This window comes from Fundulus heteroclitus, chromosome 5, assembly GCF_011125445.2.
Source record: "Fundulus heteroclitus isolate FHET01 chromosome 5, MU-UCD_Fhet_4.1, whole genome shotgun sequence".
Taxonomy (NCBI): Eukaryota; Metazoa; Chordata; class Actinopteri; order Cyprinodontiformes; family Fundulidae; genus Fundulus; species Fundulus heteroclitus.
In genome coordinates, this window is record NC_046365.1 from 13,922,129 (window position 1) to 13,993,709 (window position 71,581).

A 71,581-nucleotide genomic window follows, 5' to 3' on the forward strand; every position below is an offset into this window, starting at 1 on the left:
GGGCAGGGTACTGGATGACTGAAGCATTTATGCAGTCCACTGATGAGGACGAAGTGACTTCAGCTGTGGATTAAGGTGTAACAGCAGCAGAGCTGGCTTAAGGTAAGAGTAAGAGAAGCTGCTGCTTAGGGGTCCAAAAAAAAAACAAACAAAAAAAAAAACAGTAAGGGCCTCTCATAAACCCTTGAGTTTGAACACTTAACATTAGGGATGCACAATATATCAGCATTAACGTCAGCATCGGCCAATGTTAGTAATTTTTAACATATCGGTTTCCGGTCCGATAAGTAAAACTGGGCCAATATTAACATCCAATGTTTATTTCCATCTAGTTGCCCTTTGTGCCTGTGCTACAAGCGGGGGAGGTGAGGGGGTTGTTTTGGTCATGTGACAGTGATACATCACAGCCAGAATCGTGTTTTTTTTTTTAAAATGAAGCAGCTATGCAATGTCAGCAGCTTGGTCGTTTTTCACACTGTCAAAAGTAGACATATGAAAAACAACGTGTAAGTCCAGACTATAACTCACATTCCAAAATTCACTTAGTATTGGTGTCAGTGGGTACAAAACTCAGTTATCGGGCATAACAGCAACATTGATATAGGATATTGATATTGATATTGGCCTAGATTTTCATATTGGTGTATTCCTGCTTACCATAGACCAAAAATGTGTAAATTAGTTTTATTGGGAATGAGAAATACTGTTAAATTTCAGTTGATGGATTCCGCAGAGATAAAGATTATTGCTTGTTTAGTATTTAAATTTAAAGGCATACAGCCACATTTGCTTAAAAAAATACCAAAAACTGTTATATAAGCTTATATACACCAAGTGTATATATCCTTATATTGTGGATAAATATAGCCCCAACACCGGGTGCATTTAGCAGATATAAACAGATGTGGCTCCATCTAGCGAAAGTATCGCAAAATTATCATCATGCTGGTTTGCTTGATTAATAAATCAAAATTTAATAATGCTGAACCGAGCCTGAGCCTCTGATATGCCTCGCAGTAAAGTGGCAGCTCGGCGTGATCAAAAACCAAACGTTGTTAATTAAATAAGATAAAAATCTACAAAAATCTTAACAGCTTCGTATCAGAATATTTACAGTCAACTCTGTGGTCACATCTGAGAAATTGGAAGATTTAGCTTCCTGTTCAGTGAACACCATCGTTCATACTGTATTCCCAGCGACATTCCAATCTTTTCCCTCTTGGAATCATATATTTTTTGCGGGTTTTTTTTCCACTAGATCTTGGACTTTTCTTCATTGTTTCACTTGGAGATGCTAATAGCCGTTAGCTGCTTCCTTAATATAACCCCTGCTGCACATGTGCTGTATGTACTTCCAATCAAAATTGTAAATAAACACAAAAGGCTTTATTAATAAAAATAAGCATAAAACACCAAAAATAACAACTAATACAGCAGCAGGAGGTGATAATCTTTCATAAAATAGATATACATTTTTAGAAAGTCAAATACTCTGCTATGCACCTTTAATATTAAAATTAATAGTTTATTTTGTAAAATTGTAACCCTTGTTGTTTGATGGTTGTGTTACGACAGCCACAATCTGAATCTTTAATCCTTTCTTTGTGATACAGCTTGTTTGTTCACAAATACATCTCAGCAAATGATGACCAGTTTAGAACGAAACAAACCGGATCGTATGAAATTGCAGCAATTACACCTAGCTGAAGCAAATGGGGCCGGGCAGACCGCATGCGGTTCCACGCAGCTGAGTCTGCATAGTTCCAACCAAGGCAGACCCCTGGTCTATCTTGCTCGAAATTACGCAGCAATTTGATGGGAAAGTCAGGACTCAGACCGGAAAAGAGACGGATCTGCTTTAGGAACTACAATCTATGAACCGCAAGGCAAACTGTATGCAATTTCCAGCCAGGTTTGTCCCCATATTGGTATTTCCAAGAAACACAGCTCAATAAGAAATCAATAAAACATTTCAATAAACAGTGTACTTACAGCACCTTTAGTAGGAACTCAGAAGTAAACAGATGAAAAAGGCAAGGCAAGCAAGTTTATTTGTACAGCAAATTTCAGTAACAAGACAATTCAAAGTGCTGCAACAGCAATCCCCTTTGATCTCGTTCAAACAGCAACTGCAGCTTTACGTTTACTTTGCGGTGCATACTCTCGTGTGAATGCCTGATCTCCCAAGTCTCCCGGTGGTCCATAGCGGGTAGGTCAGGAAAAAATTCTGTTTGGACCGTGGAGGTTCGGCCTTTAGTCCTGATTGCTTTTAAGCTCAGTCAGTTAAATGTGGTTCTCACTCCTGGATTCCACCAAATCTGTATTGAAAACCTTTTTGAGGGTTCCCAAATCTTATTCTGTTTAAGGCTCCATACCTGGACAACAGGCCTGCAAACAAAGAAAAGAAAATAACTCTCTTCTTGTAAGAGAGGCCCAGGAGGTCAGTGGAAGTACCATCATATTTGTTGCTCTATGCTTGCTCGTAACAACCTGTGGATAAAATTTAAGCAAAAAAAATGAATAAATAAATAAAAAAAAAAAAAAAATATATATATATATATATATATATATATATATATATATATATATATATATATATATATATATATATGACAGACATGTGGCTTTTCGCTTTTTAATGAACCTGGTCAAATGTTTCCCTGAAGATTAAAGGGACATTAGCTCATTACTTTATAGAGTAAATATGACATTTGATCAGCATAAAACCAAGAAAGATGAAATGTATTATACATAATGTTATAATTGCCTGTCTGTTATTTAGAAAAAGCTGAAAATATTTTGGAAGCACTTTTTAACAACAAAGAAGCTGTTGCAGTCATACATGTACCTCTTTTAAAAACAGGATGTGTGTACAATACAGACATGGAATAAAATGTTGGCTCCTCTCTGTTAATCAAAGAAAATCCCACAATAGTTGCTGAAATAACTTAAAACTGACAAAAGTAATAATAAATAAAAATAATGCTTAAAATTAGCAAGTGAAAATCAGACACTGCTTTCGAATTGTGGTTCAACAGAGTAAAAAATATAAAAATTAAACAGTCAGGTGCATCTCTGCAAAAAAGCAGTGGAATGGGTGCAGGCTAATAAACTAGTGTTTGCAGCCAGAGTGGCGATGCCTGAGATTTTAAACATGAACAGCACACAATCTGAAGAGGCTGTGCAGGAAATGGAAAAGCTGTTTGACGACACCATGGATCCAAATGAGGAGGAGCAAGAATTGATTCATGAGCTTTTTAAGTTGTTGTTTCCTTCGTACCAGTTTGAACTGCCTTAATCTTTCGTGGCATAGCTTTAAGGTACTGGAAACAAATTTGTCGGCTGCACATCCATGATGCGAATCTCCCGTTCCACCACATGCCATAGGTGCTCTATCTATTGGATTGAGATCTGGTGACTGTTGAAGCCATTTGAGTACAGTGATCTCATGGTCATGTTCAAGAAACCAGTCTGAGATGATTCATGGTGCGTTATCCTGCTGGAAGTAGCCATCAGAAGATGGGTCCACTGCGGTCATAAAGGGATAGACAATGTCAGCAATAATACTCTGGTAGGCTGTGGCGTTGACACGATGCTCAATTGGTACCAAGGGGCCCAAAGTGTGCCAAGAAAATATCCCCCACAGCATTACACCACCACCACCAGCAGTGTGAACCGTTGATACAAAGCAGGATGGATCCATGCTTTCATGTTGTAGACGCCAAATTCTGACCTTACCATTCGAATGTCGCAGCAGAAATCGAGACTCGTCAGGCCAGGCAACATTTTTCCAATCTTCTGTTGCCTAATTTTGGTGAGCCTGTGTGATAAGTAGCCTCAGTTTCCTGGCGTGGTACCCGGGGGGTGGTCTTCTGCTGCTTCAGCCCATCCGCCTCACCTCAAGGTTTGACGTGTTGTGCTTTCAGAGAATTTATTTTATTTTACAAAAGCATCTGGCCCCCAAATGTAGTTGATGACCTCTGCTTTAAATAGACAGACTGACCGGTTTCAGGCTTGAGGACATCTGTAATGCTAGTTAGAGGACACATCTAAGTTTAATATGTCCCTATGGTTACCCCTTTTCTAAGGGTAACATAATTTTTGTCCAGGCTTGTTTCTTAAATGAATCTGTTGAACCACAATTCAAAAGCAATGTCTATTTTTTATTTTATTTATTACTTTTGTCTGTTTCAGTGACCACTGTGGGATTTTCTTTCATTAACAGAGGGATACTGACAATTTTGTCTGTATCTGAATAGTGACATTTATTTGGGATTCATGGTAGCAGAGATATTACAGTTGTACATAGAACAGGAGAGTATTTTTTTCATTCAAAAAAATTCATTAATGGTAAATTAATTCCTATCAGTTATTTAATGCCCTTTTGGAATCTAACAGACTTATAGAATTTGTGTGGTGCCAGGAGATGTCCTCAGATCAATGTTTTGACGGCTACATTTCTGTTTTGCAGGAGAAGCCTCATGTAAAAGACACACTGTTCATGTACGGAGAAAAAAAGCACTTCTTTATGTCATGATTTGTCTTTGGATGAACCCGGACACAGCACGCACACACAGAGCTTGTTCTTGAAGTGAGTTTTATTGTACAGAATGATGGGTAAATGACGAGAGGAACCAGAGGCTTTATGGACGGAGGTGAAGGGTGCGGAAGCTGGCTGACAGGAGGAGCACGGGGAGACTGACCGGGAGGAGACTCTGGAGCGGAGGACTTGAGACCGTGAAGCAGCTGCGGAACCGGAGAGCGTGGAACTGTAGCAGAACTTGAGAGCGTGGAACTGTAGCAGAACTTGAGAGCGTGGAACTGTAGCAGAACTTGAGAGCGTGGAACTGTAGCAGAACTTGAGAGCGTGGAACTGTAGCAGAACTTGAGCGTGGAGCTGGACTGCAGAGCTTGGGAGCGTAGAACCGAGTTGCTGGACTTGAGAGCGTGGAGCGGAGTTGCAGAACTGAAGAACGTGGAGCGGAGTTGCAGAACTGAAGAACGTGGAGCGGAGTTGCAGAACTGAAGAACGTGGAGCGGAGTTGCAGAACTGAAGAACGTGGAGCGGAGTTGCAGAACTGAAGAACGTGGAGCTGAGTTGCAGGACCGAAGAACGTGGAGCTGAGTTGCAGGACCGAAGAACGTGGAGCTGAGTTGCAGGACCGAAGAACGTGGAGCTGAGTTGCAGGACCGAAGAACGTGGAGCTGAGTTGCAGGACCGAAGAACGTGGAGCTGAGTTGCAGGACCGAAGAACGTGGAGCTGAGTTGCAGGACCGAAGAACGTGGAGCTGAGTTGCAGGACCGAAGAACGTGGAGCTGAGTTGCAGGACCGAAGAACGTGAAGCTGAGTTGCAGGACTGAAGAACGTGGAGCTGAGTTGCAGAACTGGAGACAGACTGAGACTGAGCTGGAGTGAACACTACGGGCCGGCAACGAGAGCAGAAAGAGGTATGTTTAAATAAGGGTGGAACCAGGTGGAAGCAGTTGCGGGTTAATTGCAGCCTGCCAGGTGGAACCCATCAGGCTGCGCAGTAACGAGAGAGAGGGAGAGAGGCTCAGCATGCAGCCTTTAAGCTGCATCCTGACACTTTAATTCTCCATTTTGAACATGAAAGTGAATAAATGTTGGCTAACTATCAGAGGCTACAAGCCTGAACCTATTTGAAAACGAAGTGTTCCTAAAAATACTAGTTGGAGATTGCAACCTTTCTTTTCAGAAAGATTATTTTCTGCTGGTGGATTACTTAAAGCTACCTGACTCAACCACACAATTAAATCTGCACTGCTCCATTTCTGATAGACCTTGTGTTAGAGTGGAAATACAGATAATGTGAAATAGGTGGTCTAACAGCTTGTGATATTAAAGGGCAAGATGAATCGCAGTGGCAACACAAAGCTAGTTGGAGTATATGTTTAAAAGGTAATGGAGAAATGATGGGAATACGCTCTCAACCAAAGCCAAGCTTTGTCTGGTTGTGCAAACCTAATTAAGACTTAAATGTTATGGGAACAACACTAAAAGATTTTTTCCTCTTCAGACTTGTGGTCATGTTTTAATTTGATTTTTCTTCTCTTAACAGAAAATTCAGTGCCTTGCCAACGTAATCACCCTCTTGAACCTTTCCCCTTTTCCCCTTACAAAGTAGGGCATAATTGCTAAGTATATAATGAAAGGGATACATGGTTGATATTTAACTTTGACTCAGTTATGTATAGGGACATGTCAAAAATGTGAAAGAAGATGGTCTGGTCAGGTGGGCCCATATGCATCTATCTATTTGTAGAAGAAAGCTAGCCCTAAACACACCATCCCCACGGTGGTAGCGCTCTCCCATTTCAGAGGTTTCTGCAGAGGTTTGCTGACTTCCACCAGTTTGCTTGATAGAATAAGCCTTTTAAAACACTAACTAATCTTTCAGGTCCACGATCTGGTGCAATACAAAAATCTCTATATATTCAAAACTTACAGAGACACACCACAAAAGGTGTTATTGTTGTTTGTGCAACAAATGTTCATTGTACAAAGGGGGGATTGAATACAAATATAGACTGCACTTTTTGGATTTATCTTGATTAAAAATATTTTCTTTCTACTTCTGATTGATGTACTTGTCCATCACATAGAATCCATATAAAATGTATTGTAATTTGTGTTTTTTTAATGTGGAAAGGCTCAGTGGTTGTGAATCCTTTGCTGTACTGTAAACATGTTACCTAATATCCTTGTGATCTATTTATACAGAACATGAGTACAGTTGCACCTAAAATCATTCACCATCATCTAAAAATTAAGCTTATTGTCAAAGTATTAAACCCCAAAATAAACACAAATGACTCTTTTAGTCACTAATGCAGGCCTCAAATGTTTTTACCCCTTCATGAAAATGATCTTAAATACTTGTAGAGTATTTGTTGTCGTGACTTGCTTTAAGTGTGATTGATAACCAAACACCTTCTTCTGGCGTTTCTGTGAAATCCTGTCCCACTCTTCGCGTTTAAATCATCAGTATTCTCGGATGTATGCATACTTATACATTTTCAGCACATGTACACATGTGCTGAAAATGCCAAAGTCTAGGATGTGCAAGCTTTGGCAATCAAGGCTTGACATTTTTTTCAAGGATTTTCCGATACCTGATTTAATCCATGTTATCCTGGATAATCTGCAGGTTTGCTGTGGCAGAAGAAGCAAAGCAACCCCAAGACATCCCTAAGCGCCGACTTTGCTTTACTATGGACACGGTCAATCAGTCATAAATATATATATAGATATATATATATATATATGAGATATAGATATATATATATATATAGATATATAGAAGATATATACATACAGAGATAATAATATATATATATATATATATATATAATATATATATATATATATATCTATATATATATATCTATATATATATATATTATATCTATATATATATATATATATATATATATATCTATATATATAAATACATAAATATATATATGCTGGAAACCACAAAAGGACCATTTGTAAACAAAATTATCAAACATTGTTGCAATTCTTGGGAAAACAAAATGTATGTTGGATCATAAATCACTGTTGGTTTTACATTCATCACTGGTGTTAAGATACCTTGGTTATTGTTTAGACGTCAGAGGTAACACCTACAAAATCAGTTTATAAGAGCCACACATTCTACAAAAGAAAGTAATAAATAATGATAATAAATAAAGTGGCATTTGGGGAACAAACTACATAAAAAAATTGGGGATTCAGTCAAATTCAAAAATGCACAAACTATGTTCCAGGAAAGAAATAACTCACTTCCAAATAATAAATAACATTAAGAAAATGTTCGGCGACAGAAAAGGGGGTTTCAATTTAAGTGGAGTAAGGTATTTAAAAAAAAACGATACAGACCCAGCAGAGATGCCCAGACTTCCAGCTCCACTGACACCCACTCCTGCTCCTCTGGGGGAAGACTAGACCCACCAAGAGACATAGTCTCTGCAACACCTCCTGAGGGAGGAATCCAAGGGGCATTGGGAACACTTGCCTTCAGCCACCGCTGCTGAGTCCTTGTAAACAAGACCCTGAGATACTTAAACTCTGACACTTGGGGCAGTTGTACGCGTATACTGTATGTAGTATAACTGACTGAGTGAAACAGTGTTGAAATGGACCTGATGCTAATTCATTTTGCACCAACAGACGTAAACTGTGGCTCAAATGAATGACATTCATCTACTAACAATACTATAAAATATTAACAATAATATGAAACATAAACAGCACTACAGTGAAATCCCTCAGTGGTACTAACAACCAACTTTGAACCCATATCCCGTAGTTAGGAGCACCATGAAATAAAGTGAACAAATATATGTGAATACCAAATTATCAGGGAGGTTCGGTGTGTATAAAAATGAAAAATGTACTCGTTCTGTTTTAGTTTTAACAAACGGTATCGTTTTTATGTCATAAAGAGTGTGCATAAACAGTTATATACCTATTCTTACTTATTTTAATATTAAATCAACACCTTAGTACCAACGTATGGAGCCAAAGAAAGGAAAATACTCTGCAGCAGTTGTGTCTGGTGGGCCACCTGGACCAAGTCTGTGTTCTTGTCCAAGCCTGCACAGAACTCAATATTTAAACACCTGGCTTATTTATACACTTTTGAGCAAACTGCTGATGTTTTTTCTTGTTATTATTTTAAGGTCAGTTGAGGGTGCACAAGGTTATTGCTACCCTTATTTGTACAAGGTAATGACCCTTCCTTGGAAGATACTCAAGCACACCAGAATCACTAATGAAGCCCTTCATTGCTTACATAAGGAATGTCTGAGACCAAACCTGATTTAAAAATGCTTGCTCTTATGAAGGATTCTGATCGGTGGTGGAACAATTTTGCAACAGATCCAATGTTTTCTTTGGATAAGATCATTGAGGTATTGTTTTTTTATCAAACAATTTAAACTGTTCTTGTGTAATTATTTTTTGTTTTGTTTTTTGCAACGATTTGTGCATCTAAAGCCATATTTAAAATATTTCCTCAGATGTAATTATTAGAACCACAGTGAAGCTGGGAACAGAGGACTACATGTAAATGCTGTGTGCATTTAATCTTAGCTTCTTTTACATTTTCACTTTACAGGCATAATTGTTGTAAAGAATTATTCAAATGTCACATATTCACTAGTTTTTCAAAAAGGTTGCTCTGAACACTTTGAACAAACTTGATGAACCTGCTGCTTTCAGGGAGCCATGAAATGTCAGCCTGCTGAGAGCTCACCTGACTCACAGATTTATGCGTTCTGATTTTCTGCTTTTACTTAGAGTATTTCTCTCTGAGTGAGCCCAAAAGAGCATTAAAAGACAACTCCCATTCACCTATTCACACTTGTACAGAAGCTCAAGAGACATTTTATATTTTTACACCATCCAAAGATGTTAGGGAGCAATCTTTTTTGTGATTAAAGGATTACCCGCTCAAGCCCCGGAGATGTCGAATGTGAGCCTTGTCATAGAATTTTTTTTATTCTACCGTGTAGAGAAATGCCAAGAATTTCTTACTATTGGAGGACTGAGGGCACATAACTTTCTCTCCACACCATACTAAGAGGCACAGAATGACTGCTGAGGCGGTGATATGAGACAGGCCAGATGGTCAAGCCGACACCCAAATTCATATAACACAGGTTGACCACAGAAGAAGAATTGAGATAATACCAAAGTTACAAGTAAAACAGTTTGATTATTATAATTATTATTTTTTTTTACATCACAATATTTATGCGTGCTTGATGGACGATGGTGTCAAAATCCTGGTCGTAAAGGGGCACGTCAGGATTTATAGGTGAGGTTATGTTAAACATTATCAGGAGTCAACGTTCAAGCTGCAGTCGATGACGTCATAGCAGTTAATGAAAACTCAGTTTTCTAAACCATTTGTCACGTTATTTACACAGGAAATAAAGTTAGCAGGCGGTTCACCAACAATAATCTTCCTGTGTGAAACATGTACGTTATTTCTGGTCAGAGTAACGACATAAAAGAAAAGTAAGACATTTAAAAATCGATAGAATAGCATTAACTCAAACTGATATAATACTGTGGATCTTTAACGATCTTTAACGAGAAAGAGTGAGGAAGAACTATTCTGACTAGCTGCTTTCTACTTAGGGGTGATTCTCACAATAGATGTTTTTGGACCAGTAACCATGCTGACCTGATCCTAATCATGCTTTTTTTTTGCATCAATCCATCCATATATTCTTTTTTTAAGAAAAAAAAGAATGTGTGGATAAATATTTCTAAGATAATATTTCTATTTTACTTTTCTGCGTATTTGTCCTAAAAGGTCTTAATTGAGACAAAGCTGAACGGAGGTCAATTTCCTTGTTTTATGAATCAACTTGGCAATTAAAGCCGATTCTAATTCGTATTCTTGATTTTTCTGACTTTCATTTAGTTTTCATTAGTTCTAATACAGTCATTGCAGGAGGGGGTAAAATAGGCAGCTCAGCTTACTTACCCTTGTTTCTAACTTAAGTAACAGTTTAGCTCAACGATGAGGAGTAGTTCAAGTGTTTGAGCATCTAATTTGTTACTGAATAAACATACAGTAGTTTTAATAATAATGTCTGTTTCTTTGTTTCTTTGTGCTTTTCTGTTGGACTTTCAGGGCCTTTTCCGTTTATTTCTTGATACTGAGGTATTGATTGATGTTAAAAGAAACATGTTGATGGGAAACTGAATAATGAGATGTTTTAAAGGCTAAAACTGAACTCTAACCTCGGTCTGGAGGTGTGTGTTGCTCCACTGAACTTGTTCTTCACTTAGGTCCAGATCGGTTTTGTTGAACTTTGACATCGGTAAGTTACGGCAGAAACTTGTGCAGTAAAACAGAGACAGGAGAAAGATAGTCAATCTGCTCCAGGCTGAGCAGAAAGCAGATGGGCAGAGTGGAAACAGAGCTCTCCCACACGCCTAACACAAGCCTAAAATCATAATTTTCTCCCAGTGTTTTTATTTCTTCTTGTCTTACTAGTCCAAGTTTAGATGTGTTGTTTGTTTTAGAAAACTTAACAGAGGAGCTCATATATGACTGTCATGTGCTCTGGTATTCAAAGACATAACATGGTTAAGTCAATGACTACAAGGGAGCCAGAAATTATGAGCAATCCACTAACATGGTTTAAAGTTAATGGAGTTTTTGAATTGTTATATAGTTGATTTGTCACGAAGCACGATTGTGTGCATTGATAAAAATAATATTTCCCTTTATAATCCCAAAGAGAGGACATTTGTCTCTGCATTTAATGGATCCCGTCAGGAGTAATGTGCTGCCAACACTAAGTGGCACACAGTGACCAATCTGTGGTCAAGGGTCTTTCTCAGGGACCCAGAGTTGCAGACTGAGTTTCAAACGGCTGACCTTTGGGGGTCTCTCTAAGACACAAACACTCGACTCTCTAACCACCAGGTGGCCTATCCCAAATACTTTAATTTTAGTCTCATCTGTTTAAAGAACTGTGTTCCAGAAGTAAATTTTCCCCTAAAAGCAACTTTTTCAAACATTATACTACCATAAATCTGTTCTATTCATCTAATTTATAATGCCAGTTCAGTAGTCCCCTCAAAGAGCTTTACAAAACGAACTAGCTCAAGTTATACCCACTTATGTCCAAGCCAATAAAGAGAGAGGCATTTACCTTGCAGCTCTTTTATACTAGTAACACCATTCAGTTTTTCTTCAATGTATGGCCTTGGAGTTAAACATTTCATCTGCTTCATTGAGTCCTTTTAAGTTTGTAATAAAGATTTTTGTTTTCTAAACCTATACCTGCTAAACTTAGCATTAACTAAGAATATTCATACTTGCAAAGACAGTAGGACAGACAGACTTGTTATAATGCACAGTTGAAGGGAACTAACCGTACCGTGTAGGCTTCAGACCAGCAAACAGCAGAGACCTCTGCCTTACTTTGTCAGCAGCAACTGGCTCCTTTTTTGATTCCTCGTGAACTCTAAGATGCCAGTCAATGGTTGTTGTTTTTTTGAGATCACAAGATTAGTTTAACCATTATTAAGAGAAACAAATTACCTTGAGACATTTTTAGGAAAATTGCTTTGCAGAGATGTAATGAAAGCTGACCAATACTGTTGATGTTGTAGGCAGGAAACAGAAGCCTGACTCATGAACACAGAATGAGAACACTTTTATGGCACAGGTAAATAATTTAGTCTAGGGGGAACATAAACCAGCCTCAGCATTAAATCTGAACAATTATAGTGATTACAGACACATTCAATAAAGTACAATATTCATTTATGTTAGTAACTCAATAGAATCAGTGAAACGCCATGTATAGATAATTTAATGAAGTTTAAGAGGGGCCTAGTCACATAATCTGACCATGTAAAAACACAAAAACACATTATTGTTCAACTAAAACAATGTTTGAATATTAAGCTTTTTTTAACGGGGTAAGCTTACTAAGCACGCTCACACATAGACCTACAGGTCCTTGAATCCAGGTGATTACAGATACACAGATAAACTCTATATTTAGCTGCAGCTGCCACTAAATACATTGAATAATGTTTATTTCGTAGTGATGTTTTTGGTATATATGCGTTGGATGTTTGTCCCTGTGATACGTTTTCTGTTTGCTCTGTTGTTCTCTCTCTCTCTCTGCAGGTATAGAAGCAGAACCCTAGGAGGTTATCTTCTACTCGCTTTATCCTTCTGTCTTGTGACTCTTATCTCCTTCTCTCCGTTTTAACCTTTTCCCTCACCTCCCTCCCTTTCTTCCTTCTCTTTTTTCCCTTTTGTTTTCATCTCATCCATTGCATTTGAAATAATCCCAAAAATAATATTTAATAAAGTATTTTACATTCTTTTATATATCAAGCGGAACATTACAGCGAAAGCCGTGATGTTCCCCTTGTGAAAGTAAATCTGTGGAGTTTCTCCTTGGCACTGAGAAAACAATTCTTAGTGCTACGCTGCCAGAAAGGACACGTTAAAAGAGAAGAAATTAAAGAAATAAAACAACATGCACCAAACGTTTTTCCTGATAGTGTTTACTTAGTCCTTTTTAATCCTGAAAAGAAGTTTGGAGCAGACATAAGAATTGTTGAGCCATCTGCTGGCAGTACTGCAGAACAATAAAGTAAAGTTAATACCTGTTTAAAGGTTGTTGTTTTCAAAAGGTACTCTTAATCTTACCAATCTCATTGGAATATTCTAATTTATTGAACATGACTGTAAAATGTTAGCTATAATTTCCTACCCATCTGTCTTTATGTTTTTATGATGGACAACATTGTTCATCCCTGTATGTTTCGCATACCTGGTCCGTGCAAAAACAGCAAGTCTAAACCAGGTGTAAACTAAGTCTTTGTCTGCACTGATGCGACAAAACCCAAAGGAACCTTGGAGACAAAACGTAAAGGAGAAAATATGAAAGTGAGAGACAGAGAGGAATCCATGATTTGACTTGGTCACAGCACACCATCAGAAAGTTAGCAAATTATACATTTATGGGCCAGCCCATCAATGATGGCACGATGGAATGGCCATTTTGTAAAGCACGAGTAACAATTTCAGTTTGTCGAGGTAAAATGCTTGTAGAGACAAAACCTAACGCTCCCTGGTGATTAGGAGATGGTTCTTTGACAGCCGTGGCCTGAGTTCAAATCCCAGTCCAGAATATATAATTGTATACCCTGGGGAGTGGTGGCATAGTGGTTAGACAGCAAGGCGCTGCAAGGTGCGTGATTCATATCACTCTGTGTCCCTGAGCAAAACCCGTACCCGCATAATGCTTCTCAGACTGGCAGCCCACCTCTCCTGAAGGGATTGGGGTAAATGCAAAGGACAAATTTCATGGGACTGCATTTTGCAATAACAAAGATGATATTTAATTAAAAACTTCTATAAAGTGTCGACGTCGGGGCTAAATACAAAAGCATGCCACACTTTACAGATATTTATTTGTAAATAAAAAAAAAATACATCGTTATATATTTTCTTCTGCTTCGTAATTGAGGACTAGTTTGACATAGAGTTGTGAATGTGTGTTGTGTCAAAATGTAGAAGAAGTTCAGTAGCATTAGCAACTACTTTTCTAAAGCCCTCAAAAAGATAGATAAAGAAAAAATTAACATAACAAACCTAAACTTTATAGCAAATTAAGATTCACTTACAATCAACCTGTATTCAAGTACATCTTCTGATACAGTCGTGCTCCATGTAAAGGAAATTAAAGTCTGGCTGGCATAAAGAGCTGCAACTGTGCGCCTGCACTACATTTCCACACAGACTTGTCAGCCAGGTCTTGCTGAAAGCATTTAGAGTATTTCTTTAAAAAAAATACACTTGGTGACCATGTTTTAAGCCTAACTATAGACATCATTAAAGCACAAAGCAAAATGTCTCAAGAGCACAGCAGCCGTCTGTGGAACAAACAGCTTTAAAAGCAGCAAACAATTAGACCGTATCGGCAAATGTTTCCAGCCCTAAGGTTGGTCTTGTTTTCCTGCAGTCATGGTCGTTTCACAGCTTCCAAAGAAGGTGTGCACTACAAACAATGAGATTAGAGCTGTCCAAACAATCTAAACTTTGCTTTTGATCGTAAGGGATTATTTTTTGTGAAATTCTGTTACCATACTGAGTTTACAGGGGATGCATATTGGTCTGCTGAAATGAAGGACACATTCAGGAAGTAAACGTTCAAATGCACAAAAGCTTCTGATTATCAGGGTTCCATGTTATCATTTCTGGTGTGAGGCATATTATGAGACAAATTAGGTTAGACTCTACAAGTATCATTTAATAAGTACAACATCTAAAACATAGTAATTTTCTGTGTACACAGGCTTAGAAGTGTAAAACAAATTACAAAAAAAGAGTTGTTTTTTTTTCTTCAAAAGTTTGTTGAACATGTCGTGACTTTGCAACAGCACGTTTAGTAAAAATAAAGTTATCTGAAGGTCCCTTTTAAGCTGGGTGTAAAGGTCCTTGAGTTGTAGACGCTGACTGATTTTCATTGCAAACAGAAAGAAAAGAGCACTATAATTAATGACACTTGTACTCCTTTGCTATGCTACTATCCAAGGGCAATACGTATAATGAAGAAGTATAGGGAAGGGGAAAAATATATAGTGGAGGATGAGTCAAAGTAAGATAAAGAGTTTGCATTCTGACTGGTCAAGTAAAGTTTATTTGTATAGCACATTTCAGCAGCAAGGCGGTTCCAAATGCTTTACATTATGACAAAATAAAGACATCATAAAGATATATTAACTTCACTTTTGTTTCATCCATGCACTGATTTGTTCTGAGCGTGCGTTGAGTGCATGGATGGGTTCAGAGTCACCTGGCGACATCGTAATGTAGAGGTGTGTATCATCTGCATAGTTATGGTAACTAATCTTGTTTCTTGTTATAACCTCAGCAAATGGGAGCATATAGATATTGAATAGATGGGGTCCTAGGATTGAACCGTGGGGTACCCCACATGTGACTTTTGTCTGTTCTGATGAGCAGTTACCTATTAGCGTAAGTAAATCCCTGTTCTTTAGGTAGGACATGATCCAATTGAGTGCTGTACCAGAGTCCGACTCAGCTCTCCAATCGGTTTATTAATATATCACGGTCAACAGTGTCAAATGCTGCACTGAGGTCCAACAGAACCAGCACTGTGGTTCTTCCACAGTCTGTATGGATGTCATTGAACACTTTAACACTTTCTCAGTACTGTGGTGAGCACGGAAACCTGACTGGAAAACAGTAAAGTGGTTGGTAATTGTAAGACAGCTATTTAACTGTTCAAACACAGCTTTTTCAATAATTTTACTGATAAATGGCAGGTTGGAGATTAGCCTGTGATTCTGCAGATGTGATTTGTCCAGATTGCTCTTTTTTTTTAATCAGTGATTTATTAACTGCCGTTTTTTAAAGCCTGGGGGGAAACACCTGATGAGAGGGATGAATTTATTATTTGGATCAGGTCAGATGCAATGACAGGCTGGACTCGGTTTCACGTTTATTGTGAGACCCAGTGAAGAAACATGTTTCTCTGAGTATAGTATCAAAATTCTTACTTTGGTGTACAATGGAAAAGAGCTGACAGAAAATCAATTGGCACACCAGCAACATACAAAAAATGCTAAATGTTCTCAACAATGCAGGTGCAGAAGTTTATGAGGATCTTTGAAGACATACCAAACTTCCTCTTTCACCTCTGAAACTACAGCCGCTGCTAAGCCTTCTTAAACAGTTGCTTAATGTTGAGTGTCCAGATGAGGTTCTCGCTAACCTGGACACTTGAAAGTGTTCACCCTTTCCACCTTGAGCTCCCAGATAAACACTGGGTAATGAGAAATCATTACCCATATCCTTTGTCTTGGTAGTATTATAGCCAAGTGTAATCAATTTGTGGGTACTTTTTTGGGGACAACCATGTTGAAGCCAAAGCTGTTGTAAAAATAAAAAAGGCATCCTAATGACTTTAGAATTTAGACAACATTTATTGTCATTTTGCATGCACAGAGTGCGTACAGAACAAAATTTCGTTTGCATGTAGCTTAAGAATACCAGAAAATGAACACTTTTGGTTTTGCTCCCATTTTTTATGAGATGAACTTAAAGATCTAAAACTTTTTCCACATGCGCAATATTACCATTTCCCTCAAATATTGTTCACAAACCAGTCTAAATCTGTGATAATGAGCGCTTCTCCTTTGCTGAGATAATCCATCCCACCTCACAGGTGTGCCATATCAAGATGCTGATTAGACACCATGATTAGTGCACAGGGGTGCCTTAGACTGTCCACGATAAAAGGGCACTCTGAAAGGTGCAGTTTTATCACACAGCACAATGCCACAGATGTCATAAGATTTGAGGGAGCGTGCAACTGGCATGCTGACAGCAGGAATGTCAGCCAGAGCTGTTGCCCGTGTATTGAATGTTAATTTCTCTACCATTAGTTGTCTCCAAAGGCGTTTCAGAGAATTTGGCAGTACATCCAACCAGCCTCACAACCGCAGACCACGTGTAACCACACCAGCCCAGGACCTCCACATCCAGCATGCTCACCTCCAAGGTCGTCTGAGACCAGCCACACAGACAGCTGCTGAAACAGTCGGTTTACATAACCAAAGGATTTCTGCAAAAATTGTCAGAAACCGTCTCAGGGAAGCTCATCTGCATGACGAGCGTAGATCTTTGAGTTCATCTCATAAAAAATGGGAGCAAAATCAAAAGTGTTGTGTTTATATTTGTGTTGAGTGTAGCAGTCTCAGTTTTCCAGGTAGCAGAAAGAATAATTGAGGGCCGCAACAACGGCGTCCAAGATGGCTCTGTTTGTCTGGTAGGCATACTGCAATATATCCAGGATGTCCAATACTGCTCTGGATGTGGGAATTTCCGTCTCTCTCTCTCTCTCTCTCTCTCTCTCTCTCTCTCTCTCTCTCTCTCTCTCTCTCTCTCTCTCTCTCTCAATGTGTTGGAAAAAAGAATATGACATGTTTATCTATTCTCATACAGTTACAGTGTACTTGAGTTGGGCCCCAGCTCAGACACAAGCAGTAGATATGACTAAATTATATAGTTATGTTAACAGAGATATTACTCTGTTAACATAACTATCAAATTATAAAGTATTTCTTCCTCACTATGTAGTAAAAATTGGTGTACTTGGAAACCTCTTGAAGGCCAATTCAACTGCTCTATAAATGAACATTCAAGGCTTGTTACATTGATAGAGGTCATCCGCCCCCCCCTTTTTTTTTTTTTTTTTTGCTGTTTGAGAATTTTTTATTTATTTCATGGTGTCTTTTGTAATAGGATTTTTAGAGTAGGTCAACCTTAACAAAGGCTTTTCACACTTTGCAGATGATGCTAAGGTCAAGGGACAGAGAGGATCATAGTGAAACTTTCATCTTGTACCTCTTCGAGTACTTTAAAGAAGATAATGAGGCGCTTTTCCTTTTACATGGAAGTGTTGATGCTTCCATTTTGTTCACTCAGAAGTTGTAATCATACAGATCCAAACTACATAATATTGTCTAAATGAAGAATTTTCCTCTGAAAAGTAAACAGTCTCTTGGCTCCAGCTGATTAGTTTAACACACTGATGAATTTCCTGAAACCCCTTGCTTAAAATTCAAACAGAACAGTCAGACATCTTCTTTGTAATTCATTAGTCCTGATGTGCTAATAAAAATGGAAATAATATTGGTGTCCTAGAAAATGCAGTGAAATAAAAATGAAGGAATGTGGGGAAAATACATATTTAGCAAATGGCAAAATGTTTGTTGACATAAGGTAACAATGCTAATGTTTAAAGATGATTCCATCCACAATTGACACTTGGTTAGTGTTAGAAGAGAGCAATGATTTTAAATTTCATGAAAACAACCACTCAACTTTAATTTATTCAAAACAAGTTATGCAACAATACACAGTCTTTGTACATATGAGTTCTTTAAAGAGAACTATCATTTTCTGCCAGTTTAGAATCCAAATGAGTTTTTTTAAATGATCCACAATTGGCTCCTGAGTAGTTACACTGCTAAACATTAATTTGTCATGTTAAATTATCTGTTTTGCTCAAGGAATAATTTAATGTGTTGATTGGAGGGTGTAGCTTCCAGCCAGAAAGATAGCTTATCTATTTTTTTTATCCTGTGTTAATATAGAGAATTATTCTAAAACATGTGTTCACCGGTTCTAGGGTTTTCAATGAAGTAATTGGAAAAGCAACGTAAATCTTGGCTTTAATGGTGCCTAACCTATTAGCCACTGCGTGACCTCTGCATGGTGTATATCCAATGAGAGCCACCCTGCAGAATTTGATGAAATGCCTCAATTTATTTTTAAAATTATGCAACCATCTTATGCCTGTGTAAATGTAATGGATAAACACCTCTGTGCAGCCCATCAGCAGTTTTGAGGGGTCAAGCTTGCAATTAACCCTGTATTGTGTAACTAATCTAGAGCTTTCCATTTTATTTCTCCCTAAAGTAAAAAAGAAAGCATAAAAACATTTGTTTCGTAACTCAACAACAGCTGAAATGTCAGCCGATTGATTTCTGGTTCCCTCTTACTTTTCATCCTCATACCTACTTGGTTTTTCAGTTCTTATGTAAACGTGGTTTTCTATAGGCTCCTCAGAGGTTCAATGTTTTTTTTCCCCCTTTCTTTTTAGTCTTTGCCAGAGAGAAACATCCCTTTGACATTTTAACTACAGCTTTTCGTAGCTCAAAATTTTCAGCATCAAAAAGAGATGTAGCTGAAGATATATGAAAGTGTTTGCTTGTGATGATAGGATTTTTATTATTTTAGCAAATTTTCAAAGATTTTAGATGTTAAGAAAGAGGAGGGGAGAGGAAGAGACATTGCTCCCATCAGTTTGCTTTCAAAGCAGAGATTACAAAAAAAGATTTGAGGGATTTGGAACATAGGATCAAAGTTTTTTTCAGATGCACTGACTCTTGCACCCTTCATGCATGCTCAGTACGAGAGATTGCTGCAAAGCCATGGGCAATGCAGACGACTGTCCACTGTGGCTCTACACACTCTTCAGGAGGAGCGAATGCTGCTTGTCAAGACTTAATGCAATCTTCTGGGGTTCCTTAGATATGAAACTGTTTGACCAATATGTCTGTCATGTTTTGATTGAATTTGACTTTGTAAAGTACCTCGAGCTGAAGTGTGTGAATTGGTGCTATATAAATAAAATTGAATTGAATTGACAAATTGACTCCAACATTGGCAACATCATTTCCTTTTATTGGTGACCACAAATAACCTAATTTGACCCTTAACACACATTTAGCTGTTTCTTACAAGTACACTAAGGATGCCTTAGCAGGACTCTGATATCTCAACAACCTCTTATCCCGCACAGAATGTGCTGGAGAGTCTTATTTAAATGCCTAAATACGTTTACGGTCCTGAAGGGTTGGGATCAAAAGTCCCGTTTGAATGCCCGTGAATTCGTGCCAAAAGGTTTCTCATACATTAATTTAGGAGATCAGATTTAAAATGTATATTTATCCTCTCCCTGAGTTCAAATAAATTAGCTTGAAAGATAAAGAACATAATAAAACAACAACACTCTTTTTCTAATGCACCATGAGCACGTTTTCCAAATTCAATTTCTGATTGGCTGACCAGCCCCGGAGATGTCACCGCGTCCAGCAGCTTTGGCTGGCTGACAATAGCTGAGTTCAACGCTTCAGTGAGAAAAAGACACACAAAACAAATCCAGTAAGAACTTCTCCCCGAGCGAGCCAGGATATCCAAATCAGTTGCGTAAAGACAAAAAAAGAAAAAAGGAAATTGCATAAAAAATGCTATACATTTTGGTTTTACTCACTATTTAAGTCACTAAAGGTAACCAAACAATTAGAAAAGGATAAACGATAAAACAATATTAGAGAAAATCATAAAAAAACTATTATTGTTGTTGTAAAATATGTTAAATAGGTTAAGCAAGTTCTAGATTTAAATGAAGACAGAGAATCAGAGTCACAAATGTTAGGGAGAGAGTTTCAAAGTAGGTAGACTTTACAGGAGAAGGCTCTGGCCCCCATTGTCAAGTGGTTAGGTTGGTGTAACAGGAGGGAAGGCTGAGGAAGAGCGAAGAGTTTGGCAGTGTGTGTAATAGCAAAGAACGTCAGTGAGGTAAGTAGATGCCAAACTGTTGAGAGGCTTCAAAGTGAGGAAGATAATTTTGTAATGGATGTGACATTTGATATGTAACCAGTCAAGATGTTCATGGATAGGAGGGATGTGCTCTAATGACGATGCAGCTCAGTGTTCTGGATAAGCTAAAGAGAGTTTCAGTCATCTAATCAAGAAGTAGCAAGTACATTGATGAGGATGGCTGTGCAGGTGGGTATAAAAGCTGGACAGAGACGATTGGTATTTTAAAAGGTGAAAATATGCAGTATGTAGTTGAAATGAGATTTGACAGATTAAGTGTCATCAAGGACAAGACCCAGACTCTTAGCTTGCGGGCAGGAAGAAACTGAGGAATCATCAGCTGTAACTGTGAAACTTACATTTCATTAAAGCGCCAACAAGGAGAAATTCCATTTTCTTGAAGTTCAGTTTGAGAAAGTTTTGACTTAACTATGATTTAGGGTGTATTCACAACAGGAAAGTCTGTTAATCAGCTGGTTTTGTCTTGACCAAATGTGGACTTGATTTATTTTTTTAGTTGATGCGGTTTGTTCTTACACTGTACATTCTGCAAGTGAGCTATAACTTGTAACAGAGCCACCCGTGTGACGTTTGTTGTTCCCACTGGACAGAAATTACAAAGGTGAGATCTAACACAGACATGAAAATGAAGAAAAACTGTTATAGATATCCTGCATGCAGCACCTCTGTTTTGCATATTTGTGCTGTTATTACAGCTGCTAAATCATTGATGTTCCCTGTCTCTACCAGATCCTGTGTGCTCAGCCAGCTGGACTCTTCAGTTACTGGATGCCTGTGTCTGCGTGCTGCATCTCTGCCTGTTTCTCCATGAGTCCCAGCCGCTTGCTCTGCCCGTTCTGGTGGTTCTCTGGTCTACATCGCCTGTTCTGGTCTTTATCTACCTGCATCTTCTGGTCCTCTGCTCATCAATTGCCTGCCAGCACCTTCTGCCACAACTCATCTGCCGAGTCCGTTTCTGCTTGCCTTCCTCACCTGCCGTTATTCATCCTCTCAATAAACCTTTTAAAACTGCGTAACTCTGTGTCCGGCTCAATATCGGATTCACCAGCAGTAACTATTACATTCTCGAGCACAAATGGCGATAAGTACACAGAAAAATGATCAAGTAGTCATTAAATTGCAGAGACTAGAATTATAGGCGTTTGTCAAAGAGATCTGGCCTCGCTCTGGGAGATCCGGGTCACTAAGGCTACGTTCACACTGCAGGTCTTCATGCTCAATTCCGATTTTTTTGTGAAATCGGATTTTTTTGGCGTGTCCGTTCACATTTCCAAATATATGCGACTTTTATGTGATCTCCTGTGTGAACTGAATGCGTTCAACCTAAGTGTCCCGCATGCGCACTCGAGGACGCGATGACGTGACACGTAGCAAGCGTCCTCAGTGTTTGCGGAAGTAAACGTGGTTTATAATTCTGGCGTGCATTTTGCGGTCATTAATTTATTTTCTAACCGGAGCTTTCCCTCCATTGACTGCTCTCCTCACTGTAGTCCGCTATGGGTGTCGTCTTTCTTCCCGCTTCTGCATAGCAGGACGTAGAATAGTGACGTTTGTCGAGTATCGGTGACATACAGGTCGGAAAAATACGACCCGGCCGTACAGACACAGCTCGCATTTGAAAAGATCAGATATGTATCGGATTCAGGACCACATATCCAAGCGGCCTGTGTCGCATTTGAAAAAATCCAATCTGTCGTTCAGACTGTCATAAAAAGATCAGATACAGGTCGCATATGGGCAAAAAAAAGTCGGAATTGGGTCACTTCAGGCTGCAGTGTGAACGTAGCCTAAGAAGGCTTGTCAGATCAAAGACTTGATAGTCAGCGTTATTACATGCCTATGATCAAAACTACTCGTTAGAATACATATTTTATATCTTCTGCAATTAGATTCTTAAATTTGAATTAAGTGTCTTGCATTTCTGACCATGGTGTATGAAAGGTTGTAGCACATAACTGTCTGCTTGTCTGTTTTTTTTTTTCGTGTGTATGTCTCGCTGTAACGAATTGTCCTTCATGGGATGAATAAAGTTTTTCTTATTCTGATGTCCAATTAAATGTGGTATTTAAAGAGCCAGTACTTCTAGGTGTCCCTGTTTGTCTGGTTTTAGTGACAATAACCATTAAACGTCCTGAAAAGATCTCTAGCAAGCCTACATCTGATTAAAGTTGTTAAGTGACATTAACAAATTCTTTTGGCCTAATATTTGAAATTACAGACATTAAAGCTCCAATTATTACACTTTGATCTGTTACATTAGATACGCTGGAAAATAACGGTAATGATTAGGCATCAGGTTTTGTGGCATCCCCTCTGTGTGCTCCCTTGATCACTTTGTTGGGCTTCAAAGTGTGCTGACATGGGGAGCTAGGTCTGAGTCGTAATGGTTTTCAGATAGGAAATGAGTTTTAAATTGACTGCACCAAAAGTTTGAGTCAAACAGCACTCTCAAACTCACAGAGACCAAAAGCACAAAAAAGCCTGCATGTCAGTGGAAACCTGGTAAGATCAGCTCAAGCATTAGTGCTTCACTACGACTGCCCTGGTCCCTGTGAGAAAAGTATCTGCTCATAATTTTCTGTGTTCGTGGTAGGTGCACAGAAGGGTCAAAATACAGAGGCATAAAAATAAGCCTAAAAATATAGATCTATCAGAAGAATAAGGGGTTCTGCTAGAAGAATGCAGGCAAACAGAGGAGCGGGAAAGGTTGGATTCATAAACAGATGCACTCAACATCCAAACAATTCAGCTCTGATGGTGAATGTCTGTTATCTAATGGGTACAATTCAGCCCATTTTATGATTAGTACACTGGTTCCAAAATACACACAATTATTATGTATAGTGCCAATAAAAAGCAGCAGCCTCTATATTTTGCGGCTTGTTTATTGTTTCTTTTTTTCACGCATTTCAGATGTATAAATACATTTCAGAAACAGACAATGATAATCAGAATAAATCCCAAAAGCAGTTTTCGGGTCTTAATTGCTCTTATTGAGTGAAAGAAATCTATCTAAATCTACCCGGCCCTGTGAAAAAATAAAATCATTCATTGAAATCTAATCGCTGGTTTTACCACTCTTGGAAGCAACTAGAAATGAGTCTTTCATTCACTCTTCTTAGCAGAATTGTTTTTGCCAAGCAACATTAGAGTTTATTTTTAAGCATGAATGATGTCCATGCTAGGCACTTCACGGCTAAGACTGACACAGCTACTGACTGACTCTTCTCAGTCAGTAGCTGCAGAGCCCCAGACTTCAAGTGATCTTCAGAGAAGCTCCAGCATAGTGAGTGGAGACATTCAACAGTGAATATGAGGGGAATTAAATGTAGAGGCACAATGACTCAGCAGCATAAGGTCACAGGGGTGAGGTGGTTTATCTGAAGAGGGGAACATAATCTCAAGGTCCAACACACTTCTTATTTACTGTTTATCTAGTTTTGGTATTTGCCGGAGCCGGAGTACAAAATATAGAACACAATAAATTTCTAATTCTATATACACTGCTGCAGTAACTAAAGTACTCTTTTAAGAATGTCTTCGGGATCCTTCTTCAAAGGTTCAAACTGCTCCAAGTAGCTTTATAGTCAAAGCTACAACATCTTCCTCATCAGGGGGTATCTCCATCTTTGATCTGCAGCATCGTCCTGAAATTGAAAGGAAAGCAGGGGGGCTTATATTTATCTTGGCTCTGAGTCACCAACGTAGGACATCCACAAAACAAATTTCAACATGAATTGAGTGTGTGAACAGAACCGCTGTGCTCAGGGCTGGGCTCTCTGTTTGACACTGCACACTGAGGAATCATCTTCCAGCAGTAAACACTCGTTTAGGCTCACTGTTTCAATGTGTTTTTGCTGAAGGTAGACAACTCTACCCTCAAGGCAGGCGTTATTAAAGACTGCAATATTGATTGCACTGTGCCTGGTCAGCCATTCAGGTGTTTAAGAAGCAGTATCTTCAGTGGGAGGGAATCAGCCATTCTGTATCAGTTTAGCATTTTACAGCTGAAGCTTTCGCCTGTGGAAAAGTGACGAAATACACAGAGAAAGGAGAAAACCGTAAGATCAGCACGTGTCATTTTTTTTCTTCTTCTTCTGCGCGGTTGGGAATGATGAAAGCTGAAAGGATGATGTTTCTTTTTCCAACACGTCTCCATAAAAACTTCAATTTGCCTCTAACCAGTCTTGCTGCTATGAGAAATGTGATTAAAAACCTTGAGAAGGCAGAAAATCAGTGAAGTTGCTTTTGCAAAACACAAAATCAGGGTGTTTTGTGACGCTGCAATTGATTGACTGTAATCAGAATTAATCCACTTTATGTGCGTGTTTGTGAGTTTGTTGGGGGGTGGGGAACGTATTCTTTGGAAACATCTCTGGTTGACTCTCTCCCCAAGAGCTGGTGAATTTACTTCTGTTTTTTTTTTTTTGTTGTTGCTATGTCTTCATGTTAGACAGAACATTGCTGTGGTCTCACCATCATAGTATTATCAGGGTGAGAGGCGATGGAGGCAGCCCTACAGATTTGACATCCTCCCCATTCCGTCTTATATATGAAGTATTTTATGACTAAAAATTTAAGAGAAGGTAGAACAAGCTTTTGTGACCTGATGTATGCTTGTTTCTACTTGTTGTGAATCTCAAAATGGTTACTAGTATTTGTGTATAAATTAATTTGTCATATTTATAATTGAATAAGAAACATTATCACAAGACGATTCCCTTACCCCCATATTGCAATATCTTCCACATAGCATACATAGAGTTGAAAACAGATTTATTTACACTGTATAAAACAACACATAACCTGTTTTTTAGGATAACATTTTGTAATAATAAGATTTTTTTTTTTTTTGGTATGTTAAAATTTTAATGTTTAACAACAACAGTTGAAGGAATACAGGGGAAGAACTGTAACCATCCTGATAGTGAAGTCTATGGGTGGTAGCATTGTGTGTTGGTGGTGAGAAGTCAGGAGGAGCTGGACAAACACATATAAAGTCCGTTACATGGAGGTATGACCATCATACACACAAACACAACTAATATGAACTCAGTTCACATAACCACATCGGGATATTCAGATTGCACACGACAGAATAACATACAGTCAGCTGGAACTGATGTTTTTTGAGTACACAGAATACAAGTCTCAAGATTCTGGAAGTGAAATGAACCCAGGTATGAATTTTTTCAACCTTTAACACCAGCGGCAGTTATTACACAAGTGAACAATGTAATCACAGCTTTACATCAGGAGATAACTTACTGCAATGAACTTAAGGAATATTTACAGATATTTTCATTCTCAGCTGATATCGCTACAATGTCAGAGACTTACAGGAAGACAGAAAGGGGACCTGATGGTTCTCAGCTTGGTGGATATGAATTATAGTTTATGAGCAGAAAAAGAACAAAGGTGGAGGTGGAGTAACAAGTTATACAGTCATGTCACTGAACATCCTGAATGATATCTCAGCTGTGACTGAAAATATGTATTACAATAGAAATCAGAACAAAAACAAGTAAAATTTTAATCAAAACGTGTATACACAGAGCACATTAATGGCTAGTGAGTAGATATACTGGAATAACTAATCTACTTTTATTGGTAATATTTTAATCAATTATGTTATTAATAATTATATTTGTGGATTACTAAATAATGACATCAGTGATCATCTACCAGTTTTTGTAATATACAACAAGAATTACATGACTAACAAGTAATAATATAACATAATTGGGACACCTGCGACAGACTGCCGAGCTGTCTCCATTGACAGCTGGAGATAGGCACCAGCATCCCTCACGACCCCAACAGGGATAAACGTGTTGGAAAATGGATGGATGGATAATTGGGACTCAATCAATAAAAATAGTAACATTAAACAAATTCTGACATTATCTGACAAACATTTTCTGCTGAGAATCTATACCATCTACAAACAGCACAGTAGCTGTCATTATATGACTAAAGGATAACATAATGCCTGTAAAAAGAAAAAATATAAAAGCTTTATGAAACTAAAAACTACAGAAGCTGAAACTAAACACTAGAGATGCGAGAACAAGTTAACAAATATTTTGAAAATATGTATAAATAAGTACTATAAGGAAATATTAGGTTAAAATAAATATAACATGAAACAAATATGTAATATCCTTAATAATATCAAAAATAGCACAAATAAATTTAGGAATGGAAAATAACAGTGTGAACGAAACAGCTCAGAGTATAAAAAAATGTTTTGAAAACCTTGGATCAGATTAGTCTACAAACAGCCCTGCAAGGATAAAAGAAAGATAAATGACTCATACTGGTAAAAATAAATAAATAGTGAAACTAAATACCTACACGACTTTGATATGCAATTGAGGGGATTTTAAAACAGCCACAATTTTTCAGTAATCAGGCTTATTTCCTAATAAATGAAAATAGCCAAAAATAAAGATAAACATAAATTTTCTAACTATATATCCAAATATCTTCATCCACAATTCTCAAAGGTGAAAAGATATTAATTATTAGGTTTATATGTTTTTAGATCAAAATGATCAACAACACCACCCATACTGGATGCCAGTTACGCTGACGATGAGCGTAGTGGTGCTACGTGCTAAGCTAACAGTACGACACGGATGTTTCAGAGCAACATAAAGCTCACGTGCATCAACGAAGTTGTATAACCCCCGGACCATAGACATCATATACGTAGACGCCTCATCGGGCGTGTTCTGCTTAAACTGCGGCTGCATCAGAGCGTCCGCCATGTTGGATGAGGCAAATCTGCAGTTAGTCTCAGTCACTTAAACAGTATCAGAGGGAGGTTAATCTCAGAACATACTTTATATTCGTAATGTTTTTATTTTTGTAATATTACAAGTTTATTTTTTCGTATCCATTTGGCTTCATTGTCCTGACTTTCTACTCGTAAAGAATAATAATAAAGAATAAAACAGTTGCCAGCAATGTGTATCGCATACATTTTGCACCCCTACTAGAGAAGTTCTACAACTGCTATTAAAATTTCTTTCTGCCAACTTTTATAGTTCATTGTTGAGAAATGTACAACATTTTATATTCACTTAAAGGATAAACTACTTTGGGGTCAACATAATATTTAAAATCAGGGATTGCTCACATCCAATCCTTCAGAGCTACAATCCTGCAACTTTTAGATATACATACATCTGACTCAAATGAATAGTTCATTACATCCAAAGCAAACACCAAGATAAACATCCAAAGAACTGAAATTGAGATAGTGGACTCTGATAAGTACCTGTGTGCTCGCCTTAACAATAAACTGGACTTCAGTCACAACACTGATGCTATTCACAGGAAGAGTCAGAGCAGACTTTACCTGCTAAGGAGGCTGAGGCTCCCTCCCAAAATGTCTTTTGGGTTAGGACTCTTTAGTCAAACTGGAGGTGTATTGAAAATAATCCCTCTCCTAGGCATGAACAATGGCTCACACAAGCTTCTCCAGTTTTAGATCTATTTGTTTTGTAAGCAGCTTGTAACAGTGTTAATTGTGATGTTTTATTCATAGCTTGCACAGCTTGGTGTTCTCTTCGGGTCTGGTGGTTAATTGCGTTTGGGAAACAAAAGCTTTCAGTGTTTTAAATGCACAAAATCTCTGCCTGCGCCTCCACAGAGGTCAGTCCTTGCTCCAAATTGCGAAGGTACTCCTGCTTGGTATTATGGGAAAGATTGTATTTACCATGCAGATAAAAACTGACACAAGGTCCATCAAAAAAAATGTGTCCAAATTAAGATTTAAAAGGAAATTGCCCAATACAGACAGTATAGGTTTTCTGCCTTGATTATTCTACAGTCTGGTTGGTGTACAGCCAGGTTCATTTCTTTTCTTTTTTACAAACTTAAGTACTTTTACTTAAAATTCGAGCAACATAAACATATGTATACTGATAACTGCTTTTAACTGTTCTCGTTTTTATCTTAAGATAATATTTACATGTCTACAAATCATGGCTTCTGATTTATATTTTTGACAGTAATATCAGATGCATGCTCACACAATGAGTGAATGATAAAATGCTCGAGCTTCTTTTTTGATTTCTGTCTTTTTTTTCTGGTAAAGTTTTGTAACACTGCTACTAATTTAACAAACAAAAGCGCACAAGATGTCTCAGGCTGTACACTTTCTATACATTTTTTCATGTTGTGAAAAAAAATCTTGGTTGCACAGGAGTATATATTTTTGCATTGTAGCCCTGCAGCCGTGTTTGAATTCTGCACTAGGGCCTTTCTGACAAGATTTTGCATGATCTCCCCGTGCATGCAAGAATTCTCTCCAGATACTCCTGCTTTCTCCCACACTGAAAAAAATATGATTATCAAGGTAATCGGTTGCACTAAATTGTGTAATTGTCTATGATGGACTGGTGATCATGGGTGCCCAACACTCACCAAATGACCAAGATAGTGCAAGGAGATAGATAGATAGATAGATAGATAGATAGATAGATAGATAGATAGATAGATAGATAGATAGATAGATAGATAGATAGATAGAAAATTTATTATTATTATTATTATTATTATTTTTATTATTATTATTATTATTATTATTATTATTATTATTATTATTATTATTATTATTATTCCTACGTGTTGAAGTTGCAGTTGCCTTCAAACTGCTTGAAATAAAACCGCTTTCGGATTGACGTCTTACGCCGACGCCGTTTCCAACTAACGTCATAGGTGTCGCTAGCAACCAATCAAATCGTTGGAAAGGTGAAAAAAAAAATTAACGCCACACAATGCTTCGTTTGTGCGCATGCTCACACATTGAGGAAGAGCCAGGTCCATAGCCTACTAAAGATTTCTGCTCTTCATAAAAGGTAAACTAACAGCGCTGTTCTCAGTCATTTTCGCCCTCTTTGAAGTCCACGGGCGGGGTTAAGTACTTGTTGCTAACGTGCCGAGCGTGTAAGCCCCACGCTGCGCTGCCGCGGCCCTTGTTTCTCTCTTTGTGTTCCCTGTGTTGTTTTGCTAACCGGTTAATGCTAATCCGGCTAACGTTGCCTTCCTCTTAAAGCTAACGTCGGCTTGTGTTTCATTCAGCAGTTTTTCCTTCGCGGCTTCCGTAGAGCGCATAACTACCCTAGACGTAACGTGCAACCGGCTTGTCACATCCAGTGTAGCGTGGGCAGATTGACAGAGAGTTAAAGGACTGAAACACTTACGCTACAGGTTAGGAGAAGGGGGAATGACTTCATCAAGGTAACACAATCTCGGTCCATTCAAGGTTGTAAATGTGTTCAGATGTGGGGGCGTAAAAGTGTTAACAGATCACGTAAGAAGTTAGGGTAAACCAGATTTCTGATCATAATGTTGTTTTTGGCGTGTTTATCTGTGCTAAGGACAGAAAAGTTATGCGATTTATAAGAGAAAATAAGATTGAACTTTATTGATCTCACAATGGAGAGATTATTTGTGACATCGGCTCTTATAAGCAACAGAAGGTGCATGAAGTATATACAGTGCATCCAGATATATACAGCGGATCGGAAAAGAATACAATAAAGAAGAGATTTAGTGTGATTTATATACATTCAGGTGGTGGCAGGCAAAAAACAACCAAAAAAAAACAGTGCGGTTTCTGGTTTGTTAATAAGAAAAGTGAGATAACTGAAATAGGCGAAGGCTCTTATAGTACAGGAATGGTGATGATTCAGTAAAGATTTAACTCTCATTTTAGTAGCACTGTCATACATTGCTTAGTAAAGCGTTTCGTACCCCTTGGACTGCATCAGATCTAGTGAACTTATAACCTGAAACTCCAATGAAGCTCACTGGTGTTTTTATGCTAATAGAGCAAGACAAAGCAGCACGTAGTTGGCAAGTGGAAACAAAGCGACGCACGGTTTCTCAAAACCTTTTAAAAACTACAAAACCTACATTGCGTGTATTCAGGCCTCTTTGCTCTTGCAAAGTCATGCAAGCTGCGCGTTAATCTGAGGGGCAGCCAAGACTCTGGAGGTAACACTGGGGGAGCTGCAGACACCCACAGCTAGGATCAGTCGCTAACCTCATGTCCGGTCTTTAAGAAAGAGAGGCCCAAAGAAAGAAACGACTATTTTAGTCAGCAACAAGCCAATGTGGCAAAAAAAAGAAAAAAAAAAGATGACATCGGAATACGGTGCATGCAGTTGCAGCAAAAGATCCTTCCACAAAGTGTTGACTTGAAGGGAAACAAACACCAATGCATGCAACACTTTTGCATGTCGTTTACCTTCCACTTCTTTCCTAACCAATGCTGTAAGGCTGTTTTTTTTTTTTTTTTTTTTGTTTTTTTAGAGAGCATTTCTTGTAGTGGGATGAAATTACTAAGGGGTGGACCTGTTTTGGTTGAATTTGCATGTTATCTAAGCCATTACAAGGCCTTTGTTAAGCAGTAGTATAAAGCTTGTTACTCCGCTTCCTGGAGAGGAAGCGAAACGTCTTCAACTACGGAAAACAAGTCCAGTTGTTTTGTTTTTTTACTTTTTTTACTTTTTGGAATGACCATGACCTGGATGACTGAGAATCTTGACCAGCATCTTGTAGTGGGATGAAATAACTTTTCAAAACAGTAATAACTAGAGCTTCAGAGTTACACCATGACTCAAAGCTCAGCAACTCTGCTTCGTTGTGTTTTTGAGGAAATGAACCGTTTCCCCCCGACTGCTTTCACAATCCAACACTGAAAAGAAATACTCCGTTGCGCTTGAACAAATCAGAGGAGGCATTTTGAGCTGTTGAACCCCTGTACTTCTAAAATGTTACGTATAGCCGTACTCCATGTCCATATAATCAAACCATGAAGCAGCAGGCGCGATGAGCCGAGGTTGCTTTTGTCTCAGGCGACACGTTGTCGCTCATCTCCAAGGGAGAAACAAACAGCGTTTTGTCAAATGCAACGTCTAAGTTAACTATGTCTCCCTGCTGTGTGGAAATGTTTTCCAGCAGCTCTTAGGAGCTCACCACCACCAGGAAAGCTGTATAAGCATTGGGTTGACGGGACCGAGGGAAGCAGCACGTCATACCTGGAGCTGCCCGCCGACATCGCCATGAGTTATAAACCTATCGCTCCGGCACCTTCTGGCTCCAACCACACACCGCCAGGTACTCTGAGACAAGGCAGCGTCAGTGGGCTGTGAAGTCGCTGTTGTTATGTTTTCAGAAGTCAAGGTAATCCTTAAGGCTCGGGGAAGGACGCGTCCTTCTCGTAAGTGTTTGGAAAGCGTTTGGTAAACTGATCAGATGTTGCATTTCAGCGGGGAGGTTCTGTGTTCTTGATGCAGGAGCTCGAGCCTCAGTCTGTGTTTCACGCGTGCTCTTCCTCCTCCCAGGGTCTTCGGTTCCCTCGCCATCGCTCCCGTCGTCGTCCAACTTCAGACCGGCTTTCAGTGACTTTGGCCCGCCCTCTATGGGCTTTGTTCAGGTATGAGTGCTTCTGGCTCTGCTCATGCGATGAATCGGGTTAAAGTGGTGCAGCTTTCAAAAGTTTCTCACGATTTTGATCTTTTTTTGTTTTTCTTACATTGTTCTTCTGTTTCTGTGCTGCTGAGTCCAGGTTAAACTTCCTGCTGGGGAAAAATCCACCGTTACTTTAGCATCTTCACAAATCTTATGTTTTCAGTTTTTTTCTTTTGTGTGAGTTCGGCCACTAATAGGGAAAGGCCAACTATCCCAACTAATGGTAATTGGACAATCAAATACTAAAAAAATCAGACTGTTTTAAGCTTCTTTTATATCAAATGTAACAAAAGAACTCCTGCCATTTTTGTTTTTCATCTCAGATTTATTAAAACTCAGATGGAGACATGCTATGATGATAGAGGGATAATCTGTCACTTAAAATCAATTTCTGTTTGCTTCAGTTATCTGACAAAAACCTGCAGCGCTTGTCTTTTTATGTGTTGTATTTGTTGGAAAAATGTAATTGGGCAGGTCAGACCATCAGAAAAACTGCTAATCGGTTTGATTCAAAACACAATGTCTGCCTGTTGTCTTTTTTGCTAATTCTGCTCTTTTGACAAAAGGGAAAAAAAGGTGGCATACAGCTACTATACTACTATGAATCAATGCATTTATGCAGTATGTATGGATGGATGCACACCCACATGTACTTGTGTATTTTCTGGCTGATACCAATTTTCTCGTTTCCGTTTTCTTTTTTTTTTTGTTAAGAAATACAACACAAATAGAAACCGTGTGTGCTGCAGGTTAGAGGTGGCAGACTGGGATCCTGCTGCAAATAAAGAAGTGGACCGATTGTCCACATTTATACATCAGTTCTCATCTGATTTTTAGAAATGAAATTCTAAAGAGTACATGCTGTTTGTTTATGCGTTAATAGACTGAATATGGTGGGATTTCTTAGCTTTGATCCATTTAAAGAACAGCAAAAAAAAAACAAATAATAATCAGTATCTGACTTGCTGGTCTCCTGTCAGCTGATTAAGGAAAAATTGGTCCGATCATTGGTCGACTGGTTGAAGCATCACTGTATGCAATCTAATTTCATTTAAAAATATTAAGAAAGGGGCGTGTTTATGCATGTTTGATGAAATGAAAGCTTCGGTTAGACTTTTTCTCATCACTTGGTAAGTCTTGTTTTAAACACATTGATTGTTTCTTTGGCATGAAACCCTTGTCTCGCCCTGAGATCTGATCTTTTGTTCTCACTTAAAAACTCTATAAGCCCTGTGACGCATCAGTGTATAAAGTCCCATCGCCTCCGCAGCAACATTTATACTCCTAGCGTCAACAAATTTCCTTTTTATTTCCTTTATGGCTCTGAGATCATAATGAAACTGATACATTTCTGTATGACACATTTTATGGGGGAACCCAGCAACCCCAGAGAGAGAGATTAACTCTGCAGCCGGTTATTTCTATGTTGGACTGATTTTAGACGCAGACCGAGGGAGCTGATTAGTTTTACGGTAGCTGGTAGACGTCGTGGGAATCGAGCTTTATTACAGCTGTCATTATTATGAAGACCCTCCACCATTGCTCGCTTAGATTTTAGGGAGCTTTTGTTTTAATGAGAGAAACGAGGTTAAGTTTCAAGTTTACTTTGCTTTTGTTTAAATTGCCTGAATAAATGGCGTGATGTGAAACATTATGATTATCTATACTCTGCTGCCATGGCTACAGCAGCACAAACGCTGCTTAGTAAGGCCAATCAAAGAACAAATAAAAACTTCATGCTCTTCCATGACGCAATACTGTCGCGTTTAACAAATTTTACCAAAACGTTATTCGATGTGTGATTTGTTTTATGTTGAACTGAGGACTGAACTCTTAACCAAAATAAAAGACGGATATAGATTTCTACCTGTCTGGTTGAAGAGCCGCTCTGGTGTGGAGCCGGCGTGATTTCCCATCAGTGAAAAGAATCTTTATGGCTGTTTTATCTCCCCCCCCTCTCTTCACATTCTCCGCCAGCCTGTCAAAGTGTCCCAAGGGTCCACCTACAGCGAGCTTCTGTCTGTCATCGAGGAGATGAGCCGTGAGATCAGGCCTACATATGCTGGCAGCAAGAGCGCAATGGAGAGGCTAAAGAGAGGTACGTTGTGTCTGTCAGATATACACCATGTGGGCGGGCGCCACCAAAGCTCCCTGCCGCTGCAATTTCACCGTGTTTTCAATCTGCGAAAGGAGGTCTGACGCCGCGGTGCCTTTCAACGGTTCTTGCGCCCATAATTGCCCTTATGTTTAGGTTAGTGCTGGGCAATATGTCGAAGTTTTCAAAAAATATAGACTTTTGTAAAAGAGGTGTAAGATGAGACTGTATCGTTTATATCGAGATGGTGTTTGTCGAGTTAAAATTCTACTTTGATTTATTCCAGTAGGTTATTTTGCAGCCGTTTCTTATCTTTTATCTACAGCTGTTTGTTAAAACATCCGTATGTGAGACATTGGGGATAAAGCTTTGATTCAGAGATGCCTTTTTATACTTTAAGAAAAACATATAGATAAATATCGTATATGGGCATTCAGTCTAAAAATAAGGAGATACTGTTTTTGGTTTGTATCGCCCAGCCCCAGTTTAGATTTATCCGTCCTCTCATCGATCCTGATTTCCATGGCTGCTTCTGAATGTTCCTCGTCCTCTAAGCTTTTAGGTGGACTGCCATGTCCTGATGGGTTTGCAGCTTGGCCGTACGATAAATAACCTGACTCTGCTTTAAACCTCTCCGCTGTCTTCCTCAGTCTTAACGATGCCGTTTGGTCTCCAGTGGTCTCTAACAAACCTCTGAGGCCTTCACAAAACAGTTGAATTGACGCTGAGAAGAAATCACAATAAAGATTGATCCATTAAGTGACTTCCTGGGGCAATTTGTGGCTCTGGGTTTTATTCAGGGGACCCAGAGTACAAATGCATACTTTTCAGATTTGTGTTTGCAAGAAATTAGAGAAAGTATGTTTTGTTTTTAACCTGTTATTTTCTGTTTTGCTGCTCTGTCGCATAAAATCCTTCAAAAAATATGTTGGCATTTGCAGTTGGAATGAGAAACAAATGAGGTTCAAAGCACTGCACCAAAAGGGACAATATAGCATTTACTTTTGTAGTTTCATGTTGGGGGAAAAATGGCTTCATTTTCAGGTTTCTTGGTTTATGCAAACCTTGTTTTTCTTTATTTCTGGTTTAACTGAATGCTACGTTTGTCTCCTCCAGGTATAATCCACGCCCGCGCACTGGTCAGAGAGTGTCTTGCAGAAACCGAGAGAAGCGCCCGCACATAACCCTTTTGGAAAAAGAATCCCTTCCTGAGCCTTTCTTGTTAAAACCCACCTTCCTCATGGTCATTATTGGATACTTTACAACCAGTCCTCAGCCTCCCACATTGAGCTTTATTTGTGAGCGTTTACAGGTGCAACCTTTTCCAACGTTTGATACATTTCATCAAATTCATTCTTTTGTAACATTTTCTAGAACATGTGCAAGCAAAATAATTTTTTTTTTTTTTAACCTACGGTAAGAAGACGAATGCTCATCAGGTCAACATTTGGATAAATCTCCGGTAAAATGCACTTGTTTAGTAACGGAGGTTAAATTGGAAAGTCGGCTTTAAGGAAACGATACAATCAAAGTTCAAACGGCACCAATCTGTTTAATTTGAACGTCTCCATTCTTCAGGTTTTGTCACGCAAGCTCACATTTGAACTCTCATTCCCGAGAACTCTTTGCATCTCAAGTCATTTTGTTAGCAAGGAAATTTTGTAAAACAGATTTTTGCTATTCAGTATGTATATCTTAATTAAATAAGAAGAAAAAGCTGGTGTCGTCTTTTTGTCCCGCACATCTTCTGGCATCTCACAGGAGGGGCTTCAACCCGCATGGTCAGCAGAAAACACGGCCGCTATTGAAACCGTGACGTACTTGGATACCGGCTCACGGATGTCCTTTTATTAAGTAATATTCTAAAAGACAAACACACATCCAAGACCGGAGATTACATACAAATTTATTTTCAGTTACATTATCGCCAACAGGTCGGAAAAGCTCACAAACGGCCTCCTGGTTCACGCCGGACGTGAAGCACATCTTCTCCAGAGCAGCAGAGCGTCTGATCAAGACATCTTTAGCGCAACTAAATAGTGTGAATATCTTCCTCTAATATGTAAAATGAGTACACAGGAGAAAACCTCCGTTACAATTTAGTGATTGTCTCAGACCGGCGCGACTTCCTATCCAGCCTCCCCCCTTTCCGCAAGAGCTCAGTGCTTGATTTGTTAGACTTTAAAGGTGTGAGCACAAGCCAGAGAGAGCATGGTTTTTACAAGCAGAGCATCTATATGGAGCTACTATCTACTCCGATCTTAAGCAATGATTACAAAGATTAGATACCAGGCGTGGAGATATTTAAAAACTGAAATAAAAGATAAGAGCCTATGCGTGACACACTGGGTGTAAGTGCTGGGATGGGTATTTCTAGTACAAAAGAGATGCTCATTTTGCGAGAAAAATTAGGATAAAGCTACATAAAAAAAAAAAAAAGAGTTGCCGCTATAGTCTACAATCTGAATATTCACCACCAGGAGCAAACCGTTAACGAAAACCTCTCTGGATCACTTAAAGGCTTTATAATAAATACAGAATAAGGTGTTCCCTTAAAATAAAAAAAAACGCAGCATTGAACCAGCGATTCCACAGACAGCTTCACGTTTCCACGGTGAATTCAGAGGAATTGGGGCTAAAATGCGCGTGGTGCCCGGGTGTGAACCTGAAGAGGAGCAGATTGGCAACGTGTTTGGCTGAAGTGCACGGATAAAACGAAGACGGCAGGACCGCTCTCCTGCCCCCACCCCCAGTCTCAGAATCCACTGGCATCCTCGTCTCCATCGGTTACGCGGTCCGGGGTTCAGCCCTGCGGAGAGAGAGAGAAGACGGGAGCGCTTCAGTTTCACGCTGGCTTGTAAAAAGCGGAGCCGGCGGCGGTCCTAAAGGCACAGCGGACTGACCGTAGTGGCGGCGGCCGGCCGCGTGTTGAAGTCAAACAGGCCCTTGTAACGACCCTTCTCCTCCTGCTTCTTGGTGCGGAGCCTCTCCTCCAAGGCCTTCAGCTCCTTGTTCACCGACGCCTCCAGGGACGGGTCCAGCTCCAAGACTTTGGCAAAGTCGGCCCGCGCCTCCTTCTCGTTCCACACCGCAGCGTGAGCTTTGCCCCGCTTGTAGTAGGCCTTCACGTTGTCTGGGAGGAGCGGTTTAAAAAAAAAAAAAAAAAAAAAAACGAACAGGAAAACGAGGTGAGCTGGCAGCACCAAGCGTTGTAACCCGTGTCTTTACAAACGCCTCATTCATTCTCTGCTTCAGCGTATTCTGTGACAGTTCACTGGTGGTGAGCACAAATGTTGATTATCCTGAAGAAACCTTTGCTGGTGGCAACAATTTCAAGGCACTGGAGATTAAATCTGGTTAATACTGGCTGTAACATTTTTTTTATAAAATAAATTTGAACTTTTATTTTCAGTTTTTTTCTTATTTGGATGAATTTGAAAGATGCACTAAAACACGCTGATATTGCGTTGAAGATATATTTGCGATCTACTTTGCGGCCCAACCCCACACGGTCGAATTCACCAAACTAGAATAATGAAAACGTCATGGATTCTATAACTTAATTTAAAAAGTTCAACATTTCCACACAGACTGATGTTTTCAAGCATTTATTTCTGTGAATTTAAGATTATATTACATCAGAGCTAAAATGAAAAGCATGTTTAATACCTCCTTAAAGTTCATGTTTTGAAAATATACTTTTAATCTGACAACTGAGCCTCACCGGAACACAAATTCTGATTCACTGAATGTGATTTGGTAAACCATGACATAACAGCTGCTGGGGGTGAGTATAAACTATTAGAGACACTTGGCTGTCAATATAAGTATATGAAGGAAGTAAAGCCTGCTCCACCATGCTAATCTGAAAATGAAAAAGTTACTGAAGCATTTTTTAAATGAGCCCTAACATCTTCCTGACACCACTGGACCTTCAGAAACAACTGAAACTATAGCGTACAGGGTTCCAGGGTTTTCAAAAGGAAGCAGAAACTTGCTCCAGCAATAAAATAACTTGTATGGTGACCAAAAGGAGGACGACTTAAAAAGCTGTACCTTCATATTTGAAGACGAGGGAGGAGCAGTGCTCGATGACTTCGTAGTACTGGCCCTGCAGCAGCTGGCACTGGCAGTAGTTGAGAAGCAGCGGTGTGATCATTTGGTCCAACTGCACCCAGGCGTCGTCTCCAGGATGCTCCTGCAGAAAGAAAGAGTCACAAGTCGCACAGAGGATTTACAAACGTCACCCCGGCTTTCCTTCTTTTGGCCAAACCAGCAGCGCTGCATGCAAACCAAACTTCCCAAACCTTCATCTGCAGATTTTTGAGGCAGGCGATGGCATTGTAGTACTTCTCTGAGGCCTCCTTAACCTTGCCCTCTTTAAACAGCGCGTTGCCCTCCTCGTGGATCTGAGGCACGGCGTCCAGCTTCTCCTTGTCGGTCATGGCCCACATGTCCAGCTGGAAGGAGCCGGGGGGGAGGACCTTAGGACAGAGACGCAGAGACACAGCCAGGTTCTGGTGAAACGCCCTCTGTTCTACGGAGCACTTTAAATGTATTACTGGTGCATCTGTATCCATATCATGTTCATTACAAATAAATCAGTTTTCAAGCACTTTATTCCGCTTTATTCTTCAATCCTGCCTTCGGCCCTTTAAAGCGGGTCCCAGGGACGAGCTTAGGTTTAATGTTCAGCCGATCTTAAACAACGGCTGGTCTTTTGCTATGTGAAGATGCGCAAAACATCAAATATGCAACAAAGCACATCTATTTTCCCTGGCCTTCAGCACCAGTACCAGGATGCAAGATTAGTACTTTATTGATTCAAGTTCTTGGCAACTAGCTGTAATCTGAAATTAGGTATGTCTTGGTTTTTTATTGTAAATTGTATCATCGCTTTTTTAATCAAACATAGTTTTATTTATTGTTTTATTCTTTATCCACCTGTCACGTGATTGTTGTGAAGCACTTCGGTCGGTTGAGGTTGTTGTACATGTGCTATATAAATAATAAACTTACTTACTATCCAAAGCAATGACTTAAAAATGATTCCCCAGATTAATTTTATGAAGAAAAAACAAACAAACAAACAAAAAAAAAAAAACAGGGTTTCAGAAAAAGGTTTTAAGTAGGAAGCTTTAAGTAAACACCTGTAAGTCAGAATAAGACATGGACCTACCTCAGCGAGACCCCCGGTCTACAAGGTTAGCGTAGCAGGAACCCCAAACATATTCTCCTCAGAATAAAACTAGATCCGCACACACATGCATGCGACTCGCCCTCCATACTAACTAAACACAGATACCAGGACCAGACCGCGTCCACCGCTGGCTCACCTCCAGCAGCTCGATGGTGAACACAAGAGGCTGGGGGTTGGCCTGCAGATGATCCAGATCTTTGTGCCCCGAGGAGTGGTGGGAGTGGATCTGAGCAATGCCACAGCAGTGCCTCTGGCCTTCCAGAGGGTCTTTACCAACACTGATGTTCCTCAACGACTGGGACACGAGCGGGTATAGCGCTGTGTGCTGTGAACAGAGAACGACAAGCCGACGGCAAAAGTGTCAGCGTCTCTGCACATCGACAGCAAACCTCAAGGCATTTTTTGTTGGGATTCTGCGCGATAGACAGAAAACAGCTGAGTGAGTCGTGAACGGCTCAAGTTCTTCAGAAATGATTATGGCTGAACGATTTTGGCAAATAATCTTATTGCGATTTTTTTTTCTTAATATTGCGATTTAATGTGATTTTTTTTTTCCAGTTTAATTTATCATGTCTTTTTAAACATATACAAACAACAAATCATTTTGTTTCCTCGCTGTGCAGATTAGTTGCTAAAAGACCCGCAGCATCTAAACTCAGAGCAGAAATGATTGCGTTCTGCCTACGATATATTTCAACCAAAATTGCAATTTTCACTTTTCTCTGCGTTAACCACAAGCAACAAAAATGGCCTCTAAATAAAGATGTTTGTAAACAAGGACTATTCAAAACAAGAACTTTAATGTTTCTATTAATCAGAATATTATTCAAGAGAACAGCTTTTAGTTGATTTGGACATCAATCATTGTTGAACATAAAGTGCAACCAACGAGCAAGTCTATGTATTAAACTGATTGACCAGTACTTAATGCTATGTATGATTATATAAACTCTAAAACAAGTATTACAATTAGATTATCTTACTGCTGCAACTGTCTTCCCTTCCATGTGGAGGCAAACCCACTTTAAACATTTTACCGACACCTAATGGACGTGTCTAATTCCCTAATTGTTACATAGCCAAAAATTGCAGACTCTGAGATTTGGAAATTGCGTTTTTTTACATCGCGATTATATTGAAAATGCGATTAATTGTTCAGCCCTAGAAATTATCATCTGATCAGTGAGGTGTGCGTTGGTATTCAGCCCCCTTTATTCTGACAAACCTAAATAAAACCCAGAGCAAGCAGTCGCCATCGGAAGTCAGCCAGTCAGGTGATGGAGATTGTGTGTAATTTAATGTCAGCAACGGTAGAGCAGCAGTTTTCAAACCTTTCAGCTCTCAACTCACGCCCCTGCTAAAGGCTGAGTGTAAAGCCCAGTCAATTAAAAAAAAAGGGGTAAAAAGGAAAGATTAACAGCTAATAACCTGCTTTTTGTGAGAACTGTTTTCGTCACTTTTAGCAGCCATTTTATAAATGTTCTTGAACGTTTATATTTCTTATTTCTCTAGGATGCTCAGGCCCCCCCCGTCTTTCAGGTCGACAGGGTGCATCAGCCTTAACGCGCCACCCCCACCGTGAGACGTGCTTCTCTCCAAACTTGACAGAGACACTGGTCAGGGCAGACCGGATGGAGGAGGGGGATGGAGCAGGAACATCCTGGAAGGAAGCCTGTGAGAAACACTTGAGGCGGGGACAGAGCTTCGCCTCCCAGCAGGACAGAAAAAAAAAAAACTAGCAGCTACAGAGGGACGGCTTCAGATCAAAGCATGTTGACATGTTACAATGGTCTAGTCAAAGTCAGAGCTGTTTATGTAGATGGATACAACAAGTACACGCCAATGTTTTTGTTTCATTTTTCTACCGCTTAACATGTGTCACTGCTTAGTGTCGGTCCATCGCACAAAGAACCCCAAACAAAACTCATTGAGGTTTGTGGTTGACATGACAGAAAATGCGAGATGCTCAGCGTCTCCATGGGTTACCTTGGTGTCGCAGGTGAACTCAGCGACCTCGCCCTGTCTCATGGTGATCACCACTCTTTCCCACACGGCCAGCTTGAACTTCTTGCCCAGGATGAGCTCCATGGGTTTGCTGCGGCCGCCCATGGTTCTGGAGTCATCCAGCACGGTGCCGTCACAGAGGCTGGTGCGGTAGTGGAAGACCACCTGGAAGAGAGGCGGGGGACAGAGACACACGGGCCGGCTGCTTAAAGCTGGGACACATCTGGTCAGCTGACCGCTCATTGGTAACGACGCAGCACAGAAATGCAATCTTCCCCCGACAGGCCCGGACAGCGTCGTGACGCCTGCGTGTTCCGACCAATCACGACGAGGGACAAACTAACTGACGTGGCGTGCCGACGAATCGGCGTCCAGAATCACGTATGCCCCTCCCATTAGCTTTCCATTAAAAAAAAACAACATAGGGGTGAAAATGAGTGAGGTCTGGAACAAATATATCTTTAGAAGGTGTTAATTTTAAACGCCATGTTGTCCGAAGAACTCTAGAGATGCTGCTCACAGGCCCGGTATCGTCTGTACAATGTTCGTCGAAGCGAGCACTTTGAAGTATTTAGCAACTATAATATGTTCACTGATAGCATTTTGGTCGCTAGCGTGCCTCGTCGGGGTCTGTTAACGCATTTCTGGACCCGGAATTAAAGCCATTTCCGCTCCTACAGTGACATTTTTTTACCTTGGTTCCATTAGGGAATGTCGACAGCTGTCCTTTGCCGGGACTTATCAGTTTCTTTCTTATTCCCTCCTCGAGAAGCTTGCGTGCCTCTTCCTCCATCCTCTAGCCGTTCACGGAAAATGACGAGGTTTACCGAAGCTGCCTGTTTCGTAACAGGTTTCGTCTCTCCACGTCACTAAAAGGAAGCGCCCCTCCCTCAGTGTCGATGTCGTTCGTATGGATGGATGATAGAATGCCGTCGATGCGCATCTTAAAATAAATGTTAGGTACATTTTTACAGGTTTGGGTAAAAACTGGCACGTTGTTGATAATTAAGAGGAGAACAGAAACTTTTGTCTGAAACCAAGGGTGACAGAAATGTTTCTACACACATACAATGTCGTTAAGAAGAGTTAATGCAAAAAAGAAAAACACCAAAAATTCACTAATGAACCTAAAATACATACAATGATGCAATGATGATACAATACAATACAATAATACAATAATGATAACAAAAAGGGCTGTAATGGAGGGATTATATATATATATATATATATATATATATATATATATATATATATATATATATATATATATATATATATATATTAGGGCTGGACGATAATTCAATAACGATATATATCGATCGATAGACGTATGGTTCAATATAAAGAACAGGGGGCAATAAAAAGTTCAATAAAAGAACAGTGCATTTTAGCCTATCATGTAGGTTAATACTACAGTCATAGTATCCTCCCAACCAATCACAAACCCAGGAAAGCCTTCAGAGTTCAGAGAGCACGTGTTCTTTTTTCTTTTTTAACACTTACAGTTTTCGTAAAAAGTTGGTTGAATAAAGGGTTGTGTTTGAATCCATTTATTTAAAAATAGGTAATCAAGCAACAGCATAAATGGCCAGGGCTGCATTTAAAATGTATATTTTAAATTTCTTAGATAATTATCGATATCGATCAAAATGATTTCTATTTTATCGATATGCCTTTTTTTCTATATCGTCCAGCCCTAATATATATATATATATATATATATATATATATATATATATATATATATATATATATAGATATATATATATATATATATGTATATATACACACACATTGCTTCCCTAGCCAGTGGGACTTAAGTCTCCCATGTTTTGTGAAGAGACTGGAGGGGATGAGAGGGTTCCTCTGTGATCATCAGGATGGTTTTCCTGATCACTCGCTCATACAGATCAGATGGGACGAGGAAATTTGCGATAAACCAATTATTTTGCTAGCTTGATTTGTTGAGAATGTTATTTTTCGGTTTGCCGGTGATGAAGTTGTCCCAGGATGTGATATCGAAGGTGAGAATGGATTCTATAAGTGACGGGTAAACCTTGATTAAAACAATTTTTCAGACTTTAAAATACCTCAGCTTCCTGAGAAGATGGAGGCCCTGGATGGCTTTGTAACACATTGTGTCAGAGTGTATTTGGAAGGACAGACAGGTATCCATCAGTGCCCCCAGAAAGCTGAAACACTCCACCTGTTCTACCAATAGTAGGATTGAAAAGCTGAGATGTAGTTGCTGCTCTGCCCACGCAGCGTAACTCCTTAGTCTCTGTGACATTAAGTTCAAGAGATTTGCGACCTGGTGATCGACAAGCAGTTGACACTGTGTGAGAGCCTGTGTACTGTCCACGGGGGCTTCCAGGGCCATGTGATCAGCATGTTTAAAAACGTATGCCCTCCCTGCCTGCTGCGGGTGATGTTGTTGGTATAGACAGAGAACAGGGTGGGGGAGGAAACACGACCTTGTTGGGAGCCCTGTGTTTAAAACAACTAGTGTACTGGAGCTAGGCTCGCGTCCTCTGCACCTCGCTTTGCACTACATTATCTCACCATACACACGCCTGGCCTACAGTGCTTCCTAAAAGTCTTCACGTCCCTCGAACCTTTAATACATTTCGTCGTATCGCTACCTCCAACTGCACCTCTGCTATCGGGATTTATTGCGACACATGATGTGGAGGGACATATAAATTGCTGTGTGCATATGGATCCAGCCGCCTTTACCTGGATACCCCTAGTTAAAAAAATCCAGTGCAACCAATTAATTAAAGCAGGGTTAGAATCTTAAAAAAGATCTCCCAACGCCTAAATTAGACATGGGCATTGCTCTCAACCTAAACTGACAGGCTCTGTTGAATGTCTGTATGATTTGATTGAATCGACTTTGTAAAGTGCCTTGGGATGACATGGGAGGTCAATGGTTGCTGTATAAATAAAACTGAACTGATAAAATGTTAGCTGGGCTGCTTGCAGATTGCTATAAGCCATGTGGGTGACACAGCAAATATGTGGCAGAAGGTACTCTAATCAGATGACGGTAAGATTTACCTTCGTGGCCTATGTGAAAAGTGCCATACGAGGACGAGAACTAACACCGTACATGATCCTCAACACAACATGACCAGAATGAGACACAGAGCTGGTAGTATCATACTGCTGGGACACTTTCCTCCAGATGGAGCAGGGAAGCTGCTCAGAGTTGACGGGACGATGGACAATCCAGTTTTCAAAAGCCTTGAAGCTGGGCGGAGGTTCACGTTTTAGCAGGGCAGTGACCCTGAACCGTATGCAAGTAATCTAACTGGGTTTGAGCAATGTTGCAAAGAGGAATGGATTTTTGAAAATATCTTTTCATATTTTCTCTGCATAGTCCCCTGCAAGAGTCGGAATTGCTTTAGTTAGTCCTCAGGAAACAAGTTTTCATTTCATTCGTTTTTTTTCTTTGTTAAGATTCTCCTCCATTTCTTCATTTATTTTTTAGGTGCGGGCAATAAGAAGGCCAATCCATTATTGACAGTGGTGTGTTTTTAGATGATAGGATGGATCAACTGATGGTTCCATGTTATTTTTGTAACTGCTTTTTATTTGATTCATAAAGAAAATTTCCTGTTAAATACAATTTTACTTGTCTGTTATTTTCATACTTTTATCTTTAGTTGTTTTTACAGAAATACCAGCAACAAAGCCCCTATAGACACTGGTTCATTAGGAATATACATTTATTTCAATACAATTACAAAATGTAATGCTATACATCATATACACTTGTTGTTTTAAGTTTAATCTCAGAAAATCAGTCCCATCCCTTTGCTCTGCTGCTTTCCGAAAGAAAGAATGGCAGAAGAAGCAAAATAAGTACATATGTAATGTTTCGCAGTCAACTGGCAACCTGGTTGTGAGCTGACGACGTCGGTCTCTGCTCTTCGTGACACTGCGTTAGCTTGAATCCCTGATTGGGGAACTGTCATTAGCGCTGTGCAATTTATATTCAAATGTCTTGTGCGATCCTGATTCTGTCAGCAGCGTCATGCATGATAAGTAGATCAAAAGAAAACTGTTGTATTCACCAGAGATTTACGATTTGATTTTCACCTGCAATACAGCCTGTTTTAATTACTTGATTAACATTAAATATATGTACTCATTTTTTTCATCTTGCTGCAGCACCGATCTGACAACACGTTATGAAAGTTTCAGGTTGATTGTTCTCGCACTAACAGCAGATGGCTATTGATTCGTGTTGAACTGAAACGCAGCTTGTTCTCTATTACCCACACCGACAGGAAGCTGGACTTTATATGGAGAAAATAAAAACACCTCTGGTTGCTGTCTCGTCTTAATGAAAACCGGGGACTCACCAGAGGTATTCCTATTTTTATCAATCCAAGCTGTACCAACCTCATGAAGTCTGTTTCTAATGGTTTAGTCAGACATTCGCTCCAGTGGTCCTCTGGGGATCAGTTCAGGGCTCTTTCATCCTCTTCCTCCTTGCACAAACGAGCGTTTACCAGTCCTGTTGTCGGGTTAAGCACCTCCGACGACTCTGTCCAGCTCTCTTAAAACAAACAGCCCGTCTCCTGGAACATCTTCCATGCTCTTGAGACATTGCTGGGAAACACAGCAAACCTTCTGGCAGTGGCCAGTATTGATGAACCATCCTGGTGGAGTTGGACTGCCTGTGCAACCTCTGCAGACTCCGGGTATGGCATCATGCTGCCAGTAGTGTGACTCTGACTATGGTCAAATGCAAAAATTACTGAAAAGCAGCCAAAAAAAAAAAAAAAACAAGGAGGGAAAAACGTCTGCGGCCTCCACCTGCAGAACCTTCCCTGTTTTGGAGGTCGTCTCATTGTTGCCCCTTCAGTGCCCGTTTAAATTTCCACAACACTAAAACTGTTGACACTGATTTACAACCCTCAACCTCTGAACTGACCGGATCAATACTCCAGCAGTTTATCGGTCTTCATATTATCCTTTGATTAAATAGTGTTAAATTAATATTTTGTATATATATATATATATATATATATATATATATATATATATATATATATATATATATATATATATATATATATATATATATATATATATATATATGAGGTTTATTTCCAAAAAGCTGCAACAAAACCAAGGTAAACGGATAACAATGCTCAGTTAAAACTCGGAGGCAAATTAAAATATACACATTTTTATTTTCAATTCATAGACATTATTCACACAACACTAAAACCACAGACAAAGACCCATCTCCTTTTGTGTGTGTGTGTGTATACACAGAGCGACATCCGTTCATATAGTGGAAATGTAGTCAAGGCACCGAGTGGTTGAAGTAGCAGTGGTCATGACAATGATAAAAAAACAACAATATCGTGACAGTATAGTTTGTCACAGGGCATGAAATACAATTCAATGCAATATAACAACAACAACAACAACAGAAATGGAGTGAAAAGTGGCGTGTGAGTTCAGTTTCATTTTTCAAAGTAAGGTAAGTAGAAAAATTTGAAGCCTCTCCGACCCTGGACAGCACAGGTGATGTAGATCACGTGATAGGCTGGAGGAGACACAGGAAATGACAGTGAGTGGAAACAAACCATGCCAGGGTATAACAGGACTCTGGGTCAGTCTGCCCCTCTGATGATTTTTAACCCCGTTCTATGCCAACACAATGCCATTGTCTCCATCTTCCATGTGGTAAACAAGCCATTTTTGACCTGCTACTTTAAACCATTGGGTATCAGTCTATTGTTTTCTACTGTTTAGGTGAATATTTGTATGGATTATTAAGATAAGTAGTCATAACACATTCAAATGTCACGCATATCCTAATTTAAATGTACATTATTTTCTGTTTTTTTTTTTACACCTTATTTACATTTGGCCATTTCTGCAGATTTCAGTTTGTTAAATTTACTTTTTAAGATCATTATGTGAATAAGAGGGTTAGGGTTAGAAGTAGATTGACTTAACCTTTGCAATAACATACATATTTAAGAGAAAAATGACTGACATATCTTAGTGTACTTTTTTTGTTAACATAAACTCCTGAACTTTACTGTGTTTTACACAGTAGCCTATGGTTAAAACCTGTTTTCAAAACAAATCTCAAATATTCACCATCACATAGGAGCTGCGAGTTGATCAGGTAACCAGAATAGTTTGATTGTAAATCTGCTAACACACAACAATAAACTGATTTCTTTTTCCGGATTTACTGAAACGGCCAAATGCAGGGTGATGGATTCCCTCCTAAAGAGCCGTATGCTGACCCACATGCTAAACCTTTTTATAGTAGGGCTATCACAACACAGCTACGTGCTCTTTCAGGAGGAGTGAATGCTGTAAGTCACCGACTCCATGCAAAGATAGAAAACCTTTGAATCAATCTGTCTGGCTCTAATAAAAAAAAATAAAAATCTGAATTGAATTTGACCACTTTTTAAAGGCCCCGCAGAAACCCTGATTTCCACTGGTTCTGATACCCATTAGGCCTAATCCACTGTGATGGAATAAAAATAGTTTATAATCCCTGAGCAAAAGCAAAAATAGCTCTGAGCGCCCCCTGCTGGTACATCCACGTCATATCTAGACAAAGGATGTTCTAAAATTACCAACAGAGGTATAAAATCTGCAAGCAGGTGAAATGACAAGCATCCGTTCATAAGCAAAGTGAAAATTTGAATCAGAACATTTGGTGAAAGGAAAGATCAACTTACCTCCTGGGATAAAAAGAAGAAATCCAGGTACGAAGAAAATGGCGCTTGAGACGCCTGCAGAAAAAAAAAACTTTGATTAGTGATTGGCCTGTTTTAAGTCGCACTTATCTGCGCATCCAGATATTAAATGCATCAATTATCATTAGCAAAGATTTCTAAAAAAAAACATGTAAGTTTTATATGAATAATGTTTGTATTATATGGTTTGAGTTGTAGGCTGATGTTTTTGAGTCATTCCATGAGAAAACAACAGGACAACTGAACCACTGGTTCTTGAGAAAGTTGTCTGAGAAGGTTTTCCCACCTCCAAATCTGGTTTCTAATTTCTAAATAACCAATTGTGACCACCACAGCTGGGTAGGGAGGGTAACACAAAGCCTCTTTTTTGTCAAGTTGAAACCTTCAGTTAGAACATTAACCATAAATTCCAGTGACTGACAAAATGTTTCTGATAGTAACCTCCTTCCTGTGTGGTTTAATCAGTTGATTGTGAGAGAAAGATTAAGTGTTAAATAATGTGTTCCCATTTCTCAGACTTGTTCTGTATTAAAAGTGATAATAAATGTTTTTCTTACCCAGAGCTGGAAGGCTCTGATACCACCGTACGTATTGAAGCAAGATCATCTTAAATGTGGTTTAAGCTACTGATCATAAAACCAGAGTAATATCAGAACCACTCCCAAACATAGACTTTTTGGCACCCCTGATAAAAAACTTGTAACTAGCCTTAGAATTAAATCCTCTGACATGATAGTGGTATAATACAGATTATACAAGAAGAAGAAAAAAAAACAGGTTTCCAGGTTTAATTCAAGCATGTAAGAAATATAGAAATAAAGTGACTAGATCACTGTAACTGTATTGCTGTGTAAAAATGGCTAGATCGGCATCATTCAGATCCAACTAAACAGTCGATATTGGAGCCGATGTCCCATCTCGGTATCAGACCAGTGCATCTCTACTTTTAACGCTTTTTATAAAAATATGACACGTTTTGTAGGTAGATTACTGAGGTTAGCACCCTTTACATCAAACCCAATAAACCAAGAATGTCGTTACTTTGTGCTACCAGGCACACCGTGTGGAAATCCATTCTGGAAATCCAGGGCCTCCATTCTGAACAAAACCCACCATCCCGTGACCTTTGATTTTTTTTTGCCAGCCCTGTGGCTTCAGTGCACTTATAAAAGCAGAGCAGCAGGGGCCGTCGGCCTTCATGGAGAGATTAAGAAACGTGGCTCTATGGCAACAATTGAACTTTGGCTTTGAACTGCTGAAGCCGTGCATGTTACGGTCTCATAAAAACAAGATTATACAGGCATCTGCTAGAGCAGGGGCCTGCAACCTTTACAGTCTAAAGAGCCATTTTGCCTACAGTACACTTGAATGAAACTCGTTCAGAGCCGCAAATGTTGCCTGGTCTTTTGAAAAAAGACAAGTTATAATTTTTGATAAAGATCTACTGTAAGAAATATGTTATTGTTAAAGAAACGCCATTTTATGTCTATTTTGAGGTTTAAAAAAAAAAGAGCCTGGATGGGATGTTGTGGATAATGATGTAAAAAAAAAAAAAATCATTGTTTCCAACATAATAAAAAAATATTGATTTAAAATTAAATATTACTGACACTTTTAGAATCAGTCTGTTGTGAAAATTAAAAGCAATTATTCCAAGAAAAAAAAACTGCTCAAACCTGCATTTATTACGATTACTACATTTAAATACCATAATAAAGATATCATTTATAGCCAAAGTTATTAAGAGCCACTGTGGAAGGTCCAAAGAGCCACAGGTTGCAGACGCCTGGGCTAGAGCTACCTCACCAGGCAGCCAGCACAGATGGAAACCAGTTTACTACAACTGATCCCAACTAACAATATAGTTGGTTGATTTCTAAATTATTTTATAATAAACAGATTTGATGCATTTGTTTTTACCTTTGGATGTTGCATTAAAACGATTTCTTTGTTATTTAGTAATACAATGTATTTAATCAGTTTATCTTTCTGGCTTTCCCCCCTAAATACACAATGAGCAACAGACTAATTACGCAACTTCTGAAGAAAAAAAAAAAAAAAAAAAAAAAAAAAAAAAGCCCTGTAGTTTCTTACCTGCATTTGGATTCAGCTGTATGACGATCCCAGTGAAAATGAGAGCTAAAACAATGAAAAACGCAACAGTAAGAAGAGAAGACGTCCTTCTAATAACTCAAATATCACAATTTCTATTCATAATTTCATATAATGGTCTAGTAAAGCAGAAGAAAATAACGGTTGATATTTATTTGATCAGTGCGGACAAAGTTCACTGTGCGGGGATGTCACTGACTCAACGCTGTGCAAACTGAGTGGCGGATCTGTTCCTGTTAAAAAAAGAACATGTTTAAAGCCTTTTGACAAAAAACACTTTAGAGGATTTCTTTTCGTCCTTTTAGCTTCAGCAGTGGCGCAAATGTAGTGTTGTGGAAACTTTTTGCGGCACCGATTTTGGTCCTGACTTTTCAGGTGAAACATGGCGTCGGCGGTACTGAGCTGTGGGGCACGCTTTTCTCCAGCAGGGACACTGACGCTGGTCAGAGTTGATGGGAAGACGAATTGGAAACAAACACAGGGTAATCATGGAAGAAAAGCTGTTAGAGAACACTTGAGGCTGAGGCTCAATTTCTAGCAGGAGAACGAGCCAAAACGTCCAACCAAATGGCCTAGTCAAAGTCCAGACCTAAATCCTATTGAGAATTTGTGATAAGATGTAAAGATTGACATTCACAGACGTCCTCAAGCCACGAGGGGCCAAGAAAACACTGGAAGAGCCACAGAGAGCAACTGCTCATGTGGAAAATATTAGTCATTCAGTCCTCAACTAAGTCCGTTATTGAAGAGTGGAAACAAGAAGGCCAAGGCAGGACAGCCCTTCACAGCCAGAACTACAAAGGAACGCTTTAGATCAAAGCATCTATGTGTAAAGATTACCCAGTCAAAGCCCGGATCTAAATCCAATTCATCTGTTGCAAGACTCAATGTTCTCACATTCGACTCAGCTTGAGATACTTAGCGAAGAATTGGCAAAAATGTCAGTTTCCAGGCTTCAAAGCAGCAACTATGCAGCTATAATTGTAGCCAAAGGCTGTTCTATCAAACACACACGTTTCACTATTTTGGTGTCTGAAAATGATTTGTTCTTTAACTTCCACTTCACAATCATGCAGTCCTTTTTGTTGGACTATCATATAAAATCCCCAGAAAACAGATTTTTGTAGCTTTAATGTGACAATCGCACACTGAATCCAGTTAGATCTATTGGTATAGAAGGGTGTTGGATGGGTTAGACTCATGTTTTCATGTGCAAAAGAAAATAAAAGCAGACAATTACTATAATTTTGCATCCAAGTGCACAGCATACTGAGCCAGACAGAACTGTTTTTACAGATCACCAAGAATGTCAAGGTGACCGTTTCAGCTGGAGACAAGAAGCTTCACAGAAATGGGCTTCAAGGCCGTCTCCTGCTGAGAAATTCTCTCCAGGGTCAGGGAACTTGATGAACATCGTCAGCAAACGGATCTGGGCGCCTCTACGGGTGATGTGAAAAGTTTTGAATCAACAACCTTGTGACGAGAAGGAGAAGTAAGCCGTTTGTGATCAACAACAACCTCAGGGAAAAACTGCAATTCAGCAGGAAGCGCAAACATGTGACCCAGAAGACTGGCGCAGAGCCGTTTTCTCTAACAACTCTTCCTTCCAACAGGTCTTGGAAGTAGCTCATCCGACGAAGAAAAGGCGAGCATCTCCTTGGCTAACATAGGCTATGTTCACGCTGCAGAGAAATGCGACCCATGCCCGTCTGTTTTTCTTGGCAGTGTGAACGGCCCAATTCTGATCTTTTCACCCCCCCAAAAAAATCCAAACTGGGCCACTTCCCTATGTGGTACTAATCCGGATACGTATTTTTTTCAAAGCGTCCGCAGTCTGAATGGTCATAAGGCATTTTATCTGACTTTCACGTCACTCTTCTAACTGCTACACACAGTAGTAGCAGTTAGTACTCCATAGACTATTCTGCTTTCTTACCTTAGTCTTGCTATGATGTGGACTTAATGTTGTCTGCTCCCATTGCTCAAAAGCTTTCTAACAATAACAAGGAGAGATGCCAGCCGGTATCCATCTTGTTTTATTTAAAAAGTGTTTTTTTTTAACAAAACTTTATTGAACTCTTCTAGAAACGATTACATCCACCGTTACGTCTATAAACAGCGCGTTGCTGTGTGACGTCTCCTATCTGCACTCGCAGGTCGCTTTGCGGTCTTGAACCGTTCAGACGGCAGTATGATGGCGGTCGCATTTAACAGTAGTATAAACGGCCACCTCAAAAAAAAAAAAAGTCTGATTTCAGCAAAAAAAAAAAAAAAAAATCAGAACTGAGCATCAAGACCTGCAGCCGTAGCCATGGTCCATGCGTGGGGTCGCTTCTCTTCAAAGGAAGCCGGCGTACCCGCCACTCTGTCCGATAACGAGTGGGATCAAACCTTCCTCCGAGAGGAACTCGGTCCAACAATGGAGGCACAGTTTGGTGATCTGTGTGTTTTCCAGCATGATAGAGCAGCGTGTCACAAGGCTAAAGCCAGAACAAAGCAGCTAAAAGATGAGAACGCTGAGATTTTTGGATCCGTGACCTTATAACTCTGCAGATCTAATCCCATTGGGAACACTTCACCAAAAACGACCCAGTGTTTATAACCATTACGCGAGAGTGGATTTATGAAGAAATCTACAAAGAAACAGGGTCAGTGTGTAAATGCTGACTTTTTGTATGCATTAACTATATTATATTTGCTAAGGAGAGCCTTTATCGTGTCCCTTTTCAAAGTTGTCTTTGGGAAGAGGATAGAGACATGGAAGAAAACAGGTCATAAAAAGATCTGTGGCCCCTGCTAAAGGTTTTTTGGCAAACAGAAGGCATTTTGAGCTGCATTTATGTGGAAATACAGAAAAAAGATGCCAAAGCCCGCGCCGTACAAGAGGAACACAAACGAATCCGTTAACATATTTTAAATGAGACGGCTAAAACAAACCCCACGTGTGCTTAAAACTCACCAACTCCAGTGATGAGGAGGAGGAACGAGGCGAGAACGACCCTTCTGTTCTTCTTCACCAGCGGATGGGACACCCACCTGAGAGACACACGGCCCCTGCATTATCAGCGTTTGTCTGCGCGACGGCGTGCGTCTTCCCGCTATGGAGGACGGGGCTTACCCGCAGCAGTGTGCCGAGAGCTGCGTGACCGAACTCAAGGTGCTGAAGGACCACTGGGAGCTGCAGTACGACAGAGTGGCCGGATCGCTTTGGAGAGACGGGACCAACGGGTTAAATACGCATTCAAGCAACAAACAGCTGGAAAAAGCTACAGAGTCACCAGGGTTTCTGCAATTTTTTACTTTACATTTACGGCTTCTTTTAAGGGTCTTTCAAATAGTTATTGGGTAAATGTAACTCAGCAAGTTAACTTATATTTAACTTGATTAATCCTGAGTATTGTTGAGACTACTACCACTTTAAGAAGGTTAGTCCTACAAGATCTGCTGCATCAAGTGAATAAGAGGCTAAATACAAGTTCAAATTTCAGTATAAAAATTCTAGACGGATTAGTTTAAAAGAAATATCAACGGCGATGAACGCGGTTTCAGCGTGCCATTTGTTTTAACTGTGCATAAAAATATATATTTCTTAGGATAATATATTTCAAGGATCACAATAGCCTAATGTATCAATTAACGTACAAAACAACTGGCAAAAACCAGGCTTAGCTGCAACAAGCATTTGTTTCGCTAAAAGCATCTGAGAAACAGTTGGATTCTGAAAAAAATTAAAAATTAGAATTTTCTCACAGTTATTTTGGTTTTGGACTTTGAACTGTGAAGAACCTCACACTACATGTACACCTTTCACGTAACTCTGTCCACTTAGGGTGGGGATTTATTTGCTCTGCCATATGATTCCTGTCTTTTTGCACCAATGGCTCACTTAAGTCCAGCACCATTAAAAATACTGCCTCAACAGGCAGTTAGACGTCAGCAGATAATAGGAAGCTGAAGCGATCACCATAAAGTTGCCCCGTTTCACCCCTTTTGTCCAGCAGCTCTATCCGTTATGTGGATGTAAATACAAACAGAGACTGGTATTTATGCCAACTACACCAATTAAAGCTGGAAGAGTCGCCCGTGTAATCAGGTTGTGTCGGTTTTGTAATATTAGGGAAACCCAGTTTAACTGCAGAGCTGTGCAAGACCCCCTGCTCTCCCTCACTTTGTCTCTCACACACAGTGTGACATCACTTCTGTTGGTAATATAAAGTTAATGACATCAAGCTAATGATCAATCACGGCAGGAAAATCTCCTCACGGGTTCTTTATTTTTAGGAATGATTTAATGAAGGAATTACAAACCAAACACATAACAGTAAATCAGAACGTTTTCCGCTCAAATACTAAGCTGGACAGAACGGTGGTTTTAAACTGAGCTCGCAGAAAAAGATTCACATCTTCTAACATGGTGCACATTGTACTTTTAGGTGTGCAAAATAAGAGAAAATGTTACTGAGCTGCAATCTGTCCTGTAACAGAGTAAAGGAGACATGCTGTCCTTGTTTTAGTTGGGATTTATCTGTCCCATTAGCGGCAGGATTTCACTGTATTTGTAGATTTTCAGCGATACAGAGGGAAACAGCTAGCTCTCTTTTTTTGATTTTGCTGTAAACATTTAACTGTTAAACAAGGGGTAAATTAAACATAAATTTATGTAAGAAGTACTTAATCGTATTTTGAATCTTTTAATAGCAGAATAAAATCTAAAAGCTCAAAAACAATTCTTGGAGTTTTAGTACTTCCTTTATATGCAGAGCTGAAAATTGACTACAGTAAATTCCATACTTTTTAACTGGGACATTTCATGCAGAATCCACATTTTTAGTCCCTAAAATACATTTTATTGTGTACTTGGGGTCTCTAGGATTGCAGAAAAGTTGATGTAGTCTGGCCAAGTGCTGCTTAGGTATCTTTATATTGTTTTTGGGTCATATTTTCTTGAGTCTACCTCTGTTTCCTATTTTGTTTTTTTGAACAACTATGTCACAGTATTTGCTGCGGCGCTGCTAAACAAGGTCATAGACTTTTGGTTTACCAATTTCCCGAATCCGCAAATTTTATGTCTCTGAGCAGTTTTGTAGTCCAATCTCAAATACGCCGAAGCAACTAGAGGATAGGTTAAAATGTTCGGGTTGTAGTGGAACGCTCTGCGATCTGACGGGGTCGGGTGTGAAGGGCTTCGTTTAGATTTAAAGAGACAGTACCAAAAGAAGTTGCTCTCAGACGCCCCTCAGAACAGCGACAAAAAGGGGGAATGTTGGGGGTATATTAACCGCATTTCAGTTCGACTTGATATCGACCACAACTGAATGATTTCAATGTGAAAATGAGCGACTGATAAACATTATGTCCCCTTTAAGAATCTAAGAAACCGCTGAGGGTATTTTAGGACCTAGATAGGAGAAACTTGAGAACTTTTCAAGACCTTTTCATATGTCACAGAAACCCTGGTCACACCAGCAGAACCCCCCCCTACCTGATTTTGAAGAAGTTATTGAAGGAGGAGTTGCCATTGTTCCCCAGGCCGCCTTCATTTTCCAGATTCTACAGGAATCAGCAGATAAAAGTAAAATAAGCAGAGCCTATATTTAACATAAATAAATAGATATGATGACGATGGATGGATGGGGGTTCTTATACCTGATACTTCAGGTTGCTGTGATCAGGTGAGCCTGTGGCTCCAGCTGAAGGGTGAGTCTGGGGTTTGGAGAAAGTCAGGGGCCCGAACGTCATCTCTCCGTCCCTGTCCTTGTCTCTGCTCTTCCAGCCCTCCGAGTCTCCGTCGGACACAGCCTCCTCCTCGTCTCCATCCAGCACGAAGGCATCATCGATGGTGAACTGCGCTGCCATGCTCTCAGTCCCTGAGCCGCCGGGATCGGATGCTCACTGCAGAGTCAGACACAGCAGTCACTCTCAGGTCGGTGGTTTTCTAACACACAGCCGCCCGGATCCGGATCGGGGCTTTCCTTCGCCTTAACCCTGTGAACTTCCAAACACACATGCCTTTGCACAACAGTAATCAGCAGCTTCATTACATAAAATAAATAAATAAATAAATCTTCTTGTGGATTTTATTGGCAGTTGGCGAAAAGCATTACTTATGGTGTCTATTAGTGGCACCAGCTGGTACGGAGTGTGGGACAAAATACGTTTATCCTGTATATTTCTTGTTCATAATCATATCCTTTGTTTCCACCTTAAAAAAAAACAACAACTTAATTAGTATTTGAAAAACTTTACTTCCTGATTCTTTTTGTAGCATAGTGATTACCTTAAATGTTTCTTTAATCTTTCTCATATCTCCAGCATACTCTCAGCACAATGTTGACCTGTGATGTGTTTATGTATTTTAAATTGTTTAAAGGTGAGTCCAGTGTTTGCAAATCTTAATCTTGTTCATAACTTCTCTTCTATCTCTCCTTCCATTTCTCACCTCTCCCACTCTCTTAAAATAAAAGCATCTCCCTGTGCTCGTTTGATACCATTCTTTCTTCCACTTCTTCAGTTTTTAGTTTGATTATACTGTTTTTTTTCCCCTTCTGATTCGCTTGTAGCTACTGACTTGTCCTTTCATAGCTCTTTTATTTCCCCCCTCATCCCCAATGTGTGCTGGAAGTGGAACCCCTAGACATGTAACTTGCCAACCCCCATCACCTGTTTGTTAAATAATATTTTCTGTATTCCTAACAACATGGCTAATCTGTCCGCCGCACTGCTAGTAGCAATGCTCATATTTCCCTGGTGTGGCTATTAGCTGACAACCTAATCGTTGTTCGTTTTCCTTGTTGCTGTCTGTAGCTCTGGGACAACGAGCGCAGTTCCCATTTTTCCCTCCCAGCTGAATTTACCTGAACGCAGCAAACCTTCAACTGCATGTAAAAACAAAAACAAAAAACAACAACCAGCCGGTGCCGTTTCGTCAACATACTTTCAGCGTTTTCCCTCCTCCTAAGCTAGCTCTGTGTGGTCAGAGGGTTTCTGCCATTGTTTGTCCTCTTTCCGTTTGGCCGATCAGATGACCAGCAGCAAAACTTACTGTCTTAGGAAAATCCGTCCTCCTCCGATGGGAAGAAAAAAAACGTCTCTGAAACTTGTTTGAAGAAGCTTCACATGCTGCTTACAGTCCGTATGAAACTTTTATATGTTTATGAAAAAATAAATTGCAAAAATAAAATCTCTGCTCGGTCCTCTTGGATGAAAAGGGAGCTTCCTCAAAAGTTTTTGGGCTCGGCTCTCGATTGGACACGACTGATTCCGCCCCAACGGCGCCCGTTCCTCCGCCAGGCTGCTCAATCCATCATCGATTTATCCACCAATCCGCTTCTCGTTTCTAACGACTGAAATGGAGCCTTATAAACCAAATTCATGCTGTTTGGAAATCGAAAATAAATTAACGGGGATATTAATATGAAATACAGGAACCAATAAGCAAATATATAAAGAAGAGAAGAAGACCAGTTATAATAGGCAAAGGCTACGTAGGCCTACATATTAACCCTCAAGTATGACCCACGTTATCTTTTTTTTTAAAACAAAACAAATAATGAACTACACGTTCATAAATTCATACTGGCATCTTTCCATGATTGAGCTCCAAAATCAGATATACACCTCCTTTTAATCTCCTGTCTCTTGTTTAGTAAATTAACAAACATGTCGTCATATTTAGTTTCATATAATATAAAAATATATAAAAATAAATAAATAAATCTATGCACACCGGGAGTAATATTAATTTGGCTCTATACATTATTTGCATTATTTCGTAAATAACCAAATAATGAAATTTCATAATATTGGATTTCATAAACAGGGAATTAGTATGTTCATAGTGACCAACTTTATTGATGGGATTGGGCAAAAAAAAGTAAAAAAAAAAAAAAAAAAGGTTAAAAAAAGGTTAAAAAAACAAAACAACTGGACTTCTATTCTGAAGCTGAAGATGTTTTTCTTCCTATCCAGCAACCTTTCTCAATTCAAAACGAGAATTTTTTTAAATTGGGAAAGATTCCTGGATCGGAAGCAAAACATCTTCAGCTTCAGAATAGAAGTCCAGTTGTTTTGTTTTTTTTAACCTTTTTTTGACTGATCATGACCTGGATGATTGAGAATCTTCACCAACGATAGGACATGTGGCCTTTTCTTTTTGTAAACTATTTAGTTTATTGTTGTTTTGTATATGGAGCCCCAAGCTTCCACACAATATTATATACAGGGAAGTATAAGTGAAAAGTAAATTATATGTAAAGCCTTATAATTCAGTATATTTCAAGACTTGTACAAAATTGCTATTGATTTTATGATACTTTCTTTCATATATGTGATATGTTGCTTCCATGTAAGTTCATGATCAAATCCCTAAAACATTTTTATATCAGTCACACATTCAATTTCAGCATTACATGATTTTTTGTGTTTTTGTTTTTTTTTAAATCCTTTCCTGTACAGTAAGCATGATGATGGGTAGTTTAATTTGTTATGTAGGACAGGCACAAATATAAGAATTATGCTTCTGCCTGTGCAGTCATTATTCTGTTGGTATCATTTGTAGTATTTTTTGTATTATTGACACATTGGTTTGCTGTATTGATGGAACCACAAATTCTGCTTTCTGGCAGAAATTCCTGAAGGATAACATCTGGTGATCAATATGTGACCTCAAGCCCAAGCGCACATGGATTTGACAGCAAGTCAAGACTCAAAGCATCCCAGCAAATACCACCTCTGACAGGCTCAGAAAATAGTGTCTAGCAATGGCCTCGTGAAATTCCAGACTTAAACCTGTTTGAAATGCTGTGGAATGGCCATAGACAGGCGGTTCTTGAAAACCCTCCAATGTGGCTGAATGAAAATGGTTCTTGGTTAGTGTTGTTGCCAGATGTCATCTTTTTCACAGACCTAAAACTGGTCCCTATACTTCCACAAAAACAACTGTTTTGGATGCAGCTTTTTTCCTGGCATCTTCAGACCTATATTTATCAAAAAGGTTCTGGTGGTCACAGTTTTCAATTCCAGGATGTCATCTTGCTGTCAATACCAAAAATCCCTCTTTTAACCCACTGGACCCATTTAGTACGAGGTTTTTAAAGCACACCAGGATTTGGTTACTGGTTTGGCCCAGCATGCTGGGTTAAATTGATTAAAATGATTAAACATAAGTTGTAAATGGGCAACACACAGCCCTATCTTCTATTGAACTCCTCCACCTGCTTGGTGGTCAAAGCTTTGATTCGCAGCACCCACCAATCCTTTTCAAACATGTTCTATTCAGAAACCTTCATTTTTTTTTTGTTGTTGATAAAACTATCCCTGGCTTGAGAGCACTACTCTGTTCTGTATCAGCCCACTTTGGCACAATAAATACAAAGAGTTTTATGGGTGTCAAATTACTCATCGGCGTGCTCCTGATGTGCGTTCCTTTTAACACTACCAAATTTTGAGTTGAATAACCTGTTACTAAACAAGTCATTTTTTGCTCAGAACTAATGTATATACATTTTTAGTAAAATCCTGCAGTACAAATAATCAGAACATTTGACTGAATTTATCTCACACATGGAGCACTCAGAGGGCTTTCACGCAGTCATTCTTGTTCACCCAACCACATTCACAATATTCACACCCTGATGAGCAATTGGTAGGCAGCCGGGGGTGAAGGGCCTCGTTTAGGGGCACATTGACATGTAGTGGCGAAAACTGAAATTAAACCCATGAGCTTTACCAATTGCAATGTAGCTGCTCTTCCCACTGAGTCATGGCCGCCACCGAAAAACAAGATAAAGGCAACGACCTCATGATGTTGAATAAGACTGTTATCAATGAACAAGACACAATGAGACCGACAGCCAGGCCCTGAGAGGAGAGTGGGGTGGGGGGGCAGAAAGGGGGCGATGCAGGAACAGGGCTTGGAACATTGTCAGAGACTCTTCAAAACTTGTTCCATGAACTTTTTGAACTGCAGCCATCAGTTCAGTTGTGCTGCAGCAACCAAAGCAGAACCATCACAGTGCCACACAGCAGTCTGCGTCACGCTGCGATGCTGAACTGCCGAACCGCCACTAAGATTACGCGCTACGCATTACTGAACTCATTTATGTTTCATCTGTTTAAGTCTGTCGCTATCCGCTGTTTCCGCTCATAATTGTTCCCAGTTCTGGGTCCCAGAGAGACACCATCTCCTTTTGTTGCATGCTATTTAGTCTGTAATGGATTTTATTAAAAAAGGAATTAGATTTTACATACAATAATAAAAAAATATTGAAGTCTGTGTCAATGTTCTGTTAAGTTCAGTGGTAAAAGGCTAAATGTAGGACATGCATTGCCATGCAAGAGTATTCACTCCCTTGAGCGTTTTTCATGTTTTGTTGCCTCACAACATGCAGGGACATCTTTTGCAGCAATTACAGCTGCCGGTTGCCTTTGGATCAGTCTCTATGAGCTCGCCACATCTTCCTACTGGGATTCTTGCTTATTGCTCAAGGCAAAGCTGCTCCAGCTCCTTCATGTTGGCTGGTTTACACTTGTGAACAGCAATCTTCAAGTCTAACCAAAGATTCTCAATTGAATTAAAGTCTGAACTTTGACTAGGCCATGCCAACACATTTCAATTTTGCTTTAGCTGTGTGTTTCACAGGCAGACTAACACAGGTTCTGGTCCAGAACATCCCTTGATTTAGCACCATCCATCTTTCCCTCGATTCGGACTAGTTTCCCAGTCCCTGCTGCTGAAACACATCCCCACACTATGATGCTGCCACCATCATGTTTCATTCTGGGGAGGGTGTTCTTGAGGTGATGGGATGTGTTGGGTATACACCACACATAACACTTTCCTTGATTGTAAAATAAATAAATAATCAGTTTTAGTCTAATTTGAACCAAACACCTTCCGCCGTACATTTGAGGAGTCGTTCATGTGCCTTTTGGCAACTTCAAAACACGCCTTCTTATTTTTAACCCTAAGTAAAGGCTTTTTTTCTGGCCGCTGTCCAAAAGCCAGCTCTAGGCAGCTGCTTCTAGGTTGTTGTGGTACCATGCGCATTTGAAAATGATTGATTTAAAGATTGCTCTGTGGAGCCTGTAAAGATTTGGATATTTTTTATAACCCCACCCTGACTTGTACTTCTCAACAGCTTTGTCCCTGACTTGTTTGAAGAGCTCCTTGGTCTTCATGGTGTGATGCCTCTAGCTTAGTGGTGTTGCAGCCTCAGAAAAATACTTTTGGCGGATGATGTTCTTTTTTTTTATTTTTGCATGTGTGCTGTCATGGCATTATAGAGATACCATATACAGAAGCAAGTTGCCTTCATGCGCCAGGGCACTTTTGCTCCTCATAGAGGACAGCTCAAGGCTGTGTCGTAATTGTGTGATTGACTTTATTAAATCCAGACTCAATCCAGCATCAAAGTAAGCAGGCCACATTGATGTAATAGTATCCAGTGTTTGTATGACCTTCAACCATTTGGATCGTTTGTGTGTCGGTGCGTGGTTGTATGTATGAGGGTGGGTGAGTAGCTTGCCCTACTCACCCACATTTGTTGAAACAAATGTGTTTGTGTCAAGTGGGTGTATATGAGCGAGTTTGCCACCTGGAGGTGCCCAGTGATAAGCATCAGAGGAATCAGAACTCCATGCTTAATCCAAGTTCAACCATACCCTAGTAAGGCACAGGAGCAGAAACCCCCTAGGCCAAAGAGGCACAGAGTGAGACATAGGGGACAGAACCCCCTCAACCCAGCCACACTGCCACTCCTAGCTGCCCAAGCCAAACCAGGGAACGTGTCCCCCCAGCGGGCCAGGGCTCGCATTTACCACTGGCAGCAAGACCACCCAGAACCAAGCAGGGGAGACCCCCAGAGAACCCCCAACATGCCAGGCACGCTCCAGTTCACCACAGCAGCTGGAAGTTAGAGGGAATTGGTCTTGCCCTTCCGGGTCACAACCTTTAGTTAAAATTACAAACTTCTGGGATTACAAACCTCTTCTGGGATTATTAAAGTATTTCTGATTCTGTTCCAACAGCATAAAGCCAGTATTTGGGGTTTTGTATGCACCGTATAAGCAGGTTGGTGGTTGTGACTTATCATGACTTGTTTGTCTTGCTAACTTTTGAAGGAACGACTTGTAATATCACAGATTTAAAAAAAAAATCTTTTGTTTATTTTTGTTTTGGGTAAATAAGGTTTAACCAATCGCTTGAGGAATACATAAATCCAGTTTGATAAAAAAACAAAACAAAAAAAACTGATTTAACTAAGCAGCTAACAAGTGGGATTTGAGGGACTATGACAAGGGTTTAACTCTGATTATAATCTGTCTGTCAGAGAATCTCATCATTTGCAGGTCTGGTGAAAACCTTTATTTCTTTAGTGGCTAAAAAGATGTAGGAGGTAAAAACAGAAGTGCAACATGGGAATACTCACCCTCCCACATGCTGTAGAGAACAAAGACAGGTTCATCGTTTAAGTCAAATAACAAAGTGTTGAAGAAGTTCAGACAACCACACAAAAAGATAAAAAATACATGTATAACTATGAAGGCAACGTTCAATCCCAGGGGCATTCAGCTAGTTTTATATATTTTATTGCTTAATCCTTCTGTCATGAAATAGCTTCATATTTATGGTTCTCGGTAATGGCTGAGTGTTTATAAAGAAACTCAGTGGACAGTTTGAAGACCACTAACATGTCAGGAAATCCCAAGCCTTAAGTTGTTTGATCTATTAAGGCTTGTACAGTGAATCAAACAATGACTACATATTTCTTTTAAGTTTTAACTTGTGAAAGTAAAAAAAAAAAAAAATGATTACAGCCTGTGAAACTTTCAAACTCTGTTGCTCATAATCAGAGGATTTCAGATTTTATAGAAGATTTTCTTTCATGTTAGGAGAAAAGGTGAAAATTAGGTTTATGCATAATTTAGAGCGATAGCTAATCACGACTGCTACTCTCTAATTGCAGCTTGCCTGCTGCATTTATGATTACTTTTTCCCACTTTCCTGTAAAAATATCAGCACAGGACGTGATAAACAGCCTGAATTTAAGTGGATTAAGAAGGAATAAAATACATGTAGCTAATATTTGGTTGGGTCCATGGAACTATACAAGATAGGAAAGCTGCTCCTTACAATACTAAACATCACTGCAGTTCAACCCAATGCAGAAAAATATTTTTGAATAGGGTTTTGTTTTTTGACGATTAAGGCACACAAACACTTACCTGGTTCAATCAATAATTGTTTTCACATCCACTAAACCGTAACGTATTTTTGTATCCGATTTTGTTGCACCAGTGGTCTTTATCCACAGTCATCGGAAAGAAAAAGAAGAGGACTGAGATGCAGTAAAGGTTCCCAGACAAGAAAGGAAACCCCAGTCAGCTGAATAAAGGATTTATAGCTTCTTTACCTGCCATTTCCCCTAAGCTTCCTCATCAGGTTTTGTTTAGATTTCATCTAATAGACCAACATAATAATTACACAATTGTGATAGGGAGTGAAAAATATACATTACAAACAAAGATAAAAATCTAAAGAATGTGATGTGCATCTATCATCTCTACTATGTAAAATCCAGTCTGATCTATTGCTCTAAACAGCAATAGATCAGCAATAGATCATGAATTTACATAAACAGATCTATTGATCTGTTTATGTAAATTCATCTCAATATAAATGAAGGCCTTTTTTTAAGGGCTCAGAGGTTTCAAGAAACAACACGGACACCATGGAACTGCTCCTGAAGCCCTGTTTAACCCAAAACCTGACAGGCTGGGAAATGAGAGAATTAGTTTACTTAATTAGTAGTCTTAATTAATTCAAAATGCAGCCAGTGTTTTTGTGCTGTCTCATACTGATGTCTGTATACTAATAAGCTTTCTGTATCCACTTATAAAAGAAATACTCCAGGCAAAGCCATTTTTGTACTTCAAAAATCTATGTGAACTCCACATAGCTTGTTAAGCTTGATATGACTGAGTGGTTGTAAAGTAAAAAATCACACCACATATTCACAACTCAAGTAACAAAGAAATACAAAGAAATCAAAGTAAATTAGTCCACAAATCAAAGTATGGGTAAAAGACTGGAATGAGACAAGGAATAAGGGGCGGCGGGTGACGTGGCACAGAGGTTAGGGAGTTCGTCTGGCAACCGGCAGGTTGCCGGTTCAATCCCCTGCACTGACTATCTCTGTTGTTGTGTCCTTGGGCAAGACACTTCACCCGCATTGCCTGCTGGCAGTGGTCAGAGGGCCCGGTGGCGCCAGTGCATGGCAGCCTCGCCTCTGTCAGTCTGCACCAGGGTAGCTGTAGCTACTAACATAGCTCACCACCGTCAGGGTGTGAATGACTGACTGTAGTGTGAAGCACTTTGGAGGTTGTCAAGACTAGTTAAAGCACTATACAAGTACAAGCCATTTACCATAAGAATTGAACAAAGTAATTGAAATACTTTGTGGAAAAGCCTTTAGCAACTAGGGGCATTAGACCTGTAACCACCATGTTTAGTGCCCCTGAAGGCCACTGGTAACACTGCACTGTGGCAAAATCAAGCACTCTCCCTCCGTGTTTTGGAATCCGATAGCAGACCACTTTGGACTAGCAAATTGAGAAGTCATGGAGTTACTTGGTAAGACAAGGCCGCCTTCACCCTTCTAGATAAATGTGTCTGGTCAGGTGTTATGTCTGTCTAGTTTTGTTGGGCAGTCTGGGCAGTCTGAGCTCAGACTGCCGTAACCCAAAATGGTTCATGGTTCATATATCTCATTCAGCGACAGATCCGACCCTTTCAAGTTACAGAGGCGAGCTTTTGAGAAGGGCAGGTCGCACGTACCATTGATACACACCAAGTGCTGTATGTTGACCTAAAAAATCATTTAATATATCTCAAATTAAGCAAATACTTGGGTCAAAACGTACACAGCGCTGCTTTAAGGACATTGTCTTTATGGAGATACTAGTTTCATGCATTTCTCAGCTGTAATTTTGATCTATTGTTCTACAGAAACTCTCTTCAGACCTTGCAGGTCCTGTGGCACCTTATGTACTCTGATCCTCAGTTCCTTAAATAGATTTTCAGTTGAATACAAATCAGATGACTGACTGGGCTGTTCTCTTCTTCTATGAAGCCAGTTAAGAGTTTCCTTTGCCTCTGTTTTTGGGACTATTGTCTTGCTTGGAAAATCCCCATACTTACTTTATCTTTAAAGTATGTTGAGAAATGTACTTTTATCAAAAGTACATTTCTTCATTCAGCAGCAAACAGGCTTAAATCAGACGCAACCAGACTTTCGTTCAGTTCTTTCTGAAAACGTTTCGACACCTATCCAGGAGTCTTTGTCAGTTCTGGTGGCTCACACTTGAGCAACCTGCGGTTGGAGCGCTGCTGTTTTTAAGGCCATGGAGGCCCATCCTCCTAGGAGCATTCTAAGTCAGATGCAAATAAATGACCCACCTGTCACTGTCCTGGGTTGTTAGAGGCCTCAGGGCTTACAAGGGAACACAACCAACTAACTGGTTTAGATATGTGGATGACACTAACGAAAATAGTTGTGGCATTCACCAACCACATCAATTCAGTGGACAGCATCATCTGGTTGGTACAGAGGATGCAAAGAGCAATAAGTTGCCTTTCCCTCACTGTGCGGTACACATTGAAGGGATTAGTTTTACCTAAGGACCACATGCAATTTGTAATATTTGCTGGGATTCTCTGTGTTGTTAATCCTGCGCGAATTAGTATATTTTGCTGAACTGCTGAACTCTGAGGTCCTGTGATTATACTAATCCATTGCGAATACGCGTCTGTATGATTTGGACAGAAATGGGCGGATCCAATACGTGATTAGGTGTTTTTTGTTTCCTGGGTGCATTTTTATTAGATTTTGGTGAAGAACGGAGGCTGCGTTGGAGTTTATATAAGAGATTACATAAAATGTTTTATTATGATTCAGATGACCAAGTACTCCACACACACCAAGAAGTAACCTCTTATGACCCAGGACAGTGGTGGGTGGGTAATTGATTTGCATCTGACTTAGAATGCCCCTTGGAAGATTGGCCTCCATGTGCTTAAAAGCAGCGCTCCAACTTCTAATGGCTCAAATGTGAGCCACCGGAATTGACAAAGACTCCTGGATAGATGTTAAAACATTTTCAGAAAAAATGAGGGAAAGTCCGGTTGTCTCAGATTTAAGCCTGTTTGTTGTTGCGATGACCCGGATGACCGTGTTTTTGCTCAGGCATTACTCCATTAAGGGAGTGTGCATAGAAGCCATTATGGTTGAAGGCATTCTTTTCATGGGCAAAATGTAACAGCTTTTACCAGACCTGTCTGAAGCCCTCCCTGAGTGCTCTTTGACTCTGAAACATATAAAAGTTTAGATATACAGCTGTAACCATTAACATTAGGTTTGTCCGGTCTCTCTGCCTGCAGTACCACTTTGTGCAGTACTGTGCTAATGAGAAAGCTCTTTACAGGCCATCACTTAATATTAAACCAGCTTGATTTGCACAAAGCAGCATGAACATTTTCAAAATACCGACACACTTCAGCTGGTTTCTTGGCATGTTTATTTTTTTTTGTGGCTTTTTACACATCCTTCCCTTTGTGTGCTCAATAGTCACTCACTGTACCGTTCCTCTATCATTACGCAAAACTGTATTTATGCACCAATTCGTTTTTTTAGGTCTTTGTTTTTGGGGATTAGTAGTAGTTGCCACAATCTCTCATGAGTTTCTTATCAATGGACATATTAGAAATATATTTATTTAGAAAAAAAACATGGTCATATTCAACACTCATTTTACCTGCTGTGTCTCTGAAGGGCTGAACTAACTACAATAAAACTAAAACACAGCCAGGGAGGTAAATCAATCTGCTTGATATTTGTTGCCAACAAGGGAAATCATGTGATTTCCAGCAAGTCAGATGGCCTGTGGTACGCAAACAAATATCCCTAAACCAACAAAGACAAACCATTGTCAGCTGGAGCTTAGAGGAGCAGATAAGTCCAAGGTGGTAAAGGAAATGAGCAGCAGACTGACAGAAAAGAAGCGCTGCAATAGAAATTGACGCTATTCCTGAATCCGGACACAGAAGCTGTGAGTTTTCTCATGTTTTTCAGCCTTTTTTTCTGAATTAACGAATGAAAATGATGCAATTTATAGCACCAATCATTGTAGATGTCGTGGAAAGTATCAGCATTTTTACATAATCCTTTTTGTCCGATGAACATCAGTCTAGATTGGGCTTTTTTTTTTTTTAAATGAATGATATTGTAAAAAGTTTTATTTTTTATTTTTTTTACTTTTTGTATTTTGATCTCAGTGCTTTGCTGGTTGCAACATATATTGATCTTTTCCCTGGGCCTGGTGCCATAGTAATTTTGAAATCACTGACTTCTAATCTAACTCCCTTTTGCAGATGAAACACCAGGTCATAGTTTGCCTCCTGCTGCAGCTCACTTTTGAGGTAAAACTATGGCGGTTTGGTCCTGTTACTGAATATATGAAAGCAATTTGCTAAATAATCCTGTTACCACAACAGGCCAGTATTTAAGAGATGAACTTACAGCCAGCACTCACATACATGAATAGAGAGAGTACTGCATAGTGCGCATCCTTGATGAATAAACATGAGGCCAACGCCATCCACCCCATGTTATGATCCTTGGGTGTTAGGTTTTGGTTTTTATTCTTATTTTTCCTGTTGTTCATTATGTTCCATATTCCCGCCCTATTAGGTGTTCCTTGTGTTTATTTTCTCAATGTATTCCTCTCCTCCATTTCCTACGTCTACTTTTTTCTCTTTAGGTTGGTGTTTGATTCAGTGTTCCTTTGTAACTCTGTCTGGCTCTTCTGTGTTCATTTCTTTCTCTCCCTGAGCTGCTCCACAGCTTCTCCTGACTAACACTTCTCCACATCTCCCTCTGTATTCAAGCTTTCTGGTTCTCTTAGTTACCTGCTAGATCCTCCCGTTAACATGTCCGTGTTTTCCATCATTTCTCTTTGGTCCTCTGTTGTTCTGTCTGTTGTTCTGTCCATCTTCCATGCCCTGATCTCCTCGTGCTACACCACCTGAAACTTTTATCTTTTTCCCCGAAATCCTACTCATTACACCTCTTCCAAATCCTGTCTGCCCTTTGGTCCTGCAAACAACCAACTTTATATGACACTATGTCTATCTAAGGAGCAAAACGCAATAAAACTGCGAACAAATGCAGCCCATTTTATGTTTTATACCATTATTAACAGGAGTTACTACAGGGAAGATTTTAATGCCAAAGTATCTTTATTTGTCTCCCTTGAGAGAAATTTGCCTCGGATACAAGGATCAGCTGCACTGCACCACATGTTCAATCACTGATAAAAGAAGTCTTTTATAATAATAATAATAAAATAATACATATAAAATAGTAACAACAGTTCATAAATCACAGTTCGACTAAAGCGATCATTAAAACCATGCAAATCAGCCTTTAAAAGAAACTAAGTTAAAGCACCACGCCAATAACATCATATTTTGCATTGTTTTCAAGTTATTTATTTATTGACTTTCTTACATTTAAAATGGCTAAAAATGATGACATTAATTTAGGGGTATTACGTAAGTAAATATTACATTACTAGATGCTAAAGGGGTGTGAATATTTTAGCAAAGCAATGCAGTTGGAGTCACTCCTTAAACTGTTAAATGTATTTTATTTCATTTTTACATTATTACGTTCATATCATTACATCCATTTTTATATTTTTGTTACCTTGGCTCAGCTCGCCTCATGCATGCATATCCAGACATCCCAAGGGTCCAAGGTGGAGCTGCCCTGTTACTCATCTGAAAGCGACATCGCTGGCGCAAACATCACCTGGACGTTTAATGGTGTTCTTATTAGTATCACTGTTTTCCAGAATCATTGAAAATTTACAGCACAAATATTTATTAATCATCAGACACTACTCCTTGCTGTGTGTCTGTGTGTGTGTGTGTAATTACAGGACAAAACATAGGCGCTATTCCTCAGTCACCTGGCTCAGCCCAACTTATAAAGAATGACTTTTACGCCTCTATATCCCCCGTAACTGCTGCCAGTGAGGGTAAAGTATGTGTGTCTGGCAGTGTGGGATCAAGGGGAGGTGACGACGACGTACAGCCTCAAAGTCGGTGAGACTTCTTTTACTGCAGACATACCGCATGTGTTGGCAGCCCTGGTAAAGATGCGCACATAGTCATAAAATGAATTTATTTGTTCAATCAGGAAAAAAAAGGTATTTGATGATATCACTGGTCGTACAACAACTATTATCTCGAACAACTTTTTTAAAATATGCTGTATTTTGTAGGATAATTAGAGTTTTGAGGAACTTACTGATTGATAAATCATGCCTTTCTGTTCCCATGGGTCAATATTATGAAGATGCAGAAGTCTAGTTTTTTTCTGCTGCTGGCCACTAGGCTGGGCAGTACATATATTTAACTGCTTCCAGACATAGAAGAAAATAAAAAACATTTCCAAAACTTACTGTTAAAGAACTGCAGCAAAAAACAACGTCATGGAGCCACCAAGTCATGATAACTATTAGGTCTTTTCTACATGCCGGAGGATTCTTGAAGAGCGATACCATGAAAAAATATGTTTCAGATATCAACACAAATGTGAAATTGGTTAGTTTGCTGAACTTTACTGAAACTTTAACTGGAACTGTGTGCTTTGCTCGGATGAGACTAAAATTGGAATTATCAGTGGCAAAAATTTAAAGTGGATTTGGCATAAAACAAATGATGGATATGAAGAAAATGGCACCATGTCCACTGTTTAGAACTTCAGATCTGTGACGCTGTGGGTGTGTTTCTTCTTTCTAAAGGCCCTGTAAATCCTTGTTAAAGTAAATGGCATTGTGCAGAGAAGTGTTCTGCATGCTGTCAGGAAACCTTGTGTTTCAGTCCGTGAAGCCACTCTCTGAATCCGTGTGGAGGATTTTTAGGCCACTTGACTTTGCAGAATTGTTTCTGAGTACGAATAGACAGTTTCAGGTCATACAACAGCAACTCAGGTTTATTTTCAGACTTTGACTGGACCACTCTAAAATATTCATTATTTAAATTTTCAATACGAGCCATTCAGAGGTCAACTTGCTGGTATGTTTCGGATCAGTGCTGTGGTGCAATGCCCACTTTTCGAAGACATCAAATTTTAGTATCAGCAAGATATTTAGTATTACTGTGTTTTTGCTGAATTGATATCAATTTAAAGGGAAAAAAAATAAAAACAGGCCAAATCCTATCTGCTGGTATGGTAAAAGGAGGATTAAGCTGGACATTCTCCATCTTATTTTTCAGGTAGTTTTTTTTTAACGGCTCCATCCGTTACAGCAGGCCGTCCTGAAAAGCAAAGCAGCCTCCGATCATCATACGATCAGCATATTTGACTTATGGGCTGATGTTCTTTATTCTGAATGCCATGTTGGTTTTACACCACATGTAACAGGACACACGCCTTCCAATAAGGTCGATATTTGTCTCATCACTCCACGCACTATTTGTTTATTATCATCTTAATGTTTTATTTAGTTTTTTTTTTTTTTTTGCTTTTTTACACCAGGTCCTGCTGGTGCTCTTTTGAATAATCATTTTAAATCTCTTTTAAATGGAAATACCGCGTTTTATCAGCTTCCTTGTCACGGCTTTCACTGCCAAGTTAAACACAGCTTTCTGAAAAATGTGGTTGATCAGCGTTAATTTCAGTGTTGTATAGTAATGAAGTAAAAATACTTCACTACTGTACTTAAGTATATTTTGGAGTACTTTATACTTATCTCGAGTATAACATTTTTTGATTACTTTTACTTTTACTTCACTATATTTCCGTACTTAATTGCATACTTTTACTCCGATACATTTACAATGTTTGGTTTAGTTACTCGTTACAAAAAAAGTGTCGGTTCGCAGGTTTACCACTTCCTGTAGGTTAACTAAGCCTGGTTTATCACTTCACCATGTTCTTAGTATACACCCCCTTTGCCTGCACTTGGTTGTGTACAATTTTAAAGTGAATAGCACTGACCTTGCTTGAAGAAGGAAAACTAAAAAGCTTGTAAAAAAGTTGTATTTTCTGTCTAAACTTGGTCTAAATTTCTCCTGCACTTGGTTGTTTATATTATTTTAAGTGAATTTGACCTTCAAAGTTTACC

General features: G+C 39.5%; 4 protein-coding genes across 9 annotated transcripts in view; 2 read left to right on the top strand and 2 right to left on the bottom strand.

Annotated features, from left to right (window-relative positions):
• Positions 1-29,493: 29,493 nt before the first annotated feature.
• On the top strand, positions 29,494-36,039 carry cdk2ap2 (cyclin-dependent kinase 2 associated protein 2). 4 transcript variants are annotated; one of them, XM_012865523.3, is made up of 5 exons: positions 29,494-29,606; positions 31,714-31,872; positions 32,100-32,191; positions 34,204-34,324; positions 35,438-36,039. In XM_012865523.3, the coding sequence occupies exons 2-5, from the start codon at positions 31,818-31,820 to the stop codon at positions 35,503-35,505; spliced, it is 336 nt and encodes a 111-aa protein (XP_012720977.1). In that variant the 5' UTR covers positions 29,494-29,606; positions 31,714-31,817; the 3' UTR covers positions 35,506-36,039. The 4 variants fall into 4 exon arrangements, with proteins under 4 accessions (XP_012720977.1, XP_012720978.1, XP_012720979.1 ...); XM_012865524.3 differs by having other exon boundaries at positions 29,505-29,606; positions 31,717-31,872; XM_012865525.3 differs by lacking the exon at positions 29,494-29,606 and adding an exon at positions 29,881-29,988.
• On the bottom strand, positions 35,731-42,360 carry LOC105928311 (aryl hydrocarbon receptor interacting protein). The gene is made up of 7 exons (XM_012865522.3): positions 42,220-42,360; positions 41,508-41,690; positions 39,658-39,846; positions 38,629-38,805; positions 38,378-38,519; positions 37,225-37,454; positions 35,731-37,130 (listed from the first exon to the last, which is right to left on the bottom strand). Exons 1-7 carry the CDS (start codon positions 42,316-42,318, stop codon positions 37,125-37,127), a joined length of 1,026 nt encoding a protein of 341 aa, XP_012720976.2. The 5' UTR covers positions 42,319-42,360; the 3' UTR covers positions 35,731-37,124.
• A 4,355-nt stretch (positions 42,361-46,715) lies between these two features.
• tmem134 (transmembrane protein 134) lies at positions 46,716-57,765 on the bottom strand. 3 transcript variants are annotated; one of them, XM_036136977.1, is made up of 8 exons: positions 57,432-57,765; positions 56,036-56,281; positions 55,872-55,939; positions 53,508-53,594; positions 53,349-53,425; positions 50,372-50,416; positions 48,260-48,313; positions 46,716-47,097 (listed from the first exon to the last, which is right to left on the bottom strand). In XM_036136977.1, exons 2-8 carry the CDS (start codon positions 56,243-56,245, stop codon positions 47,015-47,017), a joined length of 624 nt encoding a protein of 207 aa, XP_035992870.1. In that variant the 5' UTR covers positions 56,246-56,281; positions 57,432-57,765; the 3' UTR covers positions 46,716-47,014. The 3 variants fall into 3 exon arrangements, with proteins under 3 accessions (XP_035992870.1, XP_035992871.1, XP_035992872.1); XM_036136978.1 differs by lacking the exon at positions 57,432-57,765 and adding an exon at positions 57,324-57,403; XM_036136979.1 differs by lacking the exon at positions 57,432-57,765 and adding an exon at positions 57,244-57,322.
• Positions 57,766-67,386: 9,621 nt separating this feature from the next.
• The window catches only part of serping1 (serpin peptidase inhibitor, clade G (C1 inhibitor), member 1), an 11,512-nt gene continuing 7,317 nt past the window's right edge, over positions 67,387-71,581 (top strand). The window contains 5 exon segments of the mRNA XM_036136980.1: positions 67,387-67,495; positions 67,818-67,865; positions 69,164-69,272; positions 69,389-69,489; positions 69,491-69,554. Of these exon segments, the coding sequence (XP_035992873.1) occupies positions 67,818-67,865; positions 69,164-69,272; positions 69,389-69,489; positions 69,491-69,554 (322 nt within the window). The 5' untranslated portion in view covers positions 67,387-67,495.

Excerpts from the sequence above, each read along its gene's own strand:
- LOC105928311 (XM_012865522.3), bottom strand. The coding sequence starts at position 42,318 with ATGGAGGAAGAGGCACGCAAGCTTCTCGAGGAGGGAATAAGAAAGAAA. Across the intron at positions 38,806-39,657 it reads TCACCATCGAGCTGCTGGAG|GTCCTCCCCCCCGGCTCCTT; the intron begins GTGAGCCAGCGG and ends CTCTGTCCTAAG. Across the intron at positions 37,455-38,377 it reads CCTCGTCTTCAAATATGAAG|ACAACGTGAAGGCCTACTAC; the intron begins GTACAGCTTTTT and ends CGCTCCTCCCAG.
- tmem134 (XM_036136977.1), bottom strand. The coding sequence starts at position 56,245 with ATGGCAGCGCAGTTCACCATCGATGATGCCTTCGTGCTGGATGGAGAC. Across the intron at positions 53,595-55,871 it reads AATAACTTCTTCAAAATCAG|CGATCCGGCCACTCTGTCGT; the intron begins GTAGGGGGGGGT and ends GTCTCTCCAAAG. Across the intron at positions 48,314-50,371 it reads ACAGCTGAATCCAAATGCAG|GCGTCTCAAGCGCCATTTTC; the intron begins GTAAGAAACTAC and ends TTTTTTCTGCAG.
- cdk2ap2 (XM_012865523.3), top strand. The coding sequence starts at position 31,818 with ATGAGTTATAAACCTATCGCTCCGGCACCTTCTGGCTCCAACCACACA. Across the intron at positions 31,873-32,099 it reads CTCCAACCACACACCGCCAG|GGTCTTCGGTTCCCTCGCCA; the intron begins GTACTCTGAGAC and ends TCCTCCTCCCAG. Across the intron at positions 32,192-34,203 it reads CCTCTATGGGCTTTGTTCAG|CCTGTCAAAGTGTCCCAAGG; the intron begins GTATGAGTGCTT and ends ATTCTCCGCCAG.